This window comes from Lampetra fluviatilis, chromosome 56, assembly GCF_964198595.1.
Source record: "Lampetra fluviatilis chromosome 56, kcLamFluv1.1, whole genome shotgun sequence".
Classification (NCBI taxonomy): Eukaryota; Metazoa; Chordata; class Hyperoartia; order Petromyzontiformes; family Petromyzontidae; genus Lampetra; species Lampetra fluviatilis.
The window spans coordinates 1,341,404-1,402,187 of NC_136330.1; the positions used below are offsets into that span (position 1 = coordinate 1,341,404).

Here is a 60,784-nt window from a genome sequence, read left to right on the forward strand (position 1 = left end):
TCATATAATGGTTACTGGTGTTGGTGGCCGTGAGCTGGAATCGAACTCAGATCATCGGGATCGACGCGCAACCACTACGCCACCGCTCCTCTACCAGCACTCTCCATACATACACGGTCCCCATACACACACCAACACTCTCCTTACACACACACACATTGGGGTCTCTGTAAAGGTCAGCACTGCCTTGCTCACCAGATTAAAAATTTCGTCTGGGTTTTGACGTGTCGCTCGTGTCGTTTCCTCTCTCCCGTCTCCTCCGCACCGGCCTGTTCTCGTTTGCATACGATCTGCACACATTATAAATGATCGATTATTACGCGCGCAGCCACAATCCAATGCGTGCAACCGTAAAATTCTGTTTAAATTGATGGGTCGACGTGTCGTTAAGATGCCTAAACTGCGTAGAGCCTCTCTTCTTATCCGCGAACCCCCCTGCCCATACCACACACACACACGTCAAGTCTGCACACACGTGTTTATATGTGGACAATTTCCCTGCCCCCCCCCACCCCCCGCAAACGCCCATTATCTCTCTGTACACTTCCTATACCACTGCCGCAAGCAGCCTTTGTCGGCAACATACCAGAACGCCCGTAGGGGAATATGTGTACACAGCAAATTTCACACTCGCAACAGCTGCGATTGTGATGTTTACACGCCAACACACCAGGCCCTGCGCGTTCTCCTGGATGTGTTTGTGTTTGGACCGTTACCTTGATGGGGATTCACCTGCGCTGGCTGATCGCTTCCCATCGCGTTCACGCCCCCTCTGTCACTGCTGGTCGTGCCATAGTCGTGGCCAGGGGCTTTTATCTTCCAATTCCTCGCGAACCTGATGTTCTCTTGCTGCAATGTACTTGGTGCAATTGACACTTTTTGCTCATGTGCCAAATTCGTTTGATTGGCTAAGTGGGTAGTGGAGGGTTATAGTGTAAAAAACAATGTTTACATACCTACACGATCGAATCAAAATTAAACGAATTGTAAAATCGTATTGGTCGTGACAGACTACATATAAAATGAACGAGTGCACACGATATTATTCACTCGTAATAATAATGTACATATACGTGTTACTGTTAACTTTAAGTCGATCGGCTCATAACCTCCTGTTGACGGATATCGGTTGGTGGTGGTGGGAGGGTCGCTATCATACGTCCTCAAAATCTGTCAAATCGTGGGGGGACATACCTCCCCTGCCCTTCCCCGTAGCACCATCCGTGCAGCCGTGACGTTAACGGCGAGAATAGAATTCCCAGCCATTCACATTCCCTTCCTTCTGCTGGCAAGATTCGATGAGTTTGGAGTGAAAGCTCAGATCGCGTTTGGATTCGCACTGCCAACTTCGCCATGCAAACGTACATACATCGTCGCCCACTCTGTGGCCTAATTACGTTGGAACTATTTTTTTGTGAAATCGATACGCCCCTCTGAGCCTTAGATAATGCGATTACTGGCAGTAGAGGATGACACGCGTGCCCATGTAATTATGGAGTGATTAATACATGATGACTAACATAACAGCAGTGCTGTCGGTCTCAGGGTGGGAGGGGGAAGGGAGCACGGGCTCATCATGACCAGCCTGCCACTTCTGCCCGACAGGTGTTGGCCAATTCAGGTGTCCGGTGGTTGCCAGTCATTGGGGCCCTGTTGGGTCGGTCCCCACTATAAAGCAGAACACCTTAACAACGCTTGCCTGTTCATTATAACGATAAACAAACTGCACACCACCGTCGCCACCTATGTCTACTCTGTCCCTGCCATGGTTGATGTTCCTGTGAATCTCACTCATTGATTCCTCACCCATGCTGACGACTCAGTCTGCCAGACTGACTATTTAGAATCACCCCCCACTGTGTGAACCACAACGCAACACTCCTGCTTCTCCCCTCGTGCTGCTCAACAACTCCTGTAATGGATTATCTTCCCAAGATCTCGCGAGAACTTTGGTTCAATAATTGAATAATTATTTCACTCTTGTCTATTACGACTTTAATTGGCGCCGTTTCATTTTGGCCGCTTGCCATTTTGTGCCTTTGGGGCTATGCCTTTCGCTCGAGATTAAAATATATATACAGTACGCGAGATATCTCTCACCGCCACAGGCTTCCGTGCCCCACCAATATATCTTTCCTTTGCCAGCGTCTAAAGGCCGAATGTGCAGAGGATGTGCATTCTAGTCACGCACACCTGATTTACCTGTCAGGTGCAATTTATAGAGCCTGAGAAGGCGGCTCGTTAAAATAGTCCGTAAATCTGCCCATCTCAGTTGCCGAACAACGACACGTGACCCAGTAGGTAGCTCTAGATTTGAAGCTTTCGTGACTGCAAGGATTCATACTCTTAGGTTTTTTCGGTAAAGTCACGTAGGTAAAAATAAATGTTAAAGTCCAAGTTCGCGAGCTTGGAACTCAGTCCTGGACTTTACGAGAAGCGAGTACGGTGTGTGCAGACCTGATGCCAGGTGTTTGACCTCTTGCACCCTTTGTACCAAGCGTGCTGTTTAATTCGGGGATTGTCGGGATTGGTTGGCAGGGCGGAAGTGGCAACGCAAGCATTACTATCGGTGTATTTCACCTCATTTAGCCTAAAACTAGGGAAACTCTTTATCGATGAGACACTGAAAGGCGCTTCTTGAAGTCCCTGACACCAATTCTGGGCTTGGCCGGCTTGCCACAATCCTTTTTTACTAAAAATTATTTCTGTCGTAATTTTCTCTTCAAAGTGAGCCAATCTCATTCCCCAAAGTTCAGCACTTGTCCCTTCAAACCAATCCGCTTCAACGCCCCGTCTGTACTGCGCGGCGCTTTGTGCCGATTAAATTATTTTTCATTCAATTTCCCATTTTTCCTTGAAAAAAAATGATACTGTTTAGGAAACATACAAAAAAAAATTTTTACACTTCAATCTACCGCTGTTTAAGTAATATATACCAGTATATATATACCAAGCAGAGAGAAACACAGGTTTCCACATTCTAACCATGTTACAGGTATAACACATTGACAATGAATTAGCATTTCAAGCAGTGGCCCATGTTCAGAGATAAGACTGCTGTGACAAAGGGGCATTGTACATCACCGTGCCTGCAGTCCCTTCATGTATTACTTTGATTTTGACTGAACGTAAATTTATTGATTGTATCTATGTTGCCTCCAACGTTTCTCTGGGTTCACTGGTTTCCTCACAATCGCAAAAAATAACTCGGCAAAGAAAGTGACCAAGCCCCAAGTGGGATACTTGCGAACATACATTGTGCCTTGCGGAGTGTCAGTGTGGGGCAAGGCCATTGTATTGAGTCTTCTTCTTTGTATGGCTGATGGAGGTGTAGAGCAACAACTATCATTTTACTTTGAGGTGATCGAGCCAGATCAATGTGTCTGGGGTAGTGGAGTGGTGCACCATCGCTGTGATGATGGCTCAGGCGTGTTTGTGAATCGGGCTTTGAGGCAACCTGCTATGTTCTATGGTTCTGTTCTGGGTGACCACAGTGGCACACCGGACAGTTTGTATCTTTCCATTCTTGCGTCAAGTATCCGCATGTTTTGCCATGGTTCGTGTGTGGAAGTGGTTTAGCGTGGCCCATGAGCTCTGTGGAAGATGGAAGCCAGGGATATTCCTTGCAGGGTCTTTCACGAGATCTTCGTGACTTCTTGTGACCTCCATTTAGCTTTCCACGCACCATCAGGGTCGAAGTGGCATTGCTGAAGGTTAAGGGCCTGGATCCATGTGAGGGTGGTGGTGAGGGGCGTTATTGAGATTCCGGTTGGTGAGGAGACGCACGGTTTTCTATGATTCTCTGGACTTCCTGGAGGGTTTGTGGTCTTGCGGCGATTGGATGGGATTTGGTGACAAAGTCCAAGCGAAGAGATTTGTGCCAGTGGTCATAACGTGTCACCTTCAAGGTCGTTGCTTGACGTGACGTTGCGTTTAAAGACGCATCTAGAGGTGGGGTTCACATGTGGCATGGCCGAACATTAAAGTACCTGAGCCAGCGGTGGAAATTCCACATTGTCATGGAAAGGCACCAGTCACTCCCTAAGAGACTACCACTGTTGTATTCTCACAAAGTGGTTGCTTATTTAATTGACCGAACAGTTGATGGGCTGAGTAAATTAAATTTATGATAGCAATCGAAGCCAAGTGCTACGAGCAAAGTGTGCCGACACGTGCAATAAAGAGAATGGCACTGAAGGCGTGTGAGTGTGACTTGATGGGCAACACTGAGCACTCTGTGTGTGTCACTCGGCAGTGACACACACAGGGGATTCACACGCGTTATTTACAGAGCAGGTAAGACTCTGCTGAGACCGAACGACTCGTTTGCGAGAGATACGCAGATTACAAAGCGAATGCTATTACATATACTCTGTATATAAGACATATAGCCTTAACAGACTGTTCTGGCAAGTGCTGTTGAAGGCACAAGAGGGGGTGGGTGGCCAGCGCCACTCCCGGTCACGTTTGTCTCCCTTGTGGCGATGTTTACACACCGCACCGGGTACTCATTTGAGGTTAAGTCGACCTAGGGGAGGCCCAAGACCGGTTCAGATAATCGTCACTGGTATTTGCTGTGAGCAGGAATCGAACGCGGGTGCTTGGGATTCATAACGCAGCGTAGCGCTTACCACGACACTTCTAATATAAATAGACAAGCATGTAACAAAACATGTCAAATCCGGCATCACGCGCAGTGACAGAGTATATTGGAAACGTTAAGTAACAATTACAATTGGTCAATAGAAGGATGAGTTAAACGTTGAGTGAGATTAGACTATGAAATTGGATGTGACTTAATGGTTTAACAATCATTGAATTCTTAGCTTACGCTGCTTTTAGTTTTTTTTTTTTCCGCTGTTGTTTGCATTCACCAACACGTGCTCCCCGGCACTGAAAACGAGAATCAAAACAAAATGCGTCGACATTTAGGAAGCTCGGCATTTTACAACGAGGGGGCCATGGAACACGGTCATGATGGACCACGGAGTGGAAGCCGAGAGACAGGACGCATCCCAGAGGATCCCAGCTGGATGCTTGGCATCGTAGGATCGTCAGACGAGGTGGGAAGGCCCTCAACCAGCAGTTGATTGACCGAGGCTGTGGTGATGATATTTCGATGATCACCATCATTATCACCGGCCATGATCTTATCCACCAATTTACAAGATCCAATTGTTACGTACGCTGCAGCTATGCGCCGTTACGTCTCTGGCTGTACGGTAACGTGGGGTTTATTATACGCGAACGTCCGTGACGGAATTTTAGTTTTTGATTACGCGCTTTTTAAGCGAATTGTCGTCTATCCTGTTTGCTGTGGCTAAGTTGAGCACGTTCCCTTCACCCTGCGCTGGACTCTCACCGCCGTCACTCCCGACGCTCGAGGCCTCGATGGGGGGCTCATTGACCCCTGCGGCAGAGTCAGCGCCTCGCAAACTCTCTCTCTCTTCTCTCTCTCTCTCTTCCTCCCTCCGTCTCTGTGTCCGCCGCGGTAGCTGCACATCGCGTGCGCCAATGGCTACGTGGACGTGGCGAGCCTGCTGCTGGAGAAGGGCGCCAACGTGAACTGCCTGGACGGGACCTTCTGGACGCCGCTTCACCTGGCGGCCAAGTACGGCCAGGTGGGTGGGTGGGCGGGCAGGTGGGTGGGTGGGCGGGTGGGTGGGTGCATGGGCAGGTGGGTGGGTGGGCGGGTTGGTGGGTGGGCAGGTGGGTGGGTGGGCGGGTGGGCAGGTGGGTGGGTGGGCTGGTGGGTGGGTGGCCAGGTGGGTGGGTGGGCGGGTGGGCAGGTCGGTGGGCGGGTGGGTGGGCAGGTGGGTTCAGGTGGGTGGGCAGGTGGGTGGGCGGGCGGGCGGGCGGGTGGGTGGGTGGGCGGGTGGGTGGGCAGGTGGGTGGGTGGGTGGGTGGGCGGGTGGGTGGGTGAGTGGGTGGGTGGGTTAGCAGGTGAGTGGGTGGGTGGGTGGGCGGGTGGGCGGGTGGGGGGGTGGGTTAGCAGGTGGGTGGGTGGGCAGGTGGGTGGGCAGGTGGGTGGGTGGGCGGGTGGGTGGGCGGGTGAGTGGGTGGGTGGGTGGGTGGGTGGGTGGGTGGGTGGGTGGGTGGGTGGGCGGGTGGTTGAGTGGGTGAGTGGGTGGGTGGGTTAGCAGGTGAGTGGGTGGTCGGGCGGGTGGGTGGGTGGGTTAGCAGGTGGGTGGGTGGGCAGGTGGGTGGGCAGGTGGGTGGGTGGTTGGGCGGGCGGGCGGCTCGGAACACAGCGGGCGAGGGCGGCTTCCGCCAACGGGCCCCCGCTGTGGCACTCGCAAGGCGCTTTGTTGTGATTGTTGTTGTTGTTGTTTGTAAACACGAGGCACAAAAGGCCCAAATTGCCAAGGGCGGGCTTGCAACAAATATAACTACCCTAGTTCTAACGGATATATTTTTTCAATCAGAGGTTAAGAGGGCTTCGGAAAATATCAATGATGATAGATTGATAACTCATTTATTGAGAACTGCTTTATGTGTTTAGTTTGTTGTCCTTCCCCCGCACCTCCGATTAGCACGGTTGGCTACGTACGGTGCAAAAGAAGCTCAACGTACGCCACATACGACGACGAGGGCGAATTAAACGAGAGGCACTGATATTGTAATTCATGAATTGCTCTTTCAAAGAGTCTCAAGGGGGTGTTGGGGCTGTCATTGTTTAGTCGCTTTGAAAGCTCACTCGGAGCACAGTCGCACTGCAAGATGCGAGTTTGTCCTCGCCGTCACCGATGGGCGATTCCCGGCTAGCCAGCAGTGCGACAATGGCATTGCCATTCATGGCGTTCTTCCTGACTCAACCCGGCTCGATGTAAATTGTCAGCTGCTACAAACTGCAGCCACGCGGTTTATCGACTCTGCGGAATAGGGGAACAAATGAGCACTTCCCGCCAGATATGGCAACATCTGGATAGCGACGTTTTGAAGGTGAAGCCGTGAATTTGCGCCCGATTATTTCAGAGCCCACAACCCCCCCCCCCCCCAAGCATCCTTGGCCCGGCCACTGTAATCCATCGCGGCCAGGCCCCCCCCCCCCCCCCTGAACCCATCTGCCTTCCAAGCATTGAAATAAGTTTTGTGAAATTAGCGTCGTCATTATGAAGCCCCCTTTTCCATTGCAACGTTAGTCATGCCCTTCTGTGTCTGTGTTAAGGTGAGTCGTGAAAGCGTGCCTCGTTCCTATTGCATTTAAAGAAATGAGCACGTTTTTTTTTGTTTGGAGGACGTGTGGTTTTGATGCTTAGAGGCTGATGATTAATTATTGAGCGAGGTATGATCCATTGGCTTCCGGCAATGCATCATGCCTTGGATTGGCCCTTTTGATGAGAGGCGCAATCCTGATGTGATTACCATTATCGCTGTTGGACCCGCGGTATTCCATTCTATCTCTCAGACGTGCATCGTGAAGCTGCTGCTGAAGCACAGCGCAGACCCCAACGTCATCAACTGCAACGGAGAGAAGCCTTCAGGTGACGCCCACACAGACACACAGATAATCAGAATCTGTATTTAGACTGGAGAAATCCGATGAGCGACAAAGCTCTTTTTTCACAGATACCCAGTAAGTGCAGGTCAGGACGTTACAACAACAAACAATACAAAAGCACGATCGGAGTGCAAAGTATAAGAAAGGTAATGAAATCACTTTTAAATATATACAAATAAACTAAACAATATTTATAGTATCATGTAAAGCCCACTGAGCTATGAGGTTCTTTTTCAGAAGCGACCTGGCCACAGATGATAGATAAACGAAGTGGCTCATCATCGGGTGGAAATGTAAAGCAGTAAAATAATCTAAATCTAAACGCATGTTGGCTACATACAGTAACGAAATAAGTCCAACAGATCATTAGACCTCCTTTGCCTTTGACGCCTTTTGGCGTCCTCTGGTCGAGCACCAATTGGGTCGAGGCTTAAAAGAAAGCCGTCTCTGGTGTGGACCAATCAGTTTCAAGGACAATGCATATATTATCAGTGTGTGTTTTTTGCTTGCATTTTGACCACAAGTATTGTGGTTAATGCACACGTGATTCCTTGTAAAACTGTTTCAGTTTTGTTGCCAGAAAAAAGTGGAAAAACCCTATCATTATAAGTCTAACACACATACACGAGATAGAGACCCATACACTTGGGAGGCACGCAGAGATCGCGTGGAACCGTCGCAGCCTGAACGCCCAGGTGCCACCGCAGGTACCGCGGGCGACGGTCGCTTCAAAAGCTCGCGCCGCTGCGTCAAACTCACGCCGCTGCCGCCGGGTGCTCGCGAAGGCGTCCATCGGTGCTCATCCGGCGCTTGCCCTGTGTTGACCCCCGGGGGTGGATGGGGTGCGGGGGGCTTGCCGCACGCAGAGGTGTCCGACTCGGACACCATCGAGGAGTTGCTGCTGGAGGCGGAGGCGGAGAGCGGCGAGCGGCAGCGCTACCGCCCGCTGGCGGTCGCCGGAGCCGACACCGCCGGGAGGGCTCCCGACGTCGCCACGGACGACTCCGCGCTGCTCCGCAAGCTGTACGTGGCACGCGCGGCCACTTGGCGTGCAACTGCTCCCCCATCTCCCCTCCCCCCCCACCACGTTGCAGTATTTTCACTTGCATTTATTAACCCCCCCCCCCCGCTTTGCCCAAGAAGGGCTCACAAGCGATGTCATCACATCTACCACTCTGTTTAAGGAACCAAACAGGAGGACTTCTCCACAAATCTGGCTGTAGCCTGATGAAGCTGGTTGTAGTTACTGGCGAAACGTCGTACTCAGATTGTCAATGTTGTGGCTTGGCTCTCCAACACACCGGCGTGCTGTACTAGCACACGACACTATACACTACACTATACACTACACTACTATACACTACACCATACACTAGTGCTGTACTAGTGACGAATTGGCACGTTCTGTTTACGTGACAACCCTTACTAATTCGCTGTGTCGGGTGGTGTGGGTTTTAACGACACATTTATATATTTACGCGATCTAACCAAAAAAAAACCTCTTATGGATGATTTTGGTTGCCAAAGCCTGCGTGTTAAAATATCCTAACTCGCTGGTAACTGCATGCGTGACGATATTTGTTTGTGCTCGCTGGTTACTCTTGGAAACCACATTGTTTACGACCAATGAGTTTATAAAGGTCTTTTAAATCGCTCTACGTTACCATATGGATTTCAATGTTATCAGAGTTATTTTATTTTTGTCAGATTCATACATTATTCAATTATTCACCGATGAATACCACGTATGATGTAACTTCACACATTTATCAACCACCTTTCGCACCTCCGACCACTTGTGTTGCGATCGAAACGTCGTGATTCGTTATAACATCGTTATAACATTGTTACAACACCATCGATTTGATTGAAACGCGTTCCTCCAAAATTCATTCCACTTTTAACTTGCGCACCAACGGGAGTTGAACGTCGCTTTCCCCTGCCAACAGCCACGACGCAGAGACGATTGCCAAGGGTCCCGTCACAACCGATCACTCGCACGTTTTAATTCCGTACGCACACGGTGGGAGGTTTGTGTTTTTTCAATCCAAATCGGAAGTATCCAACGTTGGAATCTTACCCGAGGGCTTTATTCCATGTATATTAAATCCGCCCTTGGTGTGTGCATTGCTGGGTTCCCTGGGACGGCTACGGATTGAGCAGCGATGAGAGACGTCTGTGTTGATCGCCCCATGTTGCTGATTTCCACCACGGGGAGTGTGACCCGCCTGAGTCCGCCTCCTCTTGAGGTCCTCTGCTAACTCCTTGCTCACAACCTCATTTTAATTTAACAGCAAACGACAGCCTAACCTTTAGCTAACAGATCCCCGGCAGCAAACGTGTATGTCAGAAGGAGAAAAAAAACCAACATTTTAGAACAACAGTTGGAGGTATATTTATGTCAGCAAGCTGCCATTCTTCACGAAAAACTTCATGTTGTGAGCACTCATCATTTTTAGGGGTTTTCTGTCAACGCTCCCCATTTGTGCTCCATTGCATCTCTCCCACCTGCGTTCAATCGTATTCGCTCGCACGTCTCACGCCATCGCCAGACGCTCGGGTCCAAGGCTCGAGATTTCTTTGGCTGCTGGGTCCTCATTTATTAGGCTGTTAATACCGACTTTTGGGGGGTACAATTGAACTAAAATGTAATTGCTGACATAGCATGCAATTTAGACTTCATCGAGCACGTCCATCTGTAGAGAGATTTTAACATTGGCCCATTGCATTCCGCGTGATATCCTGCGCACATTATCTCGCCCATTGTAGGTGGTTGCAGTGTAAGAAAACTGCACTGTTTGATGCACCTCCGATTAGCGCGGTTGGCTACTTTTGGAGCGAAATAAGTTGGCTATACATACACGCGCTGCCAGCACAACATACGGGTGTTCACAATTTAACTGCTTGAATAATTTTTCTAAGTGTCAAATGTACGTTCTTGTGAATAGTATTTTTTGTTTTGTTTTCGGCCGCTACATTTATTTGGTTTTCATTGAAACTTTCAGATCAGAGTTTTTTTTACGATAAAACATCTTCATGATTTTAAACATTTCCACGGTCACAACGCGGGCAAGCGACGGCTTATTCGCACGTCCTGAAGGTCGCCGTGGCTTGCGGCAGGGATAGCGATGAGATGTGAGGGTGCGTATGATTGACAGGTGTTGCGCCAAGATGAAGCCGTGAAATCTCAGCGTAATCTCAGCGTATGTCAAGCAGCCTTCGAGCACGTCTGTTTTGAAGACGCATCTCAATTTGCTGTCAAAGTAATTCTCCTAGTGCTCGTCGCTCGTCTACAGCCCTGAGTCGGTGGTGGAAACTCCACATTGCTATGGCGGGGAGGAGAGTCGATCCGTAGCACAACCACCGGGACTTTTCCGCCAAAGCGGTGCTCGTTTATTCGACCCTGGAGAGGATATGGGCCTAGTCAATCTCCCCCACACAACACGATTTGAACTCGTAACCTTCAGGCAGGAAGGCATGTCTGCCCATGTGACTACCTGATTTGATTGGCTGTGGCGAGTGGTGGAGGGTTACGTTAAACATTATCCATCGTAAAGGTTTTTTTTTCGTTTATAACGCGGAAATATAACAAATGTGCCGTTCAACCGCCACCACCTGATACAGCCTGTTAATAAGGTTTGTCACGTAAACAGAACGTGCCAATTCCTTACTCGTTCACCACGCCGGTTTGTTTGAGAGTAAACCCAAAACATTTACAAGTAAAAAAGTGATGTACATTGTACCTACACGTTTATGTAATCAAATCGAAAATTATTATGAACAGAAATAGAGACCTTCATTGCATTTAGCGCTGTCTAGGCCACGTGGTATGTGTTTACCAATCATCAGGTATGTCCAGCGTGTGACAACTATGTTTTCTTTTTAACGGAGAAGATCGATCGGTGGGTCGTTAAAACTGTAGGTTGGGAATCTCTGCATGACATCGCTTTTTAGTAGCACATGCAGAAAGGCGAATATGCATGAGGATGAGTGATGACACGTTCTCTCACGCGTTGTAACACATTTTACATCTTGACACCACTCCAAAATCACAGCAGGTGATGCAGAACATGCTTTGAGTGTTGTATGAATGGTATACACTCAATAATATTGTGCTGAAGCTGCTGTTTACTGCTGCTCCTGCCGTTGTTGGTTCTGCTGATGACGATGATGATGATCGTTGAATGATCATCAATTAATTAGCGATGATGATAGCAATGGTTATAAATGATCATCGTGATGGATTGATGATGATCCTGATGGCTCGACGAATAACGATCATCATGAATCGTTGGCTGATCGCGATTGAGAAAGGCTGAATGATGACGTTGATGAACTCGTAATGCTGATGACGATGACGACGATGGGATGGAATCAAATTCAGAGAACAATTCGTAACCACAGCTCACCGCACCTGTCACCTGGCCCCGCGAATGTCCCACGATCTTCACTCGAGCCCTCCCTTGTGCCGCACCAGGAAGCCTCTGCTGCTGCCCATCTCGAAGCAGGACAGCTTTGCGGAGAAGGATGCCATGTTCAAGGGCAGCGCCCTCTTCAAGCAAGCCTCGCTGGACGACAGCAGCGGTGGCCACAGCCGCATATTCAACAAATACGAGCAGGTCGGTACCCGCCACCACGTGCCGCTCTCCGCGAACTCACGGTGTCTCGCAGGCCAAACTGACGGCGGAAGATGTAGTGCAGTTCGAATATCTTTGTAGGTTTGTTGACAACAGGCGAGGTCATTTGCACGAATGGGAACTTAAAAACGATCCAGCAGCGTGCGACTGTAGTCATCCACAACAGATCATACAACGCATCACGATGCAATGCCCGATCCACAAATACGAAGAAGGAGACATCACGGCGGTACACTCCACTGCTACTCATGACGCAGTTATCTGGCTTGACCAGCTGAAGGTGAAATTGTAGTTTTGCTCTTCATCTACATGAGCCATAGGAAAGAGAAGCAGCGATAGCCTTCATCCAACAGTGAATGGATCACGGCTGCTGCTGCCGATGATGGTAATTACGATGTTGTCACGTCTATGCTAATGGGGCGAACACAGCTGTGCAAGCGACACGAAACATTTAAAACTACATAAACGTGTTGGACAGAAAAAATACAACCAGAATAGATTCTTGATTAAAATGTTACCCTGAATCATGTTAATTCACAGATTTACTGGGGGAGTGAATCATTACATGCAGAACAATGATGATTATGATTAATGCACTAATGATGGCAATATTGACATTAATGGCAATGACAATGCCGGTGATGATGTAAGTATGTATGTTGAACTTCTTTCGCACTATACTTAGCCAACCGTGCTAATCGGAGATGCGGGGGAAGGACAACAAACTAAACACAAAATGCAGTTCTAAAGAAATGAGTTTTCAATCAAGATTTAAAAATCTTCACGTAGGTTCAATCCTCACTAGTGAGAGGAGTCTTGTAGAAAATATATCAAATATATTTAAGAGGCATTGTACGATGATGTATCTGCAATGAAGAGACCAATGCCCCCAGAATGTTAAAGTGACTTTGTGCTCTAATGAGCATCGAGGCATCGGTGCTCATCTGACGTTTACAGCTCTGCAGAGCCAGGAATTGTACTGCCCAGAATGCATCTCTCCATTGATTCATTCATCCCAACGTACACATTAGCCCAGGGTTGAATTTTTCACTGAATATCAAGTTCCAGAGGCCACATAACTCGGAGCCGTAGGCATCGCTGCGAGAGGTACACTGGACGTGCTTTGTTGGGTGTGGAAATATTATCCCGGACGCCGACCAGAATGGACCCAGCTGATATTGACTATCATGTTTTTTTTCTTCTTCAAATTATTGTGCCGTATTACTTTGCGCACGCAGTGTATGTAATGTACATGTATCGTTTCACACTGACTTCTGTACCAAGCAGAGATTTATGCGGGCTGGGTAATGCATATTTAATCTCAGTACATCATTGCGATCACAATAAAATGTATAGCGGATTAATTATATATGAGACCATTAGATCTGTGCGACAGGAGGAGGAGGAGGAATATTCAATGACACGTTCTTGAGAAGCATTTACCATCATCCGGGCAATTCACTAACGATACAAAATCATGCTGTCTAATTCCATCAATTTACGTATTAGTTTTCTAAGCAAAGCATCGACGAAGCTGTAGATTTACAATTGGTCAGTTAACTTCTCATCAATAAACAATTGTTAAAAATTATAATTCCATGATCTTACACCAGTACGATTTACAGTGAGACTTTACAAATGGTTTATATATCCACAGAATTAAATAATGACAAACATCCCCCGCATTGCCTTGACCAGACTATTGGAGCTAGTGCTGTTAGCGAGCACCTATTAAGGTCGACCAAACACACATATATATCCTTTACATATCTGACCCTGCACGTTAAAAATCAACGTATTTTTTTTTCATGCTTCCCATCAAATACAAGGACTTCCACGGATACATTATTTCAGCAGCATTGGTTCAATACAAGCCAACTCTGGACTGGTTTCGGCATAAAAGTGTTTCATCAGCAGTCAGCCTTGCTTGAACCAATGTTCTTTAAAATTTTGATCCTTCAAATATGATATGCTAAGTAGGCCTTTAACCGGGATTGGTTATTTGTTACTCTGCTGACAAGTGAGACGATTACATTACCAACAGTGTACTGCTGGGCCAAATGGAATATGAAAAAATAAGAAATAGGATGGTGCTAAAACATTGTGAGAAATAGCTGATACAAGGTGAGATTGCGCATGCAATCATCCTTTTGGCACTATCTTTCATGGCCATGTAGGGGTAACCGTATCACCAGATGAACATGGGTTATCTATTTGCATAAATTTATCTTATCGATTGTAATGCGTTTGTGAAAATTCAATATTCCTGGCTAATAAAGTAATTCCTTTACATCTGCACATTGCCGCTATCTCCGGCCGCCGTGTGTTAATGTGAGGCTGCATCCATCATCTTTGAGCCCAGGGTGTCACCTCTACGGCAGCGATAAGCGTTAGCTTGCGTGCTGACTCACAGCATGACCACATTTGCCATTGGCTGTGCGGCGGTGCGTTGAATATCTATCTGAGTTATTTCAAGAGGATGGCGGTAACGAATGGATTAAATGCTTTGTTTATAAAGCAGGTGAGAGCCCTTTGGGCTCAGTGCTGTTAAAGATGGTGCAATCCGTTACTAACTCTAGGGCACAAAGGCTACACGACAATAATTTGCCACAGCTAGTGATGCGCAGCCACGGAGGAAATAGGGATGTATTTCCACGCGCTTAGGTAAAGTGCGCCACGGTAGCGAGATGTTAACTACCTCGCCTGGGATGCAGGACTTCGTGGGTTCGATCCCGACCCTAACAATGCCTTTAAAAATGGGGTTTGGATGTTCTCTCCGCGTGGAATTTTCTCTGGGACCTTCGGGTTTTCCCTCCACATTGAAAAACATGCATTTAGAGTTTTGGCTACTATAAATGTCCACGCAATAAGCCACTACATTGAGCTATCATTTGTGGCCAGGTCGCTTCTAAAATAGAGCAATACAGATCAGTGGGCTTTACCTGGTAAAATAAAAACAATTGTTTCGTTTAGAAAAGAGCAGGGATGAGCAACATCAGATGCTCGACCGCTCTTTTCCACTGGCACAACCGAGCCGTGCCAGGGACCGTCCCGAGCCAGCCCGGCATGGCTCACGAGGCACAATCTTTGTTTTTCCACTGCATAAGCCGAACCGTGCCACCGACGTCGCACGCAGCGAATGAGTTGAGACGCGTGTAGTTGACGCGGTGATGTAATGTACATTATGACAGCTCTATTAGCCCCACCCCCTGGCGCTGCTTGGCCACATTCAGTGGCTCAGCAAACCAACGTTAACAAAGAGCTCCCCACATTTGTCTCGGCTCGGAAATGCCGGTGAAAAAGTGATGTGCAGGCGCATGACCTTTTTCTAGCGATGCTTACATTCGGCTGACCCTGCGCGGCTTTCTGCGTCCGCGTGGCACTGGCGAGCAGGTGAAGCTGATGCCCCCGGCGCCCAGCGACGACCTGGCCACACTGAGCGAGCTGACGGAGAGCAGCCTCCTCTACGAAATACAGAAGCGCTACAGCAACAACCAGATCTACGTGAGCACCGCGGCGGTCGCGGCGGCGGCATCGCAGTTCACTCTGTCCCGGGTGATACCGTGTCTAACCCTTCCACAGAGATTACACCAATTATTTGGTGATGCTGATGGCTGCTTTGACAGTGGTACACAAAGTAAAATATAGAATATATATAAACAAAACTCAACACGTTCGTCAATAACGCTGACTTAAAAGGAAAAAAGGACAATAGTTTATTGATTATAACTACAATGGGACCATTGTCCAGTGCCGAACACAACGACGTGTCACGTGTAAACAGGCAAGAGTTATCACAGATGTGGCTTACTCTAAAATCACATTATCTCTTTTTAAAATAAATATAGATTTTGGTTGGAAAAGTCCTCCTTCCAGGCATTGGCAGTAAGATAACATAAAACTGTACTTTCCTGAATTATAATTTAAAATGTTTTAAATATATTTTTACCATTGTCCAATCTACCAACGGAAGATAGCTGCTGCATGTACCAATTAAGTTCAGTTGGGCATTGGCCCTTCCTCAGAGCACACCACAGTGGTTTAGTAATTGGTGGCATCATTATCATTGTCATTATCGTTGCCATTGTCAATATTGTCATCAGTAGTGCCGTCATTAATGTCATTATTGTTTTGCATGCAACGATTCATTCCCCCAGTGAGTCTGCGAATGAATACTATTCAGGGTCAAAGTTTTCATCAATAACCTATTTTTGTTCTGGTTTTTTTCCATGACGTTTGTATAGTTTTTTCCATTTTTCGTGTCGCTTGCATAGCTGTATTCATCCCATAAGCATAGACATAACAACATCGTCATTACCATAATCATCATCAGCAGCAGTCATGATTCATCCACTGCTGGATGAAGGCCTCCACTGTTGTCACGATCCCGCGTGGTCCCTTGATGTCACGAGCCATCGAGCTCCAGGGCACAAGCCGATGTCATCTCAACCTCATCTCTCGGGCGTATTCCATTTGTCGGCACAAACACTCCCATCGCCAGTCTCGGACACCATCGCCCCTCACGTCCCCGTCCTCCACGCCAACTTGAACAGTCACGCCCCGAACGCCGAATCTCGTGCCGGGTCTCGTCAGCGCACCGCGCGTGTCTTCCCGCATTATCTCCGCCTCTTGGTGCGTAACCGCCACACTGCAGTAACGAGAGGCCGCGCTGCGTGGGTTTCATTAAGCGGGAATGTCGCGGGTGTCCCATTGCATCTCAGTAATGGAACCACGCTGCGCTGTGTCACATTAGCCAGGGAGCTCGTGGCACGAGTCATTTTGACCGAGTCGTGGGGGCAGGCTCTGCATACTCACAGCCACAAATGCTTCCTCTCGGCTTATCTCGTCTCGGTCGATCATGAAAGGATGCTTGTTTTGTTTCTACATCGCCAGCCTTGCCATGCACATGCCACCACGCCAAAGTGGTCTCTCGCTTCGAAAGGTGCGCGTGTTCACCCCCCCCCCGGTGTCTTTTGGCGTGCGACCTCTGCTTAACAGATGTGCGCTACGTGGTACAGACTAAAAGCGATGTGCTGGCACGTTTTATTCGGTTGTGCGTGCAAGAGGATTGCCAACTGAGTTTGTCTATGATCCTAAAGAGGATGCTTCCAAAAAAAGTCTTAAGACTTGCTGAGGCTTTTATAGCTAAATAAACTCTGTCTTTACCAATTAAGAATGTATATAGCGCTATCTATATATAACTGCCACGATATAGGTTACTCTGGCGCACGGGATATGAAATCTTATTTGATCTTCGCTTGATAGAATAACGGATATGTAATGTAACGTTCATTACTGTCAGCGGTCGAAATGGAAATGAGGAAACGTGAATACAGATTGAATATGAATGTGTCTTGATTGGGAACATTCGAGGTAGCACAAGACACCGTGAGAAATTAGAATAACTGGATGCAACGGGGACGAGGATCTAAGGCAGAGGAGTTCTTGAGTTTACTTCTGTTTATTATTTCGTGTGGCTTACGAAGATGCCGAGCAACAACAAAGAGTTCACCTCCAGGCGGTAAAGCCAGAGAGCCACGTCAGGAGTGACGGAGTGGATCACTGTCACGTCTCCTTCATAGTTGTGGATCGGGCGTTTGCGTTGTTAGTGAAAGATGGCAGCCTTCACGTGGCCCCCCTCTTTTGTTGTTTAGTGAGAAATCGCGACGAATGTCGTCAACGAGGCGACCGAACATCGATCGTCGATCTCCCGGTCCACAGAGCGACAACAACAACAACACGAGCTCCTGAGTAAACATCATGGACAAGCGATCAATGTGTAGGGATGGCCACGATCGCCCGATGTCGTTGCGAGAGAGGGAGAGTCTGTGCGCGGACGGGAGTTCCTCTCCCCACAGGATTGGGCGGGGGGGGCACAGCTGCGGGTCTCAGGCAGCGGCGATTCGCAGTGCGGCTGCCGAGCGCCAATGCCGCCGGATTTCCCACAAATCCTCGACGCCTCGAACAAGAAACGCCCCGACCGATGTTTTTTTATTGCGCGAAGTTAATTCGTGACGAGGGTAAATCTTCGGGCCGTGCGAACTGTCTGGGCACACTGCCGTAATGGGGGGGGGGGGGATTAAAATTGCCTCGTTCGCTTCTAGTTCCTGCTGAAAGTTGATTTTTAGCACGAAAGTGAAAGACGGGCTGTCATTTCTTGCACAATTACTAATGCCCACGTACTACATTATAGACTCGTTCATCTGTGCACGCCGAGAGGGAATGGAGTGCACCTGACGTGCATCGAAGCCATTACATTGAAGAAGTGATGAAAGCTGCGCTAAGCACGTTATATTAATTTGTGCGATCTCGTTCGACGTGGGAAGCTGTTCAGCGGGTGAGCTTGTTGCGTGCTTGGATGGGATACTGCCAAGTGAACATACCAGGTGTGGTAGGCTTGACCTGCACGGAGGCCAGAATTAGATGGCGCTGCAGCAGCGAATGCCTGCGTGTGTCGTTTTTTCGGCACTTTCGAGTGCTCCAGCTCACACGCGTGATTTCCCCCCCCTGCTTTTCTTGTAATGAAAACATTACAATTCGAGGATTAACATAACGGCGACACGTCACGTTGTTACAAGCAGCGGATTTAGAACAAAGTTTAAACGTGTGAGCGCTTAACGGCAATAATTGCACATCGTCGGACTTATTAAACGTTTTTAAATGCAGAAACATCGAGTTCCATAGCAACAACCGCAGCAGACGCGAGAGGCAGCCAAATGCCCAATGCCACTGTGCGGTGCGCCGAACGCCGCCATCAAAGCGGCCGACAAAATGAAAACAAAACCTCGAGTCTACGCGTAGCCACTGCATTATTCATGAGCGCGATGTATGCATTACGCCGTCGCATTAAAGCCTCACCTCCGCGCACGTCAAATTATCTCATCGAGACCCCGCCGAGGGATGGGGTCAGCGTCGGGATATGACGGCCTCCCTAATGCCTGACCGCACGGGCGGGCCGCCGTGCCGGTTGCCGTTGCCGTCGCATCACGTGGCCGCAAAGTGAGACGCTCGGACGCATTCCGGACCAGGCAGAGAGGGGGCCCTTGACAATCGCCGCTCTTAACGGGCTCATCCCCTGGCAATGCTGACGCACGTTTCGGGCGCTGTAGCAATCGTGCGGTGTGGCTCTCCGACGGGTTTTTGTGAATTCACTCTCTGAATTAAATTCGGTGCCGAGCGAAAGCTCCCGCACTTGGGGGAAAACGTCGGCATCGTGCCGAGCAACACGAATACGGCGATACCTTAGCGGTCGTAGCCATGCCAACGTATTCAACGAAAATTATTGTTGGATTACGCCTTCGCCAGCCCGCGCTGAACAAATTACCCCGACAAGCCATGTGCCGCGGGGAGGCCCTCATCCAGCAGCGCTGCCCACGATGAGCGTCGGTGGGCAGAGGCTGAGACGTGACCCGCACCCAGTCTAGCTCGGGGTGACCTACCGCGATCATCTCGATAAAGACGGGCTTGCGAGTCAACACTCACGATAAATTGCTTGGCACGCCCGCTGGCTCGTCGCACTCGTTGGCAGAACACCGCGCTCCTGTTCGGGGTCGGGCGTCACCCGTGGTAGCATTCGTGCACGCTATAAGGACGCCACCGTGGCGAGATGTTAACTACTTCACCTGCTATACAGGAGGTCATGGGTTCGATCTCGACCCTGACGCCTGTAAATTTGGAGTTTTCGTGTTCTCCCTGTGATGGCATGGATTTTTCTCCGGGTCCTCCAGTTTTTACCTCTACATTTAGAATAGACGTGTTTAGAATATTTGGCTGCAATAACTTTCCACGTAATAAGCCACTTCGTTGAGCTATCATTTGTAATAGCCAGATCGCTTCTGAAAAAGAGATAAATAGCTCAGTGGGACTTACCTGGTAAAATAAAAAAAAATAGTTTAGTTTTTGTCTTGATTTGAAGCTTTCGTTACTGCAGGAATCCATACTGAGTCACCTGAAGACGGACGCTTGTGTTGCGACCGAAACATTGTGTTTAATTTTGTTATTTTTTCTTTCTACGTGACGTTACCGAAAGAACCAGAGAGTTGAGTTTATATCTGTGCAAATGCATGGTCATACGTGCGATCAGAGTAGGCTAATCCCATGTGAAATCTTAAGCCGTCACTCTGTGTTTTTTGATCACGTGTGTCATTGACGGAAGTCCAAGGAACCTACAGATAACGTAAAAAAAGTCAATCATAAGCCTGCGGTTAACAAGAAAAAATACACCGTCAATTTCAAGCCAGCCCCAATCGATCAAAGGTGCAGCAGATAAGATGGTTGCAGATAAGAGGAGATTTCCTCCAAGCAGTATACAATACAGGAATTAGAACTACTGTACGATACAATTCCCATGACCAGATCCTCTCAAATACGTCCACAATTTCAAATAGTTAAAAATAGATCATGTTTTTTTTTAGTCAAAGGTTTCTCATGATTACCATATCTTATATTCCATGGGGGTTCCCCCCCCTCCTCCCCTATTGCACCTAGAGTATGATTGTTTACGCTTGCCATTGTTTAGCGGATTATTGAGCTGAGACCCTTTGGTTTACTGGACATCTGTTAAAAAGAGCTTGATAGGTCATCGGATTTCTCCAGGATAAATAAAGATTCTGATTCTGAAAATCGTGGAAACCACCGATGACCAAATTGGAACCCCCACCTACCACGTGGGTGCCATGTAAAAAATTAAATGATGATGGTAAATTGTTATTTGATTAACATTATTCCAACACCACAAATACACAAAAGCACATGGTCAAGATACACTGTGAGCGTGCAACTGGCATGATCAACTCAGAGTCGTTCTTAGCTAACTCTCCATGCACAATAAATCCATCTCAATTCGTGCGTCTTGTTACTTGAGAAGGAAACGATTATTTGTTTGCTATATTGATGCGTAGCATTACTCTTTAGAGGGCACATGAGATGCGTGCTGCTGGTGTGGATGATGCGATGATTGTGTACGGCAATATTTGATCACATTTGTTGTTTGGATATCAACAACAACAAAGTCACGAGCATTTTTTTAATATTAAGACGAGGAAATCGACAAAATGTATATTTTACACGGTCTTGATCTCGCTGTGACGTCTGTGTGTGTGCATGCACATCCAGACAACACTGTTTTACTGTTGTATAGCGTCAATTAAAAAAAAAATCCTTAATCCGCAGTGTAGCAGATAACACGCAGAAGCTAAGTGAATTGTGTTTATCCGTGATGGACCACGGAACATTGTGCGCAAGAAGTTGCCCATCGTAGCATTCCAGTTGGTGTGAATTCCGCCAGTCCCCGATGCTCCCGTGTTACTGAACGGCCGTTTAATGCGATGAATGCTCCCGCAAGCCGAGCGGTGGTGGCTGCCAGCTTCCCGAAGCGTAAAACTGTCGCTGGGCTGCCCGCCTGCCGCTTTGAGCCGGCCGTAACTGCACCTTGGTATGTCAATTTAACGCTACAAGATTTGATTACGGCTCGGCAGTTGGCTGGCATGGGGCACCGCGGCCTCGTATAAATTTGGGCCGCGGAGAGCGTGTTATTCTACGGCTTTCTTCTGTGGTCCTTTCTATGCTCATTGGATATTAGGAGGCACGGATTACGTCTGAGAGGGTATTTTAATTATTATATATTTTTTTTAAATAGGTAAAGGTGCAGCCCTGCATTTTCTTGCTCACTCCACTTCTGGCAGAAGGTGCCTCCACAAGAGAGGGAGCTTTAGAGAGAGAACTTTCTAGAAAGCTCTAGGAGGAACTTTCCAGAGAGCTCTGGGAAATTGGAGCCGAGCTCCTAACCAATCACAATTCAGTTACCGCAATTGGCCATCTCTACCCGACCCAGTTTCACCAGGTCAACATTTCCCCGGCTCCAACCTTCAAATCCGCTGACTTATAGAAAGAGGGAAACGGTCTGCATTCAAAGCTCTAACTCCCACATGTACTCCTGCGCCGTGAATACAAATATTATATTATCAATAAACAAGTTACGCTCTAGCACGGTAGGCTCCGTACGGTGCGAAAGAAGTTCAACATACATATGTACCACTGCTGGTCGTGCACACCACTCCCACCCCTTCCACCACTGCCCTAACCAGTCCAGCCGCGTATCCCGAGGAGCTGGCGGTCGTGTCTGCCATTGGTTGTCCGCCTCAAGGGATGGAAGGCCGATGGCGTGCGGTCTCTCCATTCCTCTCTTCGCCTCGTCCAAAGCAAGCTCCGTGTGTGCACTGGCATTCGCGCAATATCTAGTCGTCTTACGACTCGCAGATGACAGTGAGGCAGTGGTTGCCGAGCCGTTCTCTGCATCACATGCGTGTGCCTGCTCCTTCAGCTCAGGTCGTGCCCTTTTTTAAAAAACAAAAAACACTCGTATTTTGGAAAGAGGGGATTTTTATTTTTATCTTTTCAGTGATTTACTCATCCATTGTGGTACTTTAGCTTAGTGAGTTGCAGGCAGAATGGTAAATAACAAATGCCTTTCTGTATATCGATAGTAGCATAATGATCTGCATGGGCAATGTTCGTAGGGTCAGGGGCGAGGCACTGGAGATGTTTACCGGTCCCACGTAACCGACGCTCTGACTTTTGTTGTCATTGCAGACGTACATCGGAGATACCCTGCTTGTTGTGAACCCTTGCAAGGAGCTCCCAATTTATTCGAACATGGTAAGTGGTATGGCGCGGGTCCCATGTATTAGTCTGTGTGTCCCTACACAATATCCCTAACCCCGTAATTCAAATTTCCCATGCATTCCGTGACTCTGTGTTACGTATGCATACATCTGATGTCTTCAGCATGATATATGCTTAATGCTTTGCGGTAAACCTACCGATGTGTGCTGGCTGGCTGACTCATTCGGTAGGTGGCTCCAGCCGAGATGGTGCTATTGGCAGGGCACTTGGCTCACAGGTTGGCATGTTGAATTGAATCCCAGTTTGTGGTTGACCGCCAAATCATCCTTCTGGAACTGATAAAATGGGTATTATTTTGTGGGTACATTTTTACAGTTGTCTTCGGAAAAGTCTTTTGGCCTGCCTTGTGAACATGTAATGTCCACCACTGTTTCAATAGCGCATTGCGATAAGAGTACTACCTCATGCTAATTTGAGGGTGATGACACTTCATTATTTCGTTGGTGGCCCATGAACTGGTGGCTGTGTTTTATTGTTGATAAAATCCAGATCAGTGTTCGATTTTGCGTGTCCGTAATATGTTTACCCTGAATCCGGAGCCCCATGAGCTACTTGGGGGCCCTCAGCTCTTGCTCCTGCCAACCTGGCGCCAGCGACCGCCAGTGGGAGGTCAACTGCACAATTGGATGTCTGTATGTTGATCTTTGTTGGCACCATACAAAGCCAACCGTGCTCATCGGAGGGTGCGGGAGAAGGACAAAGAATAGGATTGGAAATATGTTATGCGCTGTGTTCTATTTAGTTTCATTTTAAACAGTTGCTGAGCACAAGCCTTAGGACCCAACAGTGTTAAGCGGCCAGTAACAAAGACAGCACTGTGAAAGCTGTAACACATATGGATTAGCACGTTGCTGGAATTTTTTGCAAGGCTTGGGGTAAAAGACGCGGACTGGTTCCACGGCCTTCTCTTACGCAGCATCCACATTCTGAAATGTCATCATCACCAAACTTAATACTCCACATGTACCTTCCCTAGCCATGTTTGTGTTAAGTTCATGCTGCAGGACCACCTGTGTGTGCTCATAGATGCATTAACTAAGCTACGTTATGAAATGAGGCTGTACATATACGGTTTATTTGCATATGTCGGTGGCATGACATTTTGACACCGTTTGTTATTTGTATTTAAGCACTGTTTATTAATTACCCTGTTTGCAGTAAGTTTTGGCAAGGTTTTCGTGTATGTAATTGGAGGTGTTTTTGCCCTTGTTAAGTTTCCACATTCCCTCCGCCCCGCGATAGGCTCTTACTGCTGCTACTGCCGAGGGATTCTTGCAACCGAGCTGCTCGGCCCAGTGGGGCCTCTGCCGGCTGAAATAATAAAAGCCTGAGACAGCAACCGGGAATTAACTCCGCTGCGGCGTGCCTCGCCCTGTCCCCGCCTAGGCCACGCAGCTGTACTCGAGCCACTGCGGTCGCTTCTGCCCGTCGCTGCCGCCGCACGTCTTCGCCTGCGCCGAGCGCGCGTTCCACACGATGCTGCGTGAGCGGCGCTCGCAGTGCTTCATCCTCGGGTGAGATTTCATAGATCATAATCGGAACAACAAAAGCTCGGTTTTTGTGAAGCGCCTTTTAAATGGGCGGTCTCAAAGCGTTGCGCTGTGCGTCAAAGGTAACAAACAAAAAATGTTATAAAAATAAAACACTGGCACACCAGTGAAAACCCAATGACAATAGAGTATAATCTTGATTTGAAGCTTTCGTGACTGCAGGAATTCATACTCTTTGGTTCTTTCGGTAAAGTCACGTAGGTACAGTGAGGGAAAAAAGTATTTGATCCCCTGCTGATTTTGTACGTTTGCCCACTGACAAAGAAATGATCAGTCTATCATTTTAATGGTATGTTTATTTGAACAGTGAGAGACAGAATAACAGCAACAAAATCCAGAAAAACGCATGTCAAAAATGTTATAAATTGATTTGCATTTTAATGATGACGGTATGTGTAATCCACTATTCGCCCCACTGCGCATCTGTTTAGCAGAAGGGCATGGTGGGCAAATCCGTTTGTCAAAAACTTCCCAGATTGGTGAAATATCATTGTTTTGAGCTATTTTCCGGGCTGTATTTTCACCTAACGTCTCAACCCTCCCCCCCTGGGTTTAATTTGACGAGAGACAAAGCCCCGACTTCTAGGCACACGCGGCACTGTGACTAACAAACCAGTAAAGCCCTCACACCGCACGATGGGTACGTTTCCACCCCCTTACGTGTAGTCGTCTCTTTCCATGTCTTTTTTTTTATTTCCGTAGATTTTCATTTTTTCACGTTCTCGTGTCGAGCACTCGGCGGGGGGCCCTCAGTAAGGCCGCGTGTATAACGACGTTCGTTTTAAGAGCACAATTTAGGTAGCGGTGGGGGTTCAAGCCTCACACTGCGCCACGGGTTTGTCCTATTAAAATATTCAGCTCTCCACCACGCCTCCGTGGGGCCTTGGCGTTTGCTCAAGGCTGGCCGACGCGCACGCTGTTCCCATTGTCTTCTGTCTTGAGGATTTCGAATCGTCTCGTAAAGTTACGGTGATAATAATAATTACTTTCATTTTTCGATTTAAAGCTTTCGTGACTGCAGGGATTCATCTTCTTGGTTCTTTCGGTAAAGTCACGTAGAAGGGAAATAATAAAATAATAAAAATAAAACATTATAAAATAATTCTCACGACGTTTCGGCCACAACGCAAGCAGCCGTCCTCAGGTGGAGAACAGGTCTGTTGGAAAGACACACAAACAAACCCATTGACATGCACACATGTCAGACCTGTTCTTCACCTGAGGACGGCTGCTTGCGTTGTGGCCGAAACGTCTTGAGAATTATTTTATTATGTTTTATTTTTATTATTTTATTATTTCCCTTCTACGTGACTTTACCGAAAGAACCAAGAAGAATTACTTTCATTTTATGCAGCTTCATTCATGCAAACAGCATCCCACAAAGCTGTACGTAAATTGATAGATATATACAAGGACCAAATCGCGTATATGCAGTTGGCTGCGTTACGCCATGAAAGAATCCCAATGTGCGCACGCATGTACACACCAAGCAAATTAAAGCCCTCCTGACAGGCAACATCAAAAATGAATAAAAAATAAAGACTTGGCACCAAAACAAAAGACGGTGAAGGATGTATTTCAAAATATCAGACGGGTAATTCGTGGCCGTTTTTCAATCCACTTCTGGATGAAGGCCTGCCAATGTGGGTGATGTTCATTGAGGTTGTTTGACCATACTTATATTTACATACTGTTTATAAACAAGATTAAGCAAGACGGCTTTTGTGTGCGAGCCAGACGGACCGAATGACCTTCGCTTATCCAAAACACCTCAGGTTCTCTTTATTAAAATATACGATGCTGGTTCTATTCCACCTTTGGGAAATCTTACGCGAGATTGGTTGCAACACGAGGCCTCGTAGATTTATGAGACTTCTCTCGGATAAATGACGTGCACGGAGAGGGATTTTAACGGGGACAGAAAATATTGTGTTTGTGTGTCTTGTGGAAAATGTAACGGCATTAGTGTTGTGTGAAAATAAATAAAATCTGTATTGTGAGCAGCACACAAAAACTTCCTAACGCTTGTGCATTTCTACATGGAGGCTAGCAGCCCTCTGTGTGTTTGCAGGTTTGACCCAGGGAAATGCCGTGAAGCATCATTGGGGAAGGGCAGGAAGCATTACGTCGGCACATTTACACGCTTCACTGCCATAGCCTGATTGGCATGGCTCTGCAGAGAGTTACAGAAGCATTGATGGTGCACCATCTGATACAGAAAAGGCTTAATTAACACGTAGTAGGCTTCTGTGACCGATATTACGATTCATAATAGATTTTGGGTCAGATCGCGTACGTAACATGTGCATCACAATTCTGGCAACCGCCTGAATATGCTGGCTGTAACTACCAGTGAAACGTCGTACCCAATTATTTTATGTGTTGGGCATTGCTCTCCAACTCGGATGATTTGAATCCGCACTTTGCTGTACCACTGCCTCCTGGCACCTCGATGCCCACGGGAACGGAGTTTCACAACGTTTAAGTGATCCACCAAACACCGCTAGGACAGTGCTGGATCACAGGCTACGTGCATAGCCACCGGCCTGCATGTGCCACACGTGCGTGTGTGTGTGTGTACGTTTAAAGACATTGGCAATTTTCGTTTCACACCGGATAATAACGCACCAACAAGAATCGGCTTGAACCAGTTCCATCATTAACGAGAGAAAGGTGATTGTGTGCGCGCGTGCCTATTTCCAAGACGTTCGCACACAGCGGTGCGAGCAGGTGTTTCGGTGCTGGGTGGTAATGGATTGCAAGCGGCGTTGCATGAATTGCGAAAATGTTGCAGCAGCCACCAATCGCGACGGCGGCGGTGGGCACACACAGCGAGGGATGTCGCTGGTTCACCACCCGCACCCCTTCGCGTCCAGCTGAGCTGTGACCCCCCCCCCTCACTTGCGCCGATAGTCCTCGTGCGTTATACGAACCAACGTTCAGCCCTACCAAAGGGAATTTCCATCCACTGGAATAAAAATAACAATAATCCATAATAGAGTTTTTTGGGTTAGATCGAATATAAAAGTTTCGTTAAACCCACCGCCACCCAGCGCAACCAATCAGAAAGGTTTGTCACGTAAACAAAACGTACCAATTCAATACTAGTACAGCACACCGGTGTGTTGGAGAGTAAACCCACAACATGTACAATTGGAGTACCACGTAATTACCACTTGCATCATCAGGTGACAGACAGAGCTGTCGGGTTTAACAACACATTTATATTTACGCGATCTAACTCTAAAACCTCTACTATGGAAAATATTTGTCGTGAAAGCCTACGTGTTGAAATTCTAACAATAATAATTGTGTGTATAGGCCAGGACAGGCGAGTGGTACGTGATAAGGTTGTTGCCGTTGTTGTCAGCCTGTAACTTCCCACGACTGGGCAAAAACCTGCCACGCTGTTTACTTCCATTGCATCCTCCCCTTATTGCTTTGTCCAATGGGGTGCTTCGGTGACGAGATGTTAACGACCTCGCCTGGTATGCAGGAGGTCATGGGTCTGATCCCGACCATGACGCCTGCTGTATATTTGGAGTTTGCACATACTCACTGTGGTCGCGTGGATTTTCCTCTGGGTCCTCTGGTTTTTCCCTCCATATTTAGAAACACGCGTTTAGAGTATTATTTGGCTGCTATAAATATCCACGTGATAAGAAACTTCCTCGAGCTATTATTTGTTGCCAGGTCGCTTCTGAAAAATATCTAGAGCTCAATGGGCCTTACCTGGTCAAATAAAAATTTGTCTGGATCAAATCCACGACCTCCTGTATACCAGGCGAGCTAGTTAACATCTCGCCACCACAGGCAAATTGGAACATCATGCGACAATGGGCAGTGACGCAGATCCCGAGAATCTAAATTCACGTCCTCATTATAATACGGGAAGACTACTTCTATTGCGTACGTGACGTGACTCAAGTGTGCGTATCTGTGTGCACCGCCCGTCGCGTGACACGTTAAGACAGACGGAAGGCGTTGACGGTGAACGGCATTTTGATCGAAAAAAAACCCTCGGTGCTTCGCAAGCCTCACCAATAAAACCCGCACGCATTACACGTGCGCAGCTCGCAGATCGGGTCAACAGCTTGAACAAGCTGAGCACGTGGCCTTTTGAAAGCGGCAAAGCAATTGGCGATTCTGTCGGGGGAAGAGCCGTTGTATTGTAACGCCGTTCGTTGCGGTGGCCAGAGCTGAACGGCCGTAAAGCCAGGATCTGTGCTCATTTAGTCTTGGGAATGGGATTGTTGAGCGTGCCAGTGCCCAATTTGTATGCAGGCCCTCCCGTTTGGGTGAAGAGAGTCGTTGTGGCTAATGCCCCCCTAGGCAGGTATATTCGTAGCGGTGGGGTTCATAACAAGTCTGCGCAGTAACGACCGTCCCTAACGAGACTGAAATGTTGCCCGCGTCGGTATACCGCTGCGAGATGTTAAAGCCGCTTTCACCCAGTCAGGCTCGTGGCTGAATGAGATTTCACTGCTCACGAGATGAATAATTTGTTGTGCGATTCTTAATAGATTTTTGGGGGATTTAGGCCACGTAATGATCTAACCGAATGTGGATCGTGCTGTGTAGCGAATCGTTACGCGTTCAGTACAGTGTACGGTGGCTCCTCAGGAATCGAGCAGAGTGTAGGAGGACTTGGCTCTGATTAGTCTAAATTAGCGCTCATGTTTACCCAGTAAAGCCTCACTCAGTCTCAAGACTCGTTTTTCAAAATGGTCCTGTCAAGCATTTTTCTCAGTATGGCTCTCTGGCCCAACAAACCTGGAACCAGTTAGCGACAGATGTTCAGGGTCCTTCCTTGCGTGTGAGCCAGTTTTGGCTTTAAACAGTTGTTGTTCCAAAGAGCGTACACCGTGTGATCAGCGCGAATTTGTGATCGGACTGGACTCACAAGAGAGTGCAATAACACGTGTCGACACTAACGTTGCCAGTGTGGAATCCCAATTGAGTATTGCAAAGGTGACTTTTCAGCATTGGGTTGTTTTTGGTCCGTACCAGTTAGATTTAACGATTTGTTTATCTAGCTACAGGAGGGACAGGAGAACCATGCATAACAGGGGCAGCATATAACAACTCCATACATACAGGCAACTGAGCCAGGAATCGAACCCAGGACCTTCCTGCTGTGAGACACAGGTGTATAGTTATGCCGGGTGGCCCATCCCTCTGCTGCCTATACTTAGAGATTCTAGATTTGAAGCTTTCCTGACTGCAAGGATTCATACTCTTAGGTTGTTTTCGGTAAATTCACGTAGGAAAAAAGAAATAAGAAAATGGTAGAAATAATAATATAAATAAAAAAAATCACGACGTTTCGGGCGCAACTCAAGCGTCCGTCATCAGGTGGGACAACCACAGCACGAAACAATTGAAGTGGGCAGGCCACGACATCAGGCGAGATCACATGTCAACACCTCTCTACGTGACTTTACCGAAAAAACCTAAGAGTATAGATTCAACTTTGATTGTGTGGTTCATATTGCGTGAGTGAAACGAGTGTCATCCACCTTCCACCACCAAACACAGCGATCAGCAATTGGTTTCTTGCTGTGGTTGTCCCACCTGATGACGGACGCTTGTGTTGCGCCCGAAACGTCGTGATTTATTATTTTATTTCTATTATTATTTCTATCATTTTATTATTTATTTTTATTTTTACCTACGTGACTTTACCGAAAAAACCTAAAAAACCTAAGTGTATGTGTATGTACACTTAGAGATCACTGCACCAGCATCAGGCCAAACAGAACTGTGTACGTGCCCCTGTTACACCGATCCATCTTGGGATTCGGTCATTGCAGGGCATTGTGTGTGGTGCGATGCAGGTAATTGAATGACGGTCGTTTATTTGTCGTGCAAAAAGTCTTCAGCGGCGCTTATTAAGTCTGAAATATTAACTCGGCTCGAGCAATAGTACGCAAGTGGAAGCTGGGAGAAGAATGATTTTGTAAATGAATGCAGACGTTCGCGAGTCGTGCCGGGTGTGATTAAGGAGTTGGCCACACGCTGCGAATGAAGCGGCCGGGGGGCCCAGTACGTTGCGCATTTCTGCATTTCCCTTGCCATGTCTGCGTTGACGCAAGGGAGAGGTTTTCAGCGGCGGCGGAGGATTGTTTGCGCAGGGCCTCTGGGTCTGAACGTGAAGTCGCCTACGGTTGAATTGCAAATGAGTGGGGAAGTGTGTCTACCCCCAACACCCCACTGATTTACGAGGAGGTTTTGTTGGGCAGCGTTCACGGAGGGGAGCGCACTGTCCTCTCGGGCGCTATGAGATAAGCAATTGAGAAGTGGGAGTGCATGGATGGAGATAGCAGCTGGCCCTTTGTGGAAACCTTTTGCCCTTCGGGATTTCTTATGCATCTAACGCAGATTTCGGTGTAATTATGAAATGTTAATGGGCTTGAAATGGCACTGTTTTTTTGTGCAAATTTTCTATCTTAAAAAAATTGTGGGAGTTTTTATTTCTTCCTACAAACGTGACTTGATACGGACCCTGCCTATCTAGGACTAGGCCTGGATAGGGCCTGATAGCACGTGGCACCTGGAAGAACATTCTAAATGGTGGCCCTATCGATGGCTTATGTACTGCTGCTCGCAGGCCTGATGGATGTTTAGTTCACACAGTAGAGTTACTATGGGAACCTGGGCCCTGCCTGCTAGGCCAGATCTCGAGCAGAGCCTATATATTTGATCAGTTTTCAGGGAAAAGTGTCATCGGCTCACGGTACCTCTAGATCTGGTTTAGTGGGAATCATCCTCTCTGTGTCACTTGGTAGGAGACCACAAATGGCTGTTATTTATTTTTTATTGAATTTGTAAAAGTATTATTATGCTCGTTCCTGCCCACAGCAATGAAGATAAGCATTGCCCCAGTGTTTCCAAAGGCTTAACGTGTGTTCTTGAAGATGGAATTTGTCGAAGTGCAGAGATGGAGTTTTCTCTTGACTCAACACAGGGAAATACACCATTGCCCAACCGTGACGAGGTCCATGCAACTACCAACTTAAACCCATTTGAGTGACGTCCTTTATAAGCCTCTGCAGCTTCAAGAGATCAGATATCTCTCCTGGCCTCCCTGAAGAAGTATCGCCCCTTCCGAGGCTTCTCTCCCACGTGTTCCTGAAGAAGCTCCCAGAACGTGGAGCGAACGTCAGGCCTCGACACCTAGCCGCGGCCCGAAGTCTCACCGGGGCGCTGTGTAGATTTACGCCTCCGATGAGCACGGTTGGCTACGTGCGGTGTGAAAGAAGTTCACCGTACACATGTACATATTGGGGGCGTCCAGGGAGCAGCAGCCCGGGTGAATGATTGGGGGTCTTGCAGTCGGTTGCCCGTGACGCTTGTCGTTGCTTCGAGCCGCTTACCGATGAGGGAGGAGGGAGGGTGATGTTTTTAGGGGTTGCCTATGGATGTGCTCGGCAGTAACTCAGAGAGCATTGCCTCGTGGGTGGGTGGGGGCGGCGGTGAAGTGCTCGTGACTTCACGCAAAGCCGTCTCTCTGATATTGAAATATTTGACTGCCTGCCGCCCTCCTCATCCTCCACAGCAATGGCTATTTGGCTCATGTTCGCTCCCCAAAGCCACCTCCGATCTCGTCCCCTTTATCTTTGTAAATTATGTTCTCTCGAGCCTAACCCATGTAATCTTGGGACGAGCCTTACCTCTCCCTAGCCACGCTCTCCCAAGGGTTATTACAGCTGCTGCTGCTGCTGTGGCTGTGAAAGCCTCTGTGAAGCGTCTCATTCGAAATACCGAGGCTGTTTCCAAGATGAAATGCACCACATCCCCTCCACTCTCTTTGCCTCTCACTCCACGCCGCTTGCGACTCCTCTGTTCTCTAACGAATGCAAAGGTTATCGTCGCTGTTTTCTGAGCGGCTGTCTCCACCAATGTTCAGTCTCCCAATCCTCCCTTCTCCCCATCCATAAAGAACTTTTGTTCTTTTTTTGTTATTAACGTATTCCAAAACTAGAGTTGAAAAGCATGAATGCGTTAGCTCTGTCTGTCCGTACGTCTGTGTGTGCATCTGTCCGCGTCCGCCTGGTTGTACCATGGGGTGACACAATGACTCTCGTAAAGTTCTTCTTTACGAGAGTCATTGCGTTTGCTCATGCGGTCAGTTGGTCCTGGATTTGGTCCATCGCATACTGGGCCCACCTTCAACATGAACTCAGCTGGCCAATGATTGGCGCTGTGGATGCGTGTGTCAGAAGGTGGCCAATTCCTCAGGACCGATGTCCTCTGTGGACGCTGGCTTGACCTCTCTCTCTCACTCTGACTGTAAACATATTTAATTTTGACTACAGAGTACATCGGTGTCATCTATGTGTGTGTGTGTACTCTTTGTACATAGCTGGGGAGTGGTAGTGTAATGGTTAGTGCTCCAAGCCGAGCAACCCATGTTCGATTCCGCTCACGATCAGCAACGGTGGCGAATATCTGAACCGGTCCTGGACCTCCTCTAGGTCAACTCAGCCTTAAATAAGTACCCTTTGCGGTGTATGTGAATATCAGCACTGTTGAGATGAATGCAGCCGGCAGCATGGGGGTGCGGGCCCCACCCACCCCGTCGTGTGGCGTGCTGGAATTCACAGTTGCTACTCGCTAACAGCGCTTGGCGGCCGTCCATAAAAGACGCCACGCGATTTTGGACGATTTTTGACCCCCCCCGCTTTAAACTATTGTCATTGTAGTGCGTATTTAATGTGGCGCTGCACTCTGATGTTGTAGGAGAACATATTTATTAAAAAGTAGTATTTAATTAAGTAGAACGTGTTGTCCATATTTATTTAAAGTTGCGCATTTTGATGTGACGTCACATTTCTCACCCCCCCCCCTCCCCCTCGTCACACATCGTCACAAATGTCTGACCCCCCCCCCAACCCCCTAGGTGCGTCACGTTATTTATGGACGGCCCCTTGCCCCAGCAGTCTGTTGAGGCTATACGGGGGGGGGGGATCTTTGTCTTTGCGTGTGCGCGTCAGTGGAGAGAGCGGCTCGGGGAAGAGCGAGGCGAGCAAGCACATCGCCCAGCACCTGCTGCGCCGCGGGCCTGGGGACGGACCCGAGCTGCAGGCGCGACTTCTGCACGTGAGTGTTTACGAGTAGCCGTTCGGAAACTTACGATGGCATTTTTCGATTTAAAGCTTTCGTGACTGCAGGGATTCATCTTCTTGGTTCTTTCGGTAAAGTCACGTAGAAGGGAAATAATAAAAAATAAACATAATAAAATAATTCTCACGACGTTTCGGCCACAACGCAAGCAGCCGTCCTCAGGTGAAGACCAGGTCTGTCGGGGAGACGCTGTCTCCGACATGCCATCGTAATCTTCTTGGTTCTTTCGCTGTCTCCCCGACAGACATGGTCTTCACCTGATGACGGCTGCTTGCGTTGTGGCCGAAACGTCGTGAGAATTATTTTATAATGTTTTATTTTTATTATTTGATTATTTCCATTCTACGTGACTTTACCGAAAGAACCAAGAAGATTACGATGGCATGTTGGAGGAGGGGGTGGGGGGGGAGAGGCTCCAGAGTCAGAGAAACACTGAGACAGCATCGTCATTGCGATGCAGGGGTTTGAATCCAGGTATTCGGCTGCCCGTAATTAAACCGCATCCTCGCTTTGTAGCAAGCGACAATGATTTCTCACTTTGCAGGGCGTGTAGGAAAGGGGGTTCCCCTCGAAGTGTCTGGATTCGGTGTTACGTGAAGGCATCTCCAAAGCAGCTGCGATATCACCATCCACAGGCTATTCTGACGCAGCAAGGAGGCAGCAAGGATTCCTGCAGTCACGAAAGTTTAAAATCAAGATTTAATAGCAACAGAGTCATACTGCTCTGCGTGAGATCCAAATGTATTCTTTATGCAGACTAACTAGTTATAAATGACATCTACGTCTAATTATCCGGCTATATCAAGACACGTCTATGCTCACCTTCCCTTTTTTAATTTCACATTTTCCCTCTCGGTGTAATCACCAGCAGGCCTTCACCCAGTAATGATACCCTAGGGGTAACAATGACGCTCTTAAATTAAACATTCCCGATGAAAGGTCTCGACTCGAGACGTACCTAATGTGATCCCCAATTACTGCCACCAGCAGAGACCTTCACGTGACGGACAGGTTGTCACGTTCAACATAATACAATGAATATTGATGGCAATGGTGGTGACATGTCCTAGCGGTGCCAGTGGATCGTGGTTCTAATCCAGCAGGCCACCCTGGTTATTGCCACGGGTGTATTCATCATGAAATACTGTGCCCCAAGTACTACACTGCGGACATTGAAGGTCTCCTGACGTCATTCGAAAATGAGTTGTGCCATTGGCATGCTGGAGTCACGGTCGACATTCGCTGTGAAACGCCGCGCGTTCGTGATGGACCGTGCAATGTAAGAATGCCGAAGCAAGGTCTCGGCTCATCCCCCACCCCCACCCCACCATTCTATTCTAATTAAATAGCGGGGGGTTGGCCATTATGTCAGCTGGAGTAGCGAGCGCTTCGTTGAGGCTTCCTAGCGCCCACAGCGTGAAGAAGCTCGCCTCTCGGTCGGGCCATTCGAATACAAAACGGTCTGCGAACGTTTTTGGAAGCAATGCGGAGATGTCAGTCTGTCGTGAGTTGGTGGCGTACGAATGCTGCGATCCCTGCTGCCCTTTTCGCTTTCATGGCTAAAATTATTTTAATGTGACGCATCGCGAGCCGATGGCCTCGTAACGAGTCCATGGAGTCCCACGCACCGCCGCGATGGAGAATTTTTCGTTTTAATTTTGCCGCAAGTTTCCTAAAGTCCTCGGCGTCACCGACGTCTGTCCACCATGCAGTATAGATGGGGACAACCGCAGTGATCCGTAGCGAGCGCACGTGTTGCCGTGGGGTAAGGTGCAGGTGCTCTCACCTGTTCCAAGCGTCTACAGCATGGGCGATGTCACCCCACCCCCCACCACCCCCCACCACTACTGCACAGGGAAAGCTGCCGCTGGGAGGTCTCTCTCCCACCCCACATCTCCCCCTTCCCTCCTACCTCCCCCAATCCCCCTCCCTCGCTTTTTCACGCCATGCCAGCCACTGTCGTATACCTGCTTATTTTATCCTTCCATCTCACCTTCCCTTGTCTTTTTTTCCCGTTAAAATAGTTGAAGTGGCGTGGAAGCTCAGTGTCTGCACGGAGCGTGAGTGCTGCTTGTTCAATGTTGGGAGTTGAGATGTCGCGTGTTGTTGTGCTGCTTATGTAAGCGCACTTGAGGTACGGTAGAGTAGGGGAGAGGGGGTGGGTGCTGGTGTATTCCTGGAGAGTCCTCGAGCCATTTAACCTTTAATTTTTTGAACGCGTTGATTAGATTAAAATATGACCAGGTTGGCTTTCACGCCTCCGTGTGCGTCGGCAGCTGTGTCGCTCTCAGGAGGGGCACCGCGCAAATAGAGAGGGACCCCCCCCCCCCTCCGTGGCTAATTATCTCCCTCAAATTGCACCGAAGCAATTCGGGTTGGAGGAGGCGGGGTGAAAGGGCAAGATTGCGCGTGTGTAAGTTCAAGTGGCGGCGGTGGCTGTGATTGCAGGCGAAGAGGGCCCGCGTGCTTGCGTCCGATGCTCTGCCACGAAAATAAAAAGCAGCACCGAGTGAGAATCCGCCGCGGCCGAAAGCGCCCGGTGATGTTCAACTGCATGGCTGCAACGCGTCCCCCGCTAAGCCCCCCGCTAAGCTGGTGACCACCGCTCGGTGCGGATACAGCTCGGCACGCTCTCCGTTGACTACGGTTTTAACGGAGTTGCGATCCGCTCGGAATTGCGGGGAATTCCGTACTTGCGTGCAGCATTAATACGGCACCGGGACGAGCGTGCGGCACCGGACGTACGGTTCTCCGTGTGTTTGTACGTGTGTTGAACTTCTTCCACAAACGTACGTAGCTAACTGTGCTAATCGGAGGTGAGGGGGGGGGAGAACAGCAAAGAAGGGTGGTGGAAGGGCGGGTGGCATTTTGGCGTTGCGCTGTTCAGCTGGATGAAGGGATTATGCGAGCAGACCTCGCCGAAAGCGGGGGGTTACGTTCCTGGAAAATGCCGTGTTAGGAAAAGATTTGTTCGACAAATAAATCGACCTCGTGGGAAAAATAGGGTTGTGTTCCTGGTTCTGAAATGATCACCGCCTCCCTCTTTGTTTAAATAGTGCTACGTGATTTCCGCCCTTGTTTTTGTACTAAAGGATGCAGAGTAGCTCTCCATTCCTTGTGTGTGTGTACACTCTTTATTTAGTGTGTGTCTCCATTCCTCTTCCCGCACCGCGGCACTCACGCCCAACGCTTGACCCGAACAATTGCAATTCCAGCCCGATGCTCGCACCCTCAGACTCGTCATCAATCCATGATCAGTCCACTGCTGGATGAAGGCTCTCCCCAATTCGCAGCCATCTTCGGAAGTCAGGCGCACGCCTCTATGATGAGTGGCATGCAACTCGGTAGTGCGTGGGACTGATGAAGTGGAGCTCTGAAAACCGGAGATGTCCACATGTAAGCAGGCGATGAGAGAGAGCGATTGGATTGCTCAACTGATCGCTCAGGTGTTGAGCTGCCCTTAACCACAATGGCATTTGAAATTCACTCGTCTTTACCAGATTCTGATGAGAAAATCCCTGGTTAGATTGGGTTTGGCCTTGGCGCCACGTGAGCACACCATGATTGTGTGTGTGTATGTGCACTTGCCCCACAGGTCTGTTGAGGCTATACGGGGTGGGGGGAGGAAACTTTGTCTTTGCACGCTGTGCCTGTTGCCGGACAGGTGAGCTGCCTCCTGGAGTCGTTCGGCAACGCCGTGACGCCCGTGAACGCCGAGTCGAGCCGCTTCTCGCAGCACCTGGAGATCCACTTCGACGCGCGGAGCGGCCGCCCTGTGGGAGGTGCGCGGTGCGCCAGCTTGTGCCGCCGCTCGCTTCAGGCTGGAGCGGTGCCCCCAGCCGTTTGTGAAACATAAATTTTTATGACACGCTTTCATTTAACTCACTTTGTCTATTGTTGTTGTTGTTGTATCCTCAGATTTTGTAACTCTATTTTAACCCACTTCCCAATGTGGTATCGACTGCAAACTTGGTATGATTGTGTCTTACTGATGACAATATTATATTCTATTATAAAAAAATATATATTTTTAAACATTATTTTGTATATGTTATCTTTCGGCTTGAGTCTAATTGTCCACGGTCAACTAACGTTGGCTGTAATTGGCCACGGTCCCTTATGTTATAACAAGCTTCGGGGCCACTTCCTGGAGTCGTGGAATTCTTCCATTACTATTTAACTTTTTAGTACATTTCATGAAAGCGTGTTTTTAAAAAGTTTTTTTATGTTTACTTTTTAATTCCTGGCGGAGCTATACAAGTGCAGAAGTTACCGTGGCTACCTGGGTAGTAGCCAACCGATCAGCACGGTTGGCTACGTACGGTGCGAAAGAAGTTCAACTTACATGCTCGCAAACCCGACTTGTGAGTCGGGTTACCTGAGTAGTAGGCGGGGCCTACGAGCAGTGGGCGGGGCCAATGGCAGGAGGGGGGGGGGCAAGGTGTGGCCAGAATTGCGTGTTGCTGTCCTGCATGAAAGGAAAAGAAACAGCAATGAGAAAGAAAAAAACGCACACACATTACAGCGCCAGTAGAAAGATTTATAAATACAGTACAGGCGGAAATCCATGGGTTCCGCGTGTCAGACCAGCACCTTAGCAGCGGCGACAACGCCGGTGTAATTGCCATCGGAAGGTATCGCCTCGGCGAAGCGTGACGGGGGAGCGCGTGGGGGGGGGGCGATGGCCAATTAGCGGCGAGCCTCACCCGGCCCATCGCGCGGCCGCCGCGGAGTTCGGGACCCGCCAATTCGCGGCCGTTAGCCCCGCACCCAGGAGCGTCTCGCGACGAAGCTCCGCCGTGCGCGTGCAAATTAGCGGCTGAGCGGACTCCGCAGGCGGGGCCGGCGTGGTGCGTGAGACCCTCGGCGCTGACGTGCCGAGGGCCGGTCCTCCCCGCGCGTGGCTGCGTTGGTTTGGCGCTGGCCGTGCGCGATGCGCTCATTGCCTCGCTCAGCGCGCTTAGGACGCGATCCCTGGAAAAGCGACGCGTCGAGACAAAACGCGTCAAGCGAGGGATCACTTTTGGCACGTACGTTACGGGGGCACGAATTAATAAAACAACGCGAAATACGATTCGCATTTACACTTTATGTATATTAAAAAAAAATCTGCCTGCAGCCATCCCATGGCGGGGAAAAGATCTGAGACTGGCTGCTCGTGAACTGCAGTTTCCCCAACACCCTGTGAGGGCGATGTATGTGTTGTATATACAACCCTGTGCACACATGCGTATCTGTGTGAGCACGAGTATGTGCTTGTATACACATCTCCAAACCTGTGCGTGTGTTTGTGATTACGCGCGAGGGGAAGCGCGTGCAAGGTAATGAAAGGACGAACGAAGGTGTTCATGTTAACTTTAATCATAACGCTCCCCGCGACAATCTTGACTCCTTCAGCTCCGCTGAGCAAATTACAACGCATCCTATTATCACAAACTATACATGGAGCATTTACCATTTCGTTTTTAGTTTGTTGTCATTCCCCCGCACCACCGATTAGCACGATTGGCTACGTACACGTACAATAGAAGTTCAACGTACAAACGCACGTGACATATTGGATTATCCATTCGCCTAAAGCGCAGTGTTTGTGAGACGTCGGGGAGCAACGGTCACGGGAAGAATGGCTCGTCTCCCGTTCTTCCCTCGTGCCCCGACTGAACATCTGTGAAAAAACAGCTTCTCAGCTCATCGGATTCCTCCTGCAGTATAAACACACGTTCTGGTTCATTGGCGTCTCTCGCTCTCTCGCTCGCTCGCTGCTTCTCCTGCCCGTGAGGCTGACTTGGTGGGGTTGTCTCCCTCCCGCGGCGCGCAGCCCGAGTGTTCGCCTACTGCCTGGAGAAGTCTCGCCTGGTGGCCGCGCCCGCGCACCAGGGAAACTTCAAGATCTTCCGCCTGATGTCCGGCGGGCTCACCGCCGACGAGCGGAGCTACCTCTACCTGTCCAACATGGCGTCCTTCCGGCGAGTCACGCCGCTTGCCTTCACGAGCCGTGTGGTTCTGTGCCATGGCCAGGTGGTTAGGCCGTGGACGAAGACCGCTGTTCTTCACCGGTTTTCAGAGGGGGGGTGGGGGGGGTCAGTTTTGTCGATAAGACATCAATCAACGTGAGGGCCCCCCACACATTTGAAGCCATTGGAGGTTTGACAGCAGCACGGTGATGGGGTGTCTTCACTATATATACTCTTAGGGTTTTCGGTAAAGTCACGTAGGTAAAAAATAAATAATAATAAAATATAATTGTTATCGCGGCATCTCTTGAGGAAGGCCAGCGTCTCGAGAAGCTGTGACTTCTTGTCTCGTTGTCTGTTAAAAACTCTAACAGATAGGTGGAATTTCTCTCCGTAGAGGGTGTTAATTCTAGATTTGAAGCCTTCGTGACTGCAAGGATTCATACTCTTAGGTTTTTTACCTACGTGACTTTACCGAAAAGCAGTCACGAGAGTTAACACCCTCTACGGAGAGGAATTTCACCTATCTGTTAGAGTTTTTAACAGACTTTACGAGACAAGAAGTCACAGCTTCTCGAGACGATAGCCTTCCTCAAGAGATGCCGCGATAACAATTATATATTTGTTTTATTATTTAGTGTCTTCACTATTTCTGTGTTGTCGGGGGCCGCACGTCAGGGGTTACACGAAAGGTCACCATGGGACGCCAGTGACCCGCGGGCCTTGCAATGAAGAACACTGGACTAAACGTATTTTAAATCTTGACTTAAAGCTTTCGTGACAGCAGAAATTCATATTCTTGGATCTTTCGGTAAATTCTAGATTTGAAGCTTTCGGTAAAGCCACGTAGATAGATCAAATAATAAAAAAATATACTAAGAAAATAATAAAAATAATAAAAATATCACGACGTTTCGATCGCAACAAAAGCAATCGTCATCCGATATATTTCTCACCTGATGACGATTGCTTGTGTTGCGATCGAAACGTCTGATATTGTTATTATTTGTATGATTTTTTTTTATTTGATCTATTTACGTGGCTTTACCGAAATACCCAAGAATATGAACATATTTAGATTTTTTTAATCGCTTTTTGTGTTGAACGGGCCCCCATAATTCATAACGTCTGGTAACCAGGCTAAATTTGAGATTGAAGAGGCTGAAACTGGTCCAGAGTTTGCTTGCTTAAATATTGCCGCTGGGTGATATTGGTCTGGAAAGCCAATTGAATGTTAGACTAAAAAAACCCATGATTTATGAATGGAGAGACAGAACAGAGCCATTGCTAATATAGCTTTGGTTTTGGACCTTGAGCAAATGGGCATTTGCTGATGGAGCAAGTTGGGCCATAACACACTGGGCCCCACTTCAAGCTGAACCTCGATCAGCTGGCAAATGGCATACACTGCGGTGAGCGTGTGTGGGTTGGCCAAGCTCCAGGAACAATTTCATCGCAAGGCCTGGTTGGACAGTGGCACAATCCAACCCTGGACCCAACCAAAGCAACGATCTCCAGAGATCACAGCAGCTGCTGCTGCAGTCGGTTTGGCTGCTGTGCGCGCCGCCTTGCAGTGTGCATGCTGACATATGTTTACGGGTTGCACACACAGTAAACCCAACAACGTTTTTATTTTAACAGGTAAAGTCCACTGAGCTAGATGGCTCTTTTGCAGAGGTGCACTGGCCACGAATTATAACTCAGGGAAGCGGCTTACGTGAACATTTATAGCAGCCAAATACTCTGAACGCCCGTCGATTATAAAAGCGGAGGGACAAAAAACGGTGGTCCCGTAGAACAATCCATGCGACCTTGGGGAGAGATACACCACAAACTCCAAATATACAAGAGGCGTCGTCAGGGTCGGGACCGAATTCCACGACCTCCTGTATACCAGGCGAGGTGGTCACCATCTGGCCAGCTCGGCGATGGCCCTTCGCGTGGCTTAGGCAGTGATTCGGTGGCTCTGTGTTGAACGGCAGGTACCTGAAGGAGAGCACTTGGGACAGCACTCCCACGGCCAGCACGAGCGACAAGGAGAGGCTGGACGCCGTGAAGACGGCTCTGCAGGCGCTCTCCTTCAGCAACAACGTACGCGCGCCCCTCCCACGACGCACACACACGCACGCACGCCTCGTCGGCAAAAACCGGTGCAGAGAAACGTTCACGCGGGGGCGTCCTAGACCAGGCGTGGGCAACCAGCGGCTCTTTAAGGACCGCTTCGTGAGACGTCGTTTATTGAGGGCCACTCCGCCGTCTTTGTATTCACGCGCTTCGCGGCTATTGATGCTTTGTGTTTTTTTTATTTACAGATTTCGAAAAAAATGCCTTTTCTTGTCATTTTCGTTGCCGACCCGTGTGCTAGACGTGCATGGTTTCGCACGGTGCAGCAGCAGCAGTAGCTCGAGTCACAACCAAGGGCTCATTGCTCACCGAATATTTTCCGATTCACCGGTTGACCGATCAGCAGTCGCGGCCATATGTGAGTGGTATCCTGGATGTGGTGTGCCATGAGTCCGGAAATATTGTCAGACCTGAGTGAGATGAAACCCCGATTATAACCGTACGGTGCTCAGCATCCGCAAGCCTCAGAGGCCTTGACTCCTGCCGGGGTCAATGCTGACCTTTCAGAGCCGAAGATTAGGCCAACATTCCCTTGAGAGAGGCTTTCTGAAGCTCTGCATTGGAAAGCTCTTCTGCCAGCAGCGGTGTGATGAAGCAGTTTCAGGACTGCACGTGTCACCTTTCATTTATGTGCCCGTCGAGCCGGCTGCATGTGTGTAGCAAACGAAATAAGGCAAACCTCAATAGCAGCGCCGGTAATTGCTTGCACTTTATGCGGCTTCAGTACCAATCTTCGTTCCCTCCAATGCACCGGTGTCACCGCGCCTCCGATTGGCGCGGTTGGCTACGTACGGCGCGACAGGAGTTCAACATACATCCAGTGCCAACATTTAGTCCCCTTATCTGCATCGGCAGTGCCCGACCCTGACGAAATTTGTGATTGCGCACACGACGCGGCTTCAGTGTCGGCGCCCTCTGCCGGGAAATAGGGCTGAACGATTTGGGGAAAATATCTAATTGCGATTTTTCTGACAGAGATTGCGATTAGATTTGCGATGACATTTTTTTAAGTCACGCTTCAGTTCGATATTCACTGTGTAATTGATTTAAAACATGTGATGCAGCATTACCACATGATACCATCAAAATATGAACTGCTCTACATATTCTAATGCAAGGATGAGAACTTAGAATATATGAATTGCTTCCAACATGTATTTATTAAAATGTTTTAACTGAAATAGAACAATCAAACATAGATAAATTGTTAAGTTAAATGAGTAAAGTTATAATAATAAATAATAAATAATAAAACAATTCCAACAATAAAGTAATAGTACTTTTAAAATCTCAAAAAATCGCAGCCTTTGCGATTTGCTAATCGCATTGTTTTAATGTTCGATTTGAAATCGATTAATCGTTCAGCCCTAGTGGGAAGCGTCCCCTGCCGCATGACGTCAGCTTCAGTCGCTCCCAGTCACCGGTCGCCTCAGCCTCTTCACGTTGCCGTCACCCCGACGACTTTAGATTTAGAGAGGACGCCGTCAATTTGTGGCGTGAAAATATTCCTCTGTCTCTCTCTCTCTCTCTGCCAGCGTTGTGTTCTCCTAGTCTAGCGGGGGCGCGGGGCATGAGCAATGTAAGGGAATCCTCGGGAGCCCAAGCAACAACATTCAGGGTGAACCAAATCCCAGCTCAGATTCAAACCACAATGAGCATTCAAGAGCTAATGAATCTATCATCACCGGCTTGTCTCATCTGACTTCATGTTTGCCTCTTGTCTGTGTCTCTCTGCCCTGCATCTGTCCCATTTTCTCATCTCGCTACAGTTCTAGATGTTGTCAATATCTCCTCCGTCATCTCGTGAGGAATTTTATAAGTCAACTAGCTTGTTTGCCAGTCCAAGGACGGGTGTTTATTGCAGTAAATCTGAAATATTAAATAGAAAAATTGTTCAGCTCATGATTATTAATGAGGGGGGGCGGAGTTGCCCCATGTGGAATGACTTCACGCGCGGGACACACACACAGTCTTTTTTTTGGCTCGTTATATTCGTTGCTGCGTTGATTTCATTATTAGCTTTACTTTACATAAAAAGAAAGGTCAAAATGAAAGCTGTTTTGCGTAAACAAATGTTCGTTTACGCTCCACCTTCTTCATGCGGAGTGACGTCACCCGTTCATGATTATTAATTAGGGGGGCTGGTCGACGTGGCGTGACGTCACGCGCGTTACACACAGACATTCTTGGGTAAATAAAGTAGTCAATATAGTAGTCAATATAGTCGTCAATATAGTCGTCAATGTAGTAATCAATATAGTAGTCAATACTGGGGGTGGTTTTGGGGGTAGAAATGGCCACCAAGGTGGACCGGTCCTGGGCCTCCCCTCGGTCGACTCAGCCTCCCAATGAGTACCCGGTGCGGTGTGTAGTAAACATCGCCACTCGGGAGACAAAGGCGGCCGGGCGTGGTGCTGGCCACCCACCCCCTCGTGTGCCATGCCCGGCCTTCATCGGTGCTGCTTCTGCTCGCTAACAGCACTCGCGCCTACAGTCTGTTACACGGGGGGCGGTGGGGTGGTGGACCCTTGCATTAGTGTGCCATCCACGCTGGCCGGCCTGCGGTTATTAAACCCGAGCACAGCAACCGCTTTCACGCCGCCAGAGAGCCCACGCTCGTTTCTCAGCTGTCAACGCCGTGGCCTCAACCCCCCCACCGCCCCCCCCCCCGGATCTCGGAGCCACGGGCTCGGCGTGCTGCCACAGACGCTATTCCCCCGCGGCAGTCCGGACGAATCCATTCATTATTATTGCCGGCTACGGACGAGGAGGCCCGGGGAGGGTGGGTAGGGCGGTGGGGGTGCTCAGCGGTGGTGCGCAGTGCCGATAGTGGAGTGGACGCGACACATTGATCCACCCTGGTGTGCCTCGCCCCCTCCCCCCCCCCCCCGGGGAGCTCCACTGATGGATGGTAAAAAGAGGGCCGATATAAAATCCGCGGGAGCGGTGAACGCGACGTTTTCTCGCTTCAGGGTGTGGATATGATCACGCGCCCGCGTCCGGCCCGGATCGAAAGCGCACACAGCCCATTAATGGTGCCAATGCGCCGGTTTGAGTTGCAGAATTGTTCAGGGGTTTTATTCAGAGATGTTCGTCCCCCGCTGTATTTCCGTGGCCTCTGGCCGGCAACGGCCATGGTGTGGAACGGAGGGCGGAGTGGGGAGGCAGATGGTAGTCGAATGGCTAGGAAGGCTTTGCCTACAGCCCAGTGAGCCCTGGCCATGAGCAGCCATAACAACGCCTGCCTGCCTGCCTGGCTGCCCTCCCTGCCCTCCCCTGCCACCCGGCAGATAATTACGTTCGTGAGAGGATGCAGACCTCGGAGATGGAGTGATGATATCGATTCGTGTGCGCCGGTGCCGGGTGGATTATCGCTTAGCGGGATCGTGGGAGGCCGTGGGCTGAGGATTGGGCAGGCCTTCGTCCAGCAGTGGATTGATGACTGCTGGAGAGGGCGATGAAGTTTGACCATCGTCATCGCGTTTGAAAGGCGACGTTTTGTGTTTGCAGGGCTCGAGAAGCTCCCCCATAAAGGGGATCGCTCTTTGTTAAGCGCAGTGCGCTCCACATTTAGGGGGAGAGAAAAAAAATATGTCACTGCCTTCGATTGCTGATGAATTGCCTCGCAGTGAGCTCGTGTACCACAAAGTCAGTTTACAAGGGGTGAAAGGTTTATTTTCCCCGAAGTGTCTGGGGAATTGTACAAGTGCCACCGTCTGCTGTGCAGAAGACATTACAAGCTGTGAGGTCATTTTCAAGATCCGGCTATCCTGCGGAGAAAGGTTACGGGCAAAAATAAAATCTACAATCTTTACGTAGGAACATTACGAATAGCCTCCGTGCAAGTATAGCCAAAAGTGGAAAATATGTTCTGTTACGGTGAGAACACGGGAAGTAATCACATGTGAAACCCCTTAAAAAGAAACACATATTGGCCGCGCGATCTTTTAATGTACGGTTAGCGAGTGATGTGATGGTCAGCGCGCAATGGATTTGCAATCAAGAGGTCGCCGGATCGATTCCATTTCCCGGCACGGCAGTTGAGACAATTGGTGCAAGTTTCCTAAACCACCCATCACCGCCTGCGCCCGCCCAGCAGCCAGCAGTGTAGTCAGATTCACCACAGTAAGTCACGCGCGGTGGGATAAACCGGTCGACGCGTCCACCTCCTCCGGGATGTCTGTCCAGCGTGAGAAGAGTAGGCCAAATACCCACGAGCGGGCAATCGCAGCGCTGCACCCTTCCCGTTCACGCTCACTCTGTGCCCTCTCATGGCCGTATCTGGTGTTCTTCTTTTGCCCGGCTGCTGATGTAGATGCAGAGCGACAACTACAATTTCACATTCAGTCGGTCAAACCAGATAACCGCGCCAGGAACAGCTGAGTGTATCTCCGTGATGTCGCCTTCGTAATTGTGGATCGGGCATCGCGTCGTACCTGGCTGCACGTTTGATCGTCCAGTGCTGCCAGCCTCTTTACGGGAGGCGGCGAAGGGAATGCGGCTGTGGGGCACGGCGAGAGCAGAGCGGCACCCTGGACCCGTGTCCACTGCGGACGACTTCCGGGGGCAGCGAGGGATTTTCACGCTCCGCTGAGCCTCCGAAGCCAGCGGCTGGATTCATAACTGAGAAGTCCAATTAGAGTGGCTACTCAATTCATAGCAACACAGATAGAGGGAGGAGAAGGATGAGCGGAAGCGTAAATATTGACTTTGCCTGGCTCCTTGACAGGCAGCTCTCCCGAGTAGCGCGCGCTCGCCGGCTCGCCGCTAACGATGACCGTGCGGATTCCTTGCGTGCGGACGCAGCTGTCCTTTCACAGTTACGCAGGCGGCTGTGCACCACCGATCGCCCAGCATTCGTTGACAGAGAATCCGCCAGCGCTCACCGGGAGGCCGTGCACGTCGGGTGTGAACGGTCCGTGACCGGCGCTCGCTAACTCTCTCGCCCGCGCTGCCTCCGGCAGGACGTTGAGAACCTGCTGCTCGTGCTGTCGGCCGTGCTTCACCTGGGAGACCTGCACTTCCTGGGCATCTCCAGCACGGAGGCGGCGCACGTCACGGACACGCGTCTCCTGCAGCGCAGTGAGTGCCACGCACGCGCCCGCCCGGCTCCCCACGCGCCCGCCCGCCCGGCTACCAGAGGTCGCAACCGGGTACCCGATACCCGTACCCTACCTGATACCCGGCTACCCGTACCCGGCCGGGTACGGGTACCCGTTTGCGACCCTGGTGTGGCCGGGTACGGGTAGACCGTGAGTCACTGGTGAGTAACCGTTTGTCACTCATTTCCCAACGTCTTGTCTCTTCTCACAATTCAAGTTCCTAGAATCAACCCACCCGCGCCTGCAACATGACTTCATCCCAGAGGTCGCAATCAGGTACCCGATACCCGTACCCTACCCGGCCGGGTACGGGTACCCGTTTGCGACCCTGGTGCGGCCGGGTACGGGTACGGGTAAGGAATCAAAACCCGTTTGCGACCTCTGCCGGCTACCCACGCACCAGCTGACTCTCGAACCGACTCCGCAGTCGAGCGTCACGACGCACGCCAGACTCGACTGCAGTCTATGTGTAATGTAGTAACTCCACGGGAGACGACTTCACGGGTAACACACTCTTTATTTTATCAAACTTGGTTACAGGTGACTAACACCTACTTTGTATCTCGGGTGACAAACACCCACTTAGCTACTTGGCGACTAACGCCCACGGAGCTACTCGGATGACCAACATCCACTTAGTACTCGGGTGACAAACACCCACTTAGCTACTTGGCGACTAACGCCCACTGAGTTACTCGGATGACCAACATCCACTTAGTACTCGGGTGACAAACACCCACTTAGCTACTTGGCGACTAACGCCCACTGAGCTACTCGGATGACCAACATCCTCTTAGCTACTTGGCGACTAACGCCACTGAGCTACTCGGATGACCAACATCCACTTAGTACTCGGGTGACAAACACCCACTTAGCTACTTGGCGACTAACGCCCACTGAGCTACTCGGATGACCAACATCCACTTAGCTACTTGGCGACTAACGCCACTGAGCTACTCGGATGACCAACATCCACTTAGCTACTCGGCGACTAACGCCACTGAGCTACTCGGCTTCACTAGGTCTTCAGCTCCGTCTTCGGGTCTTCAACTGGGTAACTCTCCCCGAGTGCTCTCGCGCGTCCCCCTTTATACCCCACCTGCGGACGTCGCTGCGAGCACCCACTTATTCGACCAATCGCCGGGCGCTGGCTACGATCCTCTTTTCCCACATCTCATCGTGCCTCACCACTCACTCCGCGCCGCCTCGTCATCTGTCACTCCCGGCGCGCGCGTCCACACCACGCCCACAACGCGTGCCCAACCCCGCACCCCGCGCCGCCCCGTGATCCATCACTGTCACAGTCGGCGCACGTCAATACCACCACTACATCACCCCCTACCACATAGCTCGCAGCCGCCCCGGCTGCTACAAAAATTACAAACCCTCCCTGTGTGCCCCGTAACACAACACAACAACAAGAACAACAACTAAGCTAACAACACAACACGACGCGAACACCACCATCCGCAACCCTCAACCAATGCCACCGCGACAATAGAACAATATATACAAACCGGCGAGTGACAATAGCAATGTGTATACAAAAAAAATAAATGGAAATTTTTTTTTTTTCTTTCGACTCGTGCAGTGTCCCCTTTTCTTCCGAGCGTCCCTACAACGGGACATTATCCCGGCAGAGGGGAACACCGGGCGAGCTCGGTGTAGAGCACAAAAAAAACCGTCCTCATGAAAATTGTTGAGACCTAGCCCGAGTCCGCCTTGCCGGTCCGTCGTACGGCACCAGACGCGGTTGAACGTCCGGTGGTGCCGGCGGTTCAGGAAGACATCGGCCAGGCATCGAGGACTCGTGCGTGCCCCGGGGTTCAGGCTCTCGATGGTCAGCAGCCGTCAAGCCCGAGGCACCTGGGGGTGGGTCAGGTGGAGACACGTGAGGATCAGCCTGCGACACCTCCCTCCCCGAGTCGACGGTCACATCACACGCCCGGTCGTCACGGCACAGAACGGGGTCACACGGTGCCGCATAGGGCTTCAGTCGGGAGGGGTGCACATACCAACGGCGTTTCCCCCATTTAATCTGTATACTCTGGGGCCGTGCAACCCGCACAATTTCCACCGGTCCCCTCCAAGGTCTCAACAACTTGGGGGACGTAGCCAACGGTGCATGTGGACAATGCAGCCAGGCCTTATCGCCTGGTTTCCAATCATGCGTATGCACCCTCCGCTCATGCAATTTCTCGTTTGCAATTTGCCGCGACCGCGAATTCAACCTTGCCCCCTCCCGCGCTTCAGTCAATTTGGCGATATTAAATTTGATGTGGTCTGCCAATTTAGATTTTGCACGTGGCTGGGAAATCCCCAGTTGGACGTCCATGGCCGGATCGGCCTCCCGCCCATACATAAGAAAAAATGGGGAAAACCCTGTCGCCGCATGAGGGGCCATTCGATAGGCCGCGAGTACCCCCGGCACCTGTAAGTCCCAATCAACCTGATCGTCGCAGACCTGTTGGCACAACATAGACGTAATCGTTCTGTTCAGACGCTCAACCATCCCGTCAGTCTGCGGGTGGTAGGGGGAAGTGCGCACTTTCTTTGTACCCAACAGGTCGCACACCTCGCGCAACAAAACGCTCGAAAAATTCTTCCCTTGATCCGTCAGCAAGCGTTCGGGGGCGCCCTTGTCCAACACATAACCCTGGACAAAGGCGTCCGCCACCGCCGCAGCCGACTGGTTGGCGAGCGGCCATGCCATAGGCCATCGGGTGAAGTATTCCACGCCAACCAGCAGGAACCTATTTCCCCTTGGTGTAACCGGAAAGGGCCCCAAGATGTCCAACGCTACCAATTCGTTTATACGCGAAACCTGAATGGATTGCAGCGGTGGATTAGCCGCCAATGGTGGCGGTTTCCTTTTGGCGCACTCTACGCATCCCTTAAGAATATTCGCCACGTCGTTACCCATCCCCGGCCAACAATAGTCTCGCTGGATTAGGGCGAGCGTTTTGTGAAAACCCAGATGCATGAGCCGTTCATGAGCTGCCAGAACAATCCTACCCCGCATAGCAACAGGCACCACGAGCACGTGACGCCGGGACATGTTGTCCCACCTCATCAACAGGCCCTGTCTGCACACCCAGGAACCGACCCGCGCCTCCCCTTGTTCGGGAGCGCCAACTTTCCGACGCAGCGTAAGTAGGGAGCTGTCGGACATCTGGAGGCGGCCCCACTCAATGAGGGGCAACGACAACAGCGAATCCCTCCCCGTGGGGGCGTCCTCTCCCGGGGTGTCAGTGGCGGCGAGCGCAACTCCCGGGGTGCCGGCGACCGGGGGTTTGCACCGCGCTGATCCCAACAAACATGTGCAGTCCGTGCACGGCGGCAACCGCGACAAGGCGTCCGCGTTTGAGTGCCGCAACCCTTTTCGGTAAATCGTCGTGAATTGGTAGTCTTGAAGGACCTCCAACCATCGGGACAATTGGCCCGATGGCTGCGCCACGCGCATAGCGTATTGTAGAGCCGCATGGTCCGTCCGGACCGTAAAATGACGGCCGTAAAGATACGGCCTGAATTGCTGTGTAAAAAACACAATGGCTAACAATTCACGACGAGTTACGCAATAGCGTTGTTCTGCGGGGGAAAGAACCCTACTACCGTAGGCGACCACCCGTTCAACCCCCCCGACCAACTGTGAGAGCACCCCCCCGATACCCGTATTGCTGGCGTCCGTGTCAAGCAAAAACGGTTGTGTGAAATCGGGGTAACACAAGGGGGGAGCCTGCACCAAAGCGTCACGGAGGGAGCAGAACGCATCCTCCTCCTCTGCCCCCCAGTGAAACCTCACACCCTTAGCCGTCAAAGCGTGCAGGGGCTTGGCTATGGTGGCAAATTGCTTGACAAAACGACGGTAATAGGAGGCAAAACCAATGAAACTACGAACCTCCGTGACCGAGGTTGGCGTTGGCCATGAGCTGACGCAATGCGTCTTAGCAGGGTCCGTCGAGATCCCTGAACGACTCACGATATGGCCCAAATACCTGACCGATTCCCGAAGCAGAAAACATTTAGCCGGTTTAAATTTTAGCTTAGCGGAACGCATCCTGAGGAACACCGCTCTCAGTCGCTGGAGGTGCTCCTCGAAAGTCCGACTAAAGACGATAATATCGTCAAGATAAATCAAACAGGTATCCCATTGGAGGCCCGACAAAACCAATTCCATGAGTCTCTGGAACGTGGCGGGAGCGGAATGTAAGCCCATGGGCAAACGGTTGAATTCAAAAAGGCCCCCAGGTGTCCGGAAAGCAGTTTTAGGTTTAGACTCGTTATCGAGTGGCAATTGCCAAAATCCAGAAAGCAGATCGAGTGTGGAAAAAAACTGCGCTCCCGCCAAGGCATCCAGCGACTCATCCATCCTGGGGAGCGGATACGCATCCGCCATCGAGATTTTGTTTAAGCGGCGGAAATCGACACAAAACCGCAAGGACCCGTCCTGTTTCTTTACTAGGACAATAGGAGCACCCCACGGACTAGAAGAGGGCGAAATGATATCGGCCGCCAACATATCATTAACCGCCGATTGCACATGTTCCTTCTCGGCCGGGCTGAGCCGGAAAGGATTCTGACGAATAGGGGCCTTGTCCCCTGTAGCTATGTGGTGGCGCAACAGGTCAGTGCAGCCGATATCGTACTTATGTTTGCTGAACACGTCAGCAAACTCGATGAGCAAACCCCTCAATGCTCCCAATTGCACCCCGGACAAGTTAGCAGAACCCGCACACAGCGAGTCCAACCACTCAGTCCCCTCATCACTTTGAGGATGCGACTCGACAGTAAAATCTGCTTGAGCCACGAGCCGTTCCTCAACGGGCAGCGGCGCGGCGTGAGCCAGCACCGTTCCCTGCGCAATTACGGCCGGCCGCGACCCCGTATTCAGGACCATTACGAACGGCTCACTGTCCCCTCTCACCATGGTTTGAGCAACCGCTAAGTCGAGGCCCTTACTGGCTCTGTTTGACGGCCCCAACAGCACCCCCTGTGCCTCCGCACCCACCTCGAGTGGCTTCCTGAACCGAAGGGGTACTAACATTTGCGATCCCGGGGGTACCCGTACAGTGTGAGTCGCCAGCGCCTGCACCGTCGCACAAACCGTGCGCACTTTGATAGGGCTCGACAAGAAGGCAACCCGCCGACCTGACGGAAGCTCTATGCAGGCCTGATCAATAAGAATTTTGATGGGCATTTTTGACAAAAAGTCCGTACCTAGCAAACAGGGAACGGCCAGCGATGATGATACAAAAATAGGGCCCGCTAATTTAATGTCCCCAATGCAAATAGTCGCCCGAATCTGGCCGATGATCCCCAGGGATCCCCCAATCGCCGCATAAAATGGCACGTCTACCGGCAGAAGGGGTCTACTTTGGACGGGAAGAATGTTATAAATAAGGTCCGAGATGATGGTGGCCGACGCACCCGTGTCAACAAGCACCCAGACCTCAACCCCGTCAATGAACCCCGTTACCACGGACGACCCGGCTGACGCAGCCACGATCCTGTGGGCCAATTCGGACCACTCGACTGCTTGCGGGCCGCGTACGGACCCCCCTCGCCGAATTGAACCCCCGGCACCCAGCCGCGAACCCCCCACCGCGAAGCGGCGACCCGAATGTGCCGTGTTTGCGGACCGAACGTGTGAGGTGCCGCGACTTGCCGGGTTTTGTTGGGATGACTTGTGGCCCTGGTCGTCGTCCCGACGTGGTCCTGCGGCGCGCGGACGCGGGGCCCGGCACCCGGCTGCGACGTGACCCCGAAGGCCGCAGTTGTAGCAGACGACGGACGTCGTAGGTTTCGGTTGCTCCAGCTTGCGGGGCGAACGTGTGGGCGAACGACCTCCCGTTCTCCACTCCCCCGGACACGATGCAGCGAAGCCCCGCTCCTGCACCGCAGCTGGCTGAGGTTCGGCGATCGTGGCGGCCAGTGCCGCATTCCCCGGCCATTTGCAGACGACCCCCGGCTTGCGTTTGAGGACCTCGTACGCGTGAATGCTCGTGGCGATCGCCAGGGAGCAGATCTCCATCTCGTCTGCCACGTTGATGGGGACCCCCAACTCGTGGGCCAACACCAGCAGCTGCTCCGTCACCATGGCGTCCTTCCCCTCCTTATCCATGCGGGGAAAAGCCGCGTCCGCCAAGGCGAGCAGTGCCGTGCGGTAGGCTAGCGTCGTTTCCCCAGCCACCTTCCGCCGATCGTAGAACTGGTGGCGGCACGTGGAGGGCGGCCCGAACACCTTCGCCATCAGGTGTAGTGCGGCCTGGAGCGTAAAGCGGGACGACCTTGCAGCAGATGTGAAGGCTGCAAGTGCGTCGTCGTCAAGCATCGCTGGCAACGCACGCAGGGCAGTGGTGTCGGACCACCCCGACATCTCCTGATGAGCGAGGAACCTTCGTTGGAAGGCTCCCCAGTCGCCCCCATCCGCCTTGAACGCCGACAGCGCGGGCAATCTTTGCTGGAGGACCCGATCGTCGTCGACGTCGGAGAGATTTTCCCGCGCTCCGCTGGAGTTGTGTAAAATGTCGGCTCGGTTGTCAGGCGCAAAATGGAGGGCTCCGGCGCGCGCCGATGACGTGGGCTGCGCTGCGCGGAGGTGTCCGGCCACGTGGCGTCCGTCTTTCCCGCCAATCGGTGGCGGCCCCCCAAAAACGGCGGCAACTTCCAGGCTTTTGGCGCGAAGCGCCCTTTGGCGGGAATCCTCCACCGTCGCTTCCTCCACGACCCCCGCAGCCGTTTTTCCGCTCGCCGGAACTGAGATGTCGGCCAAGACAGCGGCGGCGGCGAGTAGCAACTCCGCCAAGCGGGCGTGCGCGTCCTGGAGGCCGGTGTCGGAGGCAAGCGGAGCGTCGGCCATCACCGCGAAGTGCTGCATCGGCGGCAACTCCTCGTCCTCTACTCCCGAGGTCGGTGTCCCCGGTACGCCGTCGTCATCCCGACCTCGCTCGTGGGTACGGGTAGTCTTCCTTGTGTCCATACTTCTTGAAGACAGGTTTACTTCTGACGCCAGTTGTAATGTAGTAACTCCACGGGAGACGACTTCACGGGTAACACACTCTTTATTTTATCAAACTTGGTTACAGGTGACTAACACCTACTTTGTATCTCGGGTGACAAACACCCACTTAGCTACTTGGCGACTAACGCCCACGGAGCTACTCGGATGACCAACATCCACTTAGTACTCGGGTGACAAACACCCACTTAGCTACTTGGCGACTAACGCCCACTGAGTTACTCGGATGACCAACATCCACTTAGTACTCGGGTGACAAACACCCACTTAGCTACTTGGCGACTAACGCCCACTGAGCTACTCGGATGACCAACATCCTCTTAGCTACTTGGCGACTAACGCCACTGAGCTACTCGGATGACCAACATCCACTTAGTACTCGGGTGACAAACACCCACTTAGCTACTTGGCGACTAACGCCCACTGAGCTACTCGGATGACCAACATCCACTTAGCTACTTGGCGACTAACGCCACTGAGCTACTCGGATGACCAACATCCACTTAGCTACTTGGCGACTAACGCCACTGAGCTACTCGGCTTCACTAGGTCTTCAGCTCCGTCTTCGGGTCTTCAACTGGGTAACTCTCCCCGAGTGCTCTCGCGCGTCCCCCTTTATACCCCACCTGCGGACGTCGCTGCGAGCACCCACTTATTCGACCAATCGCCGGGCGCTGGCTACGATCCTCTTTTCCCACATCTCATCGTGCCTCACCACTCACTCCGCGCCGCCTCGTCATCTGTCACTCCCGGCGCGCGCGTCCACACCACGCCCACAACGCGTGCCCAACCCCGCACCCCGCGCCGCCCCGTGATCCATCACTGTCACAGTCGGCGCACGTCAATACCACCACTACATATGCACAGGACGGAGAGTCTTGCAGACTTCTCGTGAAGGGGCGCCCACTCGCTCGGTCACTTCCTGCTGCTCAAATGAGCATTGGGGCATTGGCGCTCACCTCCCTTTTACATCCCCGTGTCAGTGCAGGAGATATTAACAATAATCATTTCATTTCACATCGTGTCAGTCATGCTAATTGCATCCCACAACGCTGTACGTTAATTATATATAAGGGCCAATTCCTATATATAGCTACTACCAAGCAAGTGAAAACCCTCAGGAAATCAACAATGAATGAAACATGAAGAAAACTCAATTCTAGATTTGAAGTTTTCGTGACTGCAAGGATTCATACTCTTTGTTTTTTTCGGTAAAGTCACATAGGTAAAAAATAAAATAAATAACAAACAACTAAATTAAATTTAGTTGTTTTTCATTTAATTTAGTTGTTTTTCATTTAATTTAGTTGTTTTTAATTTATTTTATGTTTTACCTATGTGACTTTACCGAAAACAAAGAGTAAGAAGAAAACTCACCAAAACAAAAGGCGCAAACAAGAGACAAGTTTACAAGAGTAGGTTTTACCCTTTCTGACAACAAAACAGCCGTATTAAGATGTTAAAACACCAAACAGAAACCTTTTGCAAGGAATCATGTCTGCATTGACCACATATACTTTTGGTGAACATTCAAACAAAACACAAACTCTGGTAGTATATGATGCATTGTCTTTGAAACTGATTGGTCCTCACCAGAGACAGCTTTCTTTAGAGCCTCGTCTCACAAATAGTGTTAGACCAGAGGACGCCACAAGGCGGACAGCACAAAGACAAAGCCACTCTCAGGGCATTGAGAGCTCGGAGCGAGCAGCTACACCATGGGACCTCCCTTGCCAGCATCAATGCAGACATGATTCCGTGCAAAAGGTTTAATTTTGGTGTTTTCACATCTATAACACAACTGTTTAATTGCCTATTCTTATATTTTGATACTGGCAAGGGAGGTCCCATGATGAAGAAAAAAGTTATCACAGCGGAGAAACGAGTCTATTAGGTCAGCATCCCAGACCACAATCCCAACTTCTCACACAAGCAGCCAGGAGACCTTCACTGGAATGGCGGTGGAGTGCCAGAGCGTTGTGACTGTTGTGGGGGCGACCCTACCCATAGGATGACCACAGTTGGCTTCCCACACAAATCGGTCCTCATGTTATCGACCCCCCGTGGGGAATTAGGAGCTTAATGAACCGGAAAAAAAACGGGATTTGAACTTGGCAGCCTTCCGATTGCGAGCCGCTCGCTCCACCGCCGCGTTGAATCACCAGCTGATCCACGCATACGCCCACGATACATGCTTCATATTGAGAGCATAGTAATCTTCTACTAAGGTTATCACGTGTCAATCATATGAACCTGATGGCGGGACCCCGGGGTCCCATAAGCTCCCGGCTCTCGCATAAACTGCGTTGCGACGTCATTTTATGTCTGTTGAAGGCGAACGACACGGCAATCTATTCCTCTCAACGAGCTCTACACGACGCGCTAATCATTCTAAGTTTTGTTTCTTCTGTGCATTCGTCCTCGCCGCTGCGCTTGGACACGACACGGCAACGGAACGATCCGCGCCAGGCGGGTCGCGGCGTTTGTGTGCGCGGTGGAATGGAGTCGCCAAAAAGAACTAATTTAATTTCGATTTTGACTTCTGTTTATTCGGGACCCCGGGGTCCCACTATAAAGTCAATATGCTAATCAGGACCGGCTCCAGCTCTTCTTCATTTAGGAGGCCAGTAGGAGAGCTGTGGTGTGTGGGGGGCCGTCATATTACTACTATACTATTTTATTATCTTTATTTTACCAGCTATGGCCCACTGAGCTGTATAGCTCTTTGTCAGACGCAATCTGGCTGTCACAGATGATAGCTCAACGAAGTGGCTAGTGATGTGGAAATGTATAAATGCCAAACGTGTGACGTTGATTCTAAATATGGAAGAAACACCCGGAGGACCCGGAGAAAAATTCACGCGACCACGGGGAGAGAGACAAAGCAAACTCCAAATATACAGCAGCAGGCGTCAAAGCTCGGGTTATAACCCACGACCTCCTGTATACCGGGCGAGATAGTAAACATCTCACCACTGTGACGATTTAAAGCATAGCGCTCAGGAGGAGAGTGAACTTGAGTGGGCTATAGACCCCTTGTGGTCATGTTGTGAGGACCCACTCCAGACACTCTCTGGTGGCGGCCCTGATGCTAACTTAATGGTAATGGTCCCTTCCTGACCAGCGGGTGAACACAGCTAGACAGACGGAAACAACAAAAGAAACACAAACGTACGGCGCAGTGCTCGTTGCCGGTATAACAACGTTCAATAACTCCTCGTTGGCTCGTTCGGTAAAGTCATGGAGAAAGAAAAAATAATTAATTAATAGCATACGACGTTTCGATTGCAATACAAGCAATGTTATGTTAGCCGACTTTCTGTGTTGTATTGCATTATATATTTTTAAGTTTGCTATGTTTTCTCTTTCATTTGAACTTGATGATGATTGCTTGTGTTGCAATCGAAACGTCGTGTGCTATTATTTAATTCATTTTTTATTTCTACATGACTTTACCGAAAGAACCAAAAAGTAATTCCTGCAGTCACGAAAGCTCCAAATCAAGTTCAATAACTCCGTGATATCTGCGTGCCGAGTCACAGGTGCCCCCTTGTGGCTCTCTGCAGAGCTAAGATCTATGCCCATGGACGTTAACTCGGCTACGATTTGGAGGAAACTCACCCGCTTTCGAGGTCTGCCTGCAGTGTGTTGCTCATAGTACACGTCAATGTAGTTTGTAGTTCTTACTGTCTGTGTGTCAGCATGTGCGGTTTGTGTGTGTCCGCGCGTGTAAACGTGAGTCCATTTGGGAATGCGGTGTGTTACTTCAACAAACGTTGGGACATCACTAGGCTTCATTTGTGGCCGTGTGACGGCGGAAATTCCACATTCTTGTTGACAAATGGGTCTGTTGTAGGTCAGCAATTGACCTTGATACATGGTTGTCTGGCCATGCTTTGTTTAACATCGATCTTACAAAGAAACACATTTCTCTTGTTGCTAGATTGCTTTGTACGATCTTTGTTATTGTGCAGCTATAGCAGCCGTATATAAAGATAACCACAAACGACTAACCAGCCTCGTCAAGTACAGCATCTGCTTTCAAACACTTGACACAGCGCGATGTTAGTGAACAAAACAAAACGATAACACGCACATACTTAGTATTCAGCTGCTATCAAAGCAGAGCCGACACGTTGTAAATAGCATGGATGACAAGACGAGATGTGGCTTAACACCATATAAGTCACGGTGGCGAGATGTTAACTCCCTCGCCTGTTACGCAGGAGGCTGTGGGTTCGATCCCGAGCCTGATGCCTGTATATTTGGAGTTCGTATGTTTTCCCCGTGGTCGTGTGGATTTTTCTCCGGGTCTTCCGGTTTTTCCCTCCACATTTAGAATCAACGCGCTTATGGATTATTTGGCTGCTATACATTTCTCCATGATAAGCCGTCATTTGTGGCCAAGTCACTTCTGAAAAAGAGCTACATAGCTCAGTGGACCATAATGTGGTAAAATAAAACAATTGTTTAGTTTGAAATTGTTCCTGTTCTTGTCTCTGTCCCAAGGCCTTAATTATAATATATATATATATTGCGGGGGGGGGGCACATCCCCCCCAATATTCAAATATGTTCAAAATGTCCAACCGCAATATATTGCTATAAACAATATTTTTTTTTTAGTTATATGCTATGTAAAAAAATAAAAAAATTGCTGAACCTTGGCCACAATATCTGGACTTATCTTCATATAACACTGCATAGATTTATGTTTATATGATTGTGGTTATGGTTGTACTTTATAAATCCCTAATCTCTGTCATTACATACAATGAAACAAGAAAAGGTAAAAAGAAAAAAACAGAGCAATGTAATACAATACACGATTAGACATTATTGTAAAAGAAATTAACAAAACACCCATCCCATGTGGTAGTGAATTTTTTTTTTATTTTAGGCAGGAAATGGCAGGAAATTTGTTTTCAAATTTGTATTTTTTTGTCTGGGGGGGGGGGGGGGGGCTAGACCCCCTGGAAAATTTGGTCCCCCCCAATGTTGACTCCATGGCTACGGCCTTGCTCTGTCCAATTCTGAGCATGCACCTCTCTACACCTCGTTGCGCACTCCACGTGTTTGAACCACAACTCAAAGCTGGTCATAATTTACTCGTCAAACAGTTTCTTCTTCAGACCAGACACTTTGATTTGTTGACGTATCATTTTGAGCAAAACAACAACGACAGCAATAACAAAAGTCACATTCCGCAAAGGTTGCAAAAATAAAACAGTTGTCGGGAGACAAATTTGAAAACCGAGCAGAATATGAATCCTTTCTCCCCCAGCTGAGATGTTTACCTCTCGGCGTGCGCCTCCACCCTGAGCGTCTTCTCAAGTCACATCCACCGTCCTCGTAGCTTGCTCCACCACACCAAACCATCTCTCCCTTGGCCTTCCTCTGCTCCTCCTCCTCCTCCTTCGGCTGCCGTGCGCCCCCCGTGGCATCTCTAACGCCTCACTAATTGCATTAGGCAGAATATTCATGAATACCTCTGGTGATTATTGAAGGCTGATCAGGATCAAAATCGATCAACAAAAAGGCAAACAAGATAAAGATGGGAAGTGTTTGGACTTAGTGATTTTCAGGACGGAGCATGTTCGAATGTATTTATTTGAACGCAAGCTGTCCTCTTCACTTGCATCCCTAATTGTTAGTGGCTTTGTGAAAAGACCATTCTAGCAGCGCAATTCTCGAAAGATTTCCCTGTGGTTGTCGTCGCCGCTATTGACAAAATGCTAAATCGCATCCTCTATACGGAGCACGTGTCCGACCTTTGGGATCAAACCTCTCGGGGGCAGAGGCCTGCGGGTCAATCGTGGGGGGAAGGGTGGGGGGGTGTGGGGAAGAGCAGGGGGGGGGGGATTCCCACACTGCCCGAACACCGCGAGCTCGTGGCGGTCAGTGGGATTCCTGCGCACGATGACGATATCTACTCTGCGTCAAAGCGACAGCGAAAATGCTGATGAATGGCTCCCCTCCCCCCCCCATTGGGCCGGGCATCAGCTGTCCTGCTGTGGGACGTTTCCAAGGATGGTCACAATGTCACACATTCCATGGCTGGTCAGTTGTGTCGCTTCTCTGCGGAGTCCGTGGAGGAGAAGCCCAAGAGGGCTTAGCCCTGATGACTGTACAGGGTCGCAGCCCTGCAGCGCCACCTGAAAAATAATCTACGTAATAATATTTTCATAATAATAGTTGCATTTATACTGCACCCATAACATAGCAAAACGTTTCTGAGCGGAGTTTGTTTTAGCCTAGGAGACCTCCGGATGTCAGAAGTGGCACCCAGCCACAATCAAAATTCGCAAGTGGAATTCACAATCATCTCGTTGGATAATGATATTGCATTTGTGTCTATATTTATTGACTTCAACCGAAGAGGTATTGCAAGAAGACTGACAAGTATTTGCCGTATGCATCGCAATACACACAAATATCAATCCTGCAAATGTTCAACCATTTACCACACAATCTATTCTCATAAAAATCCCCACCCCTGGCCACCCCCTGGCCTAGCACGGTTGGCTACGTTCGATGCGAAAGAAGTTCAACGTACATATACACATACCTCAACAACAAGCCCTGCTAGCACACCTCCTGATAAGTTCCCTTTGACCCTGGTGTGTCTGTGTTGAAGCATTAAGCAAAGAGCTGCCCCCTTTCAAGACACGTCTAGTAGTGTTAAGAATATCCCCTTCCCATCCCCAAGCCACGGTTTAGCTGTAGTGTAGCCAAAGATGCTGAAGGCCATCTGGCCAGATCCAGGCCCCTGGGCTTATCTCTGGCTGCCAGGAGGCGTAGCTGGCCAAAAAGGGCATCTGCGGCCGGCCCCTCGTAATTAAAACGACGAGCAGATTTCCCGGCGAGAGACGGGAGCCCAACGCGCCGTGCAGATGTCTGCTCGCGACCCCCTTCAGCCCTCCGTCAAGATATCATACGGGGGAATTTACTGGTTTCGGCAAAAAAATTCATTACGGCATGCTTTTTACTGCCCACGATATTGTATCGCGGGCACGGTGGCAGGGTGGCATTTTGAAATTCACAGCGTCGTGGCGGTGCCCCTAATTAAAAAATGGCATTTCCCCCCCCC

At 49.8% G+C, this 60,784-nt stretch overlaps 1 protein-coding gene across 1 annotated transcript; it reads left to right on the forward strand.

The window, feature by feature from the left end:
* Positions 1-7,826: 7,826 nt before the first annotated feature.
* On the forward strand, positions 7,827-46,169 carry LOC144950119 (unconventional myosin-XVI-like). Its single transcript, XM_078880180.1, has 12 exons — positions 7,827-7,842; positions 8,209-8,524; positions 11,979-12,120; positions 15,532-15,642; positions 22,729-22,794; positions 24,208-24,335; positions 33,368-33,473; positions 37,162-37,279; positions 39,316-39,463; positions 41,434-41,542; positions 41,817-41,835; positions 46,036-46,169. The coding sequence occupies exons 1-12, from the start codon at positions 7,827-7,829 to the stop codon at positions 46,167-46,169; spliced, it is 1,413 nt and encodes a 470-aa protein (XP_078736306.1).
* The last annotated feature ends 14,615 nt before the right edge of the window (positions 46,170-60,784 follow it).

What these genes read in the sequence shown, in the direction of transcription:
- LOC144950119 (XM_078880180.1), top strand. An exon ending in TGCAGGCGCGACTTCTGCAC is followed by an intron (nt 33,474 to 37,161) that starts GTGAGTGTTTAC and finishes GTTGCCGGACAG; the next exon opens with GTGAGCTGCCTCCTGGAGTC. An exon ending in GAGCGGCCGCCCTGTGGGAG is followed by an intron (nt 37,280 to 39,315) that starts GTGCGCGGTGCG and finishes CGCGGCGCGCAG; the next exon opens with CCCGAGTGTTCGCCTACTGC.